The sequence below is a fragment of the Nicotiana tomentosiformis genome, chromosome 9 (genome assembly GCF_000390325.3).
Source record: "Nicotiana tomentosiformis chromosome 9, ASM39032v3, whole genome shotgun sequence".
In the NCBI taxonomy this organism is placed as follows: domain Eukaryota; kingdom Viridiplantae; phylum Streptophyta; class Magnoliopsida; order Solanales; family Solanaceae; genus Nicotiana; species Nicotiana tomentosiformis.
Window position 1 is genome coordinate 81,240,224 of NC_090820.1, and position 72,089 is coordinate 81,312,312.

At 39.1% G+C, this 72,089-nt stretch overlaps 2 protein-coding genes and 1 non-coding gene across 3 annotated transcripts; 2 read left to right on the forward strand and 1 right to left on the reverse strand.

Moving 5' to 3' along the window:
- Nucleotides 1-21,728: 21,728 nt before the first annotated feature.
- LOC138899082 (uncharacterized) lies at nt 21,729-22,291 on the forward strand. Its single transcript, XM_070185198.1, has 2 exons — nt 21,729-21,809; nt 22,028-22,291. The coding sequence occupies exons 1-2, from the start codon at nt 21,729-21,731 to the stop codon at nt 22,289-22,291; spliced, it is 345 nt and encodes a 114-aa protein (XP_070041299.1).
- Nucleotides 22,292-25,806: 3,515 nt separating this feature from the next.
- LOC104117842 (uncharacterized) lies at nt 25,807-29,547 on the reverse strand. Its single transcript, XM_009628961.2, has 4 exons — nt 28,940-29,547; nt 27,181-27,688; nt 26,035-26,788; nt 25,807-25,946 (listed from the first exon to the last, which is right to left on the reverse strand). Exons 1-4 carry the CDS (start codon nt 29,545-29,547, stop codon nt 25,807-25,809), a joined length of 2,010 nt encoding a protein of 669 aa, XP_009627256.2.
- A 34,670-nt stretch (nt 29,548-64,217) lies between these two features.
- On the forward strand, nt 64,218-65,731 carry LOC104108708 (uncharacterized). Its single transcript, XR_011410950.1, has 2 exons — nt 64,218-64,500; nt 65,038-65,731. It is a non-coding gene; the product is annotated as an uncharacterized protein (transcript).
- Nucleotides 65,732-72,089: the final 6,358 nt, after the last annotated feature.

Below are 72,089 nucleotides of genomic sequence, written 5' to 3' on the forward strand. Positions count from 1 at the left end.
TAACCGACCAGAGAGCTCGGGTTTATGCATTATGCTCCTTAGTGGGTAAGAAGTTACGACACATACGGGGTGGCATTAAAAATACGGCTTTGACTTTCTGGAGGCGCTTAACAAAGAGAGCGCCAATTTTTCCAGGTGAGGATACCTTCTTTCGGCCTCGCCTAGAGTTCTACTAACATAGTAAATAGGAAATTTTGTACCTTCCTCTTCCCAGACTAGGACTCCACTTACCGTTACCTTGGATACTGCCAAGTACAGGTACAACTACTCTTTTACCTTCAGAGTATGGAGCAAGGGTGGACTCGAAAGTTACCGTTTGAGTTCTTCCAAAGCTTGTTGGAATTTCGGGGTCCAAGAAAAGTTATTCTTCTTATTTAATAATGAGAAGAACTGGTGGCTCTTATCAGAAGACCTCGATAGGAATCGGCGCAGGGCGGCTATGCGCCCGGTCATCCTCTAAACTGCCTTGACACTATCCACTATGGTGATGTCTTCTATAACTTTGATTTTATCGGGATTGATCTCAATCCCTCGGTTGCATACCATGAATCCAAGGAATTTTCGGGATCCAACCTCGAATGCGCATTTCTCCGGGTTCAGCTCCATATTGTATCTCTTCAGTATGTCAAAGGTTTCGTGTAAATGTTTCAAATGGTCCTTTGCTCGCAGGGACTTAACTAATATGTCGTCAATATAAACTTTCATTGATTTTCCTATTTTTTCTTCGAACATCCGGTTTGCTAAGCGTTGATAAGTGGCATCAACGTTCTTTAGTTCGAACATCATTACATTATAACAATATGTGCCAAATTTAGTGATAAAGGAAGTATTTTCTTGATCGCCAGGGTCCATCCAGATTTGGTTTTACCCGAAATGGGCTTCGAGAAAGCTGAGTATCTCATGTTTGATCGTCGCATTGATCATGCGATCGATATTAGGCAAAGGAAAAGAGTCCTTACGGCATGCCTTGTTCAAGTATTTGTAATCTACGCACATCCTTAGTTTATTTCCCTTTATAGACACCACCACTATGTTAACTAACCAATCCAGGTACTTAACTTCCCGAATGGAACCTATTTTAAGAAGTTTGGATACCTCATCTTTGATGAATGCGTGCTTGACTTTGGACTGAGGCCTCCTCTTCTGTTTAACCGGATGGAACTTCAGATCCAAGCTCAGCTTATGAGTGGTTACTTCTGGCGGTATCCTTGTCATATCAAGGTGGGATCAAGCGAAACAATCTATGTTAGCTATAAGGAATTTAATGAGTTTTTTCCCGAGCTCGGAGTTAACCTTGTGCCCATGTATGCCTTTAGATCGGGCACGTGTTTGATCAATATGACTTGCTCCAGTTCCTCGAACGTTGATTTGGTGGCATCGGAATCGTCAAGAGTGATGAACGACCTAGGGACTCCGTAATCATAATCCTCGCCTGCTTCTTGCTTCTTTAGTTTGGTCAGGCCGGTATCGGTGATTGCTATTTACTTTCTTTCTTCCTAACCGACTCCGTGTTCTTTGATGTTAAGAGTGCGGACATCGGGATCACCTCATCGACCACGAACATTTCTTTTGCGGCCAGCTACTCTCCATAAACCGTCTTGATTCCTCCTGGTGTGGGGAACTTCAGCGCCTGGTGTAGTGTCCAGGGTACTTCCCTCATGTTGTGAATCCATGGTCATCCGAATAGAGCATTACATCTCGTATCCCCCTCGATCACATAGAATTTTGTTTCCTGAATGATTTCGGGGTGTTCACTAATAGGGTTATCTCCTATTTAGTAGTTTTGCATGCATTGTTGAATCCGTTTAAAACCCAGACTGTCGGCACTATTTGGTCTTGTAGACCTAACTTTTCTACAACCCTCGATCTGATGATATTGGTCGAGCTAGCAGGATCAATCAACACACGCTTAACTTGAGATTTATTTATAAGTACAGATATTACCAGTGCATCATTATGCGGTTGCACGATGCCTTCGGCGTCTTCATCGTTGAACAAAATGGTTCCCTCCAAGATATAATCTCGGGTTCATTTTTCCCTTGTGATGGACACCTTAGTGCGCTTTAGCATTGGTCCCTGGGGGACGTCGACTCCACCAATGATCAAGTTAATGACGTGTTGAGGTTCCTTTTTGTTCGGTCTGTTTGTTGGAGTCCCTATTCCTAAAGTGATTTTTGACTCAATCACTCAGAAATTCCCAGAGATGCCCATTATTAAATAGCCGGGCCACTTCTTCTCTTAACTGTCGGCAGTCTTCGGTTCTATGGCCATGAGTGTCATGATACTTACACATTCAGTTACGGTCTCTTTGGGTAGAGTCGGACTACAATGGTCGAGGCCACTTGGTATCTTTGATGTGCCCGATAGCAAATACGATGTTGGCAGCATCGATATTGAAGTTTTATTTCGATAACCTTGGTGCCTCCCCGGCCCCATGTGGCCTGTCGAAACCGTTTTTACTCATAAGTCCCCAGCTACTGTGGCCTCGATCGTTTCTTATTTTGTTTCTCATGGAATTATGCCCAGATCTATTACCCCTTCGATCCCCATTATAAGGTTGATGCCAGTATCTACTCGGTCTTGGTTCATTATCGACGACCCTCTTGGGCATGTCATTATTTTTGATGAGATAAACGGACCCGGAGGGGACTCATAGCTGATCGTCCTCCACTCTGATTTTTGAATGGTGCCTGTTATGGACGTCGGCCCAATTTACCGCCAGATACTCTATCAAATTCTATTTCAACTATTGTGAAGCCAAAGAGCTTCAGGGGTTGAGTCCTTGAGTGAACGCCTGAACGTCCCAATCATCTACAATCGGGGGCAGATCTATCTGTTCCATTTGAAACCTCGATACGAATTCCCTGAGCATTTTGTTATCTCTTTTTTTAACCTTAAAAAGGTCCGATTTTCTGGTCTCGACCTTGATGGCCCTGACATGCGCTTCCACAAAGGTGTCTGCAAGCATAGCAAACGTATCAATAGAATTTGGTGGTAAGTTATGGTACCATATCTGTAAGGCCTCGTTAAAATTTCCTAAAGATTTAAGATTTTAAAGTGCACCAGCAATATTTAGTAATGAAGTATTCGAGTATTAAAGGAGACCTATGGGATAGAACCATATCATTTTGAAATAAAAATATATGTTTAAGGTGTGTTGGAATATATTAAGGAGTTTTGTGAATAGGAAGAATTTGTGTGTAACAAGTTGGATACATTAAATGGAAAGGATGTTATTATGTAAACATGGTTTCATACTTATATGAAGGTTTGGAAGTCAATTCGATTCTATATCATATCAAGGCATCAATTGAGTGTGAGTGGAGAAGCAAGAAATCGAAAAGAAAATAACTGGGAGTGTGATAGGGTCCGTTCAACGTGCGGATTGTGGCACGCCAACCCTCTCAGCAACTCTGAAAACTAGTGAAGTATAGGCATTTGGTGTTGGCGCTGGCACGCTACCCCTACCCGAAGCCTTTTTAAGTACTCACCTTGGGGGTTCATTTCCCCATTTCACTTGGACAGATTTTGGACCTCTTCTCCATTCTCTCGAGAGCACAAACTCCTCTCTTTTTCAAGGTAGGCAATACCCATTATCTTGGTGTGAAATTTCATCATTTCTACACTAGTATTGATGAAATCTACACATGAAATTCGTAGATTTTTAAGAAATTTCTTCAAGAACTCAAAAGGAGGGTTTTGTAAGATATCTTCCAAAAGGTAATCCTACACCCTTAGACTTACATGCATGGATTTATTATGGTAATATGAGTTTGAATTAAGTATTGGAACTCATAGGATGGTGATTGGAAGCCATAATTTTCCAATTTAAATACATAACCATTGTAGAGATTGAAAGGTGATTATTTGATGGAATTTGTTAGTTGGGTGTGGATGGATGGTCATACATGTGATGTTGGAAGTTATAAAATATTTAAGAATGATGGTGGGATAATTAATTGTTAAATGGTGGTAGTTGGATGAACTAATTCTATGACTATGAGATATAGAGATTTATTCCTACTAGGTGTTTGATAAAGTGTCTAACTGGACTAAACTATGGAAATTATTACTAATGATGTTCCCATTGGATCTTTATATTGTAGATTGTCATTGCTTAGCGTAGCGGATCATTGTAGCATCATTAAGGGACCAATTTCAGGTATGTTGGCTAAACTACTCTCTTAGAATTGAATTTCATGATGTCCTCATAAGTCTCGAAGTATGGTTGGCTCAAGTTCCTAATTTCGATGTTCCGAGTTATTCCTAATAAATTCTATTATCCCGAATGAACAAAGTGTTGAAAGTCCTGTGTTCAAAACATGTTCCGAATGTTCCTTTCACATTATGTTGTCCTTCAGAAATGTGTTCAAGAATGATATGTGTATTAAAATGTTATGGCTTTGAGTCGTGATACAAATGAAAGTTATGGTGCCAAATTGTGGGAAAAAACCTGATGTGCTTAAGACTCTTAATTGCTCATATGTATACCTAAAGTCTTGATTTGAAATACCTTGTTATTAATAATCTATAAAGATGCTGGAAAGTGAAAGAAGCGGGTTGAAGATGTAATGTGTGGCCACCACACCGATAATGAAAGTTATACTTGTGGCTAATAGTGCCAATGAAATGAAATGTTGTGAGAAAGGTTAATAAATGAGCCTTGATTCAACTGTTCCAAATTGACTTCGAAAATAGATTTGCCTAAAAGTTTATGTACTCAAGTCGTGCCCAAATGGGGTTGTTTCAAATAATTTTATGCTTTGTAAGTATTTCCAACGTGTTTTGTGCTCTTATGTATTCATGAGTTTAAATTGTGTATTTCCCTTTTTGGGAAAAGTGTTTCAAGAATAAATGATATGTTACTCGTTTATGATTTTAACTTGTACTTCGATTGCCAATCATTTTACTCTATTTCTTGGAAAGAAATCCATCGTGTTTAAAGTCTTTATTACCAATGAACCTAAAGTTGTGATTTTTGGAATATTTTATTTGTTGATATTTATGATGATGATCCATGAGAAGGAAATATATGAAAGTGTGGAATATGAAATACGGCCACTGTGCCATGAATGAAGAATCATATGTATGGGCCAAGAGATCCAATGAAATAATGATGTTGTAAGTGGATGAAAATGTCAATGAGGCTATAAATGTTGTGAAAGGTTATGAGGTAAATGCATTTGTATTGTTGTTTCCTTTGTATGCAAATCAAAAATATTTTTGGGAGTATCGATAGTTACCGAGGAAGAGTAGGTAGAAATACCTAACCCTGAAACTACACGTGCCGGTGTAGGAGTGAATTGTGATCATTCTCCTTATTTGGGATGAGATTGATATGATAAAATTATTCCCCTAATTTGGGATGAGATTAATGTGATAACATTATCCCCCTTATTTGGGATGAGATTGATTTATAGAAAAGGATGAAGTCAATCCACACGGCATTGTGGTGAGATGGCCTAGCCGATCGGGTCGTGATCGGATGCCATGCCGCACACTTGGTGGTGATTGAGCTGGAAATTATAATTGAAATTGTGATCGAGATTGTGACTGTAGTTGATGTCTCGGATGAGACGGCCTAGCCTATCGGGTCTTGATCGGACTCCGTGCTAAAAGTCTGGTGGTATTTGTGAACAGTGGTATATCGGTGCTAAAGATCTCCCAACCAAAAATAATATTATCTTCATATTTTGATTATCACTTCACAGTATTATCTTCATATTTTGGAAATTATTATGTTTTAACTTGGCATTTGGATATTATTGATTGTTAATTGTTGTTTCCATATTTTTCCCTTTCTTACATTGGCATTCTATTTTGAAAGATGACAGTTAGCTTTACATACTAGTACTACTCCATATGTACTAACGTCCCTTTTGTCGTCCAAATGAGCACGTGGCCTCCTACACGTGTTCCATCAAGGGAAACGACTTAGAAGATGACGAAATCGAGTCGGTTTTGCTAAAAAGGTTTGGGGAAACCCTGTCCAAAGGAGCGATAATATTGCCACGCCCCGACCTCGGAGAGCATGACCGGCGCTCAACCGAGATAACCCGGTCGAGAAAACCTACTTAATGCCTTCTATCCAATCTTACCCATGAATAATATAAAATCAATATCAAGAGATATACATGAGGAGAGTGTAATGTTCCCCATTCTTTTCCCATTTCTCAAAAGAAATTCTTTTACGATTTTCAAAATATTACAAGTTTATAGATATAATGAAAAATATGTTTGCCAAATACTAACACTTCTAGTTCAATTCCCAACATCAAACACCACCCACAACCTGTCTACGGAGCCTTTAAGTACAATAAAAGAATAGTATGGAAGTGCCGGCAACAAGGTCCCTACTATACCTCAAAACACAATGTACAACACGAAATGATATCAGGATCGGAATAGAGTAGGGCTAACCAAAACCTGTTGAATATGGAGTAACCGCTAACGAGGACCAAAATTGCCCGCTGATGAACCACCTGCATCCATTGAAGATACAGCGCCCCCGGCAAAAGGGACGTTAGTACATATGGAATAGTACTAGTATGTCAATCTAACTATCCTCTTTCAAAATAGAATGCCAATGTAAGAAAGAGAAAACCATGGAAACATCAATCAACAATCAATGATATCCAAATGCCAAGTTAAAACATAATAATTTTCAAAATATGAAGATAATATTATGAAGTGATAATCAAAATATGAAGATAATATTATTGTTGGTTGGGAGATCTTTAGCACCGATATACCACTGTTCACAAATACCACCGTACTTTTAGCACGGAGTCCGATCACGACCCGATCAGCTAGGCCGTCTCATCCGAGACATCAACCACAGTCACAATCTCCATCACAATTTCAATTATAATTTCTAGCACAATCACTACCATATGTGCGGCATGGCATCCGATCACGACCCGATCGGCTAGGCCATCTTACCACAATGCCATGTGGATCGACATCATCCTTTTCTATCAATCAATCTCATTCCAATTAAGGAAAATAATGTTATCACATCAATCTTATCCCAAATAAGGGAAATGATCACAATCCATTCGTACACCGGTACGTGTAGTTTCGGGGTTAGGTTATTTCAACCTACCCTTCCTCGGTGACTATCGATACTCCCAAAAACATTTTTGATTTTCATACAAAGGAAATAACAATACAAATGCATTTACCGCATAACCTCTCACTCCATTTATAGCCTCATTGACATTTTCATCCACTTACAACATCATACTTCGAGACTTACGTGGACATCATGGAATTCAATTCTAAGAGAGTAGTTTAATCAATATACCTGAAATTCGTCCCTTAATGATGCTACAACGATCCAGTACAATAAGAAACAACAATCTACAATATAAACATCCAATGGGACCATCATAAGTAACAGTTTCCATTGTTTAGGCCATTTAGACACTTTATCAAACACCTAGTAGGCATAAATCTCTATATCTCATAATCCTAGAATTAGTTCATCCAATTACCATTTACCAATAATTTACCCCACCATCATTCTTAAACATTTTATAACTTCCAACATCACATGTATGACCATCCATCCACACCCAACCAACAAATTTCTATCAAATAATTACCTTTCAATCTCTACAATGGTTATGTATTTAAATTGGAAATTATGGCTTTCAATCACCATCCCATGAGTTCCAAAATTTAATTCAAACTCATATTTCCATAATAAATCCATGCATGTAAGTATAAGGGTGTAGGATTACCTTTTGAAAGATATCTTGCAAACCCCTCCCCTCCCCCTCCCCCCTTTGAGTTATTGAAGAAATTTCTTGAAAATCTACGGATTGCATGTGTAGATTTCATCAATACTAGTGTAGATATGATGGGATTTCATACCAAGATAATGGGGATTGCTTACCGTGAAGAAGAGAGGAGTTGGTGGTCTTGAGAGAATGGAGAAGAACTCTAAAATTCGTCCAAGTGAAATGGGGGAAATGAACCCCCAAGGTGAGTACTTAAAAAGGCTTCAGGTGGGGGTAGCGTGCCAGCGCCAAATGCCTATACTTCACTGGTTTTCAGAGTTGCTGAGAGGGTTGGCGTGCCACAATCCGCATGTTGCTCGGACCCTAGCATGCTCCCAGTTATTTTCTTTTCGATTTCTTGCTTCTCCACTCACCCTCAATTGATGCCTTGCTATGATATAGAATCGAATTGACTTCCAAACCTTCATATAAGTATGAAACCATGTTTACATAATAACATCATTTCCATTTAATGTATCTAACTTGTTATACACAAATTCTTCCCATTCACAAAACTCCTTAATATGTTCCAATACACCTGAAACATACATTTTCATTTCAAAATAACGTGGTTCTATCCCATAGGTCTCCTTTAATACTCGAATAATTTATTCCCAAATATCGCTGGTGCACTTTAAATTCTTAAATCATTAGGAAATTTTAACGTGGCATTACATTCTCCCCCGCTTAGGATCATTCATCCTCGAATGAGCGTCAAGATTCTCCATTAGCATCCAATGTGACCCAACTATTACTTCACACACCAGCAATTCCAAATTTTAACTAACTCCTTAAATTTCTAAACTTTTTGCCAGAGTCTCCCCTATATTTGGGCCTATCCATCTGCCGGAGAATTCCAAAACCAGTCCTAAGAATACGTTTGCAACTCAACAAGCATCACACAGGCATTACATTACCAAAAGTGATATCTGAACATGAGTTGCACATATTTAAATCATAACACATAGAAAGTACCTTTCGATCCACAATCATTTGACTATACAATCAAGTGAGAACATTTTCTTTCCTTTAACACTTTCGGCCTTCGAGGTGGCCTCCTCAACTCACAGACTTCACCATAACACATGACAAAGGCAATCTCAACCTCCGAACTTATCTAACAAGGATGAAAATTAAGTACCTTTCATATGCCAATTATCCAATAATTTCACCTGCACTAGCTTTCACCGAAACGATAGACAAAGGATTTCCAACTACCTTCTTAGACATAGACACATGAAACACCGGGTACATGGAGGAAAATGATAGGGAATTATCATACTCATAGTTCGACATATTTCCTTCAAGATTTCATAAGGCCTAATCTGACTACACATACTTTAACTTTATTAGCAATTCACATAATATCTTCATTGAGAAAATCCTGAGAATAATGTGTTCACTTTCTTTAACTCTAAATATCTAATGCGAACACCCAAACTAAACCTTTGACGACCTTCAACAATTACTCTACGATGTGCTAGCATGAATATGACCATAAAATTTCCTACCCAATATGTTTGATCATGGGATGATGCTTCTTCTTTGACATGTTTGCAACCCCCATAGATTTACTATAAATAGGAATAACGAGGTTTCGAGTTTGAGCTAAAATTATCCAAGAATCAATCAAGGTGTTGAGCAGGGCATTTTAGGAGGTTATATCCTATGAATTATGAAGGTTACTACCAATAGCGCTGACATGATTAACCATTGTAATGACATCATCTATTCGACAAATGAGGCATAGAGTTGCCTAGTACACATTGATAATGTGGGGACCGTGTACATGATCAAGAGATGTAAAAGAAGTGAGTCATTTTAGACATGTGACATATGGGAGGCATGATCGGGAGGATAAAGACATTAGCATCAGTTATTCAAGGAAGGCTATGAGTTATGAGAAGGACATTAATAATTGTTTTATTCCATACGTTCCTTGTTCGGCAATAGTAAGCCTCAAGGAGAAATAGCCAAGTACGTGACATCAGTCGCCTCCTGGAGTATAGGAAAATCAATTTAGCTCAAAATGAGAATATTCTAGCACCCTGAATGTGATATGAATTTCAAAATACATGAAGTTGTGTTACGCTCTTAACATTAACTGACACAAGGAATCTATGCCACAAGACCATGAGGTTGAAACAGAGGTTGAACACTTGTGAGGTTATTATCATTATGACAGGTTAACTATTCCCGATAGTTAATCCTATATGAGAGGACTAGCGATACGACAAACTTGTCTTTCAAATCAATATGCTCATGATATGTGTTAGAATTTGAAACATCCACCTGAAGTGGAGAGGAAAAGGTTGCAGTAAGGCTACTTAACTTTCAACCACACACGAGTGAAATCATGCAACCAGGACATCTTAATATTGGGATGAAATCATGTTGTGATTAGAGAGAATGAATACTCTGCTATGAGCTAGACATGTTTCTGCCATAATAACTCTCAAGCAACAATACCAGGCCACTTCATGGGCAACTACAATACTAGGAACAAAGTGAGTTACTCACTGAGGCATGATCTAGGTGAACCTGAAAATTATACTGAGTTGGGCGAACAAAAGATCTTCTTGTGACAAATTCACGAAAACCTCAAATTCCCGAGAAACTTTATACATACAAGTGACCATTTCAAATCACACGTACACATATGATAGGTGCTAAAATATGCCCTCATGTTACTAGACAGTGAAAAAGTTTCATGATAATATTCCCAAAGGAGTAAAGTGAATGTTCAAACCATAGGAGCCACATACACCGAAGAGGGAAAGAGTGGCTCAAGAATGATCTCAACACTAGGCTTCTTTACATTAGATTTGATTCAACATAGGTAAATATTATGATGGTGCGTGCATAGGCACAAGTGAGCAGATATTATCCATTCGATTCAAAAGGTTATGTAATCGGGTATAGTCCTTTGTTGAGAATTTAGCGAAGCAAGTGTGAAGTATTAGCCTAGGGTTATAACTCAATTCAAGGAAATAATTATAGAGCTCAATTCCACTAAAGGTTGTAAATAAGAGAATTTGTGATAGGGTGGCTTCACGAATAATGCGTCTCATTCAGAAAGTAAGTACATGCAATTTTTAGTGATTCAACGTCTTGTTAAGACTGTATTTATGTAGGTTCTCGATGTAGATGTACATATACAACAAGGAAAAACACGTGGTATTCATAATGATATAATAAGGAGTGACTTACTTGATAACTTTAGATTGACGGGGCAGTGCCTTAACTGATGCCCCCTATCTGTAACATACATTGGTACCATAGCGACATACCCCCGAATGATATCTCCTACAGTTCATGCAACGAAGATGAGGTCCGTTAAACTGACTCGCCCCACCGACCTGATATTTACCCTTTTTGCATACATCATAAGTATTCCCCCTATCCTTCCTCCAGGACCCCATGATGGAATTAACAATCTCGGCAATAGCTCGTTGTATGGACTTTTGGAATTGCCCAAATCTACCACCCCTAACACGCTTCTGAGCATACTCACAACATGACGCAAAATATTCCCACCCACATATCGAGCAGACAGGGATGGGTGTATCCAACCTCATTTGTTCTTCTTGTGCCCCCTCTTTCTACAATCATAATATATTTAAAGAATCATCCAACATAAACCTGAGTGGCTCTTCTTTCATATCAAACATTCCGGCTTATTGGTACAAACAACCCTCTTTCGTTTCTTAGGTGCTCTCACCACATGATCTGCTGGCATGGTGACATTAATAGGAACAAGGACACTTCCCCTAGTAACTGGTTCTTTCATTCCCTCCTCGCTGCCTCGAACCCGTGGGTTACTCATATGGAAAATGAGACATGACGAGGAATTTAGATTCCTAACTTGAGCTCTATCGCACGATCTGGAGTATCAATGAGGTGTGAAATTCCTAAATGTCCAAGTAGCCTCCTAATTATAGATATGGTCGACAACATACCGATAAGAAGGACTCTACTAGACACGGCTCTGAGACATCCTAGGACACTTTTAAACCTTAGGCTCTGATACCAAGTTTGTCATGCCCCGACCTCGGGGAGCGCGACTGGCGCTCAACCGAGATAACCCGGTCGAGCAAGCCTACTTAATGCCTTTTATCCAATATTACCCATGAACAATATAAAATCAATATCTATGGTTCCATTATACTTCGGAATTTTAAGCATGCGGAACTTCTTTAGGGTTGGCTTCGGTGCCGCACTCGGAGAGAAAGGCTTTTGGAATTTTTTTTGGAATTCAGGCCTTTCAATATCGGGGGCACTCCTGGGATTTGATCGACTCTGGACATATAGGTCTCTACTTTTTTGTCGTTGGTCTCAATTTGCTTCTCTCCCAATTCAACCCGCTTTGTCAGTTCCTCAAGCATTTTTATTATTTCGGGGTTGGTCCCGAGATCAACTTAACCCGGCCTTTCTATGGCGTGCTCACTCCTTCGGGTGCTTGCCCCGGATGGTTTGAGCTCAACGTTGCTTTCATCGCAGCTTTGATTCTGCAGCTCTGCTATCGCCGTTTGTTGGGCCTGTAATATTTCAAAGATCACCCGCAGATTGATCATGTCGCCTTTACCTTCGGGCGTACCTCGAATCGTAGGTCGGTCGGCAGGTTAGCGTTGATGTCCATATGCGAGTTGACATCAACTGGGTCTGCAAGCGGGACTCTATTGGGATCAGGGGGCAATTCGTTGCTAGGCACCATATTGTTGTTTTCGCCGTAATGGCCAGATTCAACGTTAACGTTCAAGTGAACAGACTGAGAGATTGACATTTTTAGGTTCACCTGAAATTAAAATCTCAAAGAATAAGCGTAAAACAAAGTGTGTTATAGAAATTTGTATCAAATTACCACTATTATCCTTATCCCCACGGTGGGCGCCAAACTGTTTACCCTAAACAAATGGATAACAATTGAATTTATACGTGTTTTTAAGGATATATGGACTAATTCAATACAAGTGATTAATAGTGTTAGATGAGCAAATTAAAGATAGAATGAACAGTCAAACCAGTAGTAGTATTGAGTCCGGGCTCGGTTGTGAGCCAAACAATTAGCCTGCCTTCCGTTCGGAACCAAACACTTATGAAGAACTATGAACAAAATTAAGAACTTTGAATAACTCTTAGAAGCAGAGAAAACAAATGTATATTGCCATGATATGAGTGTTACAATGTCTCTATTGAATAATCAGCTTTCCCTTTATATAGTAGGGTAGTTTTACCCTAAGTACAATTCTAAGAAAGGTAAAAATCTTTCTTTCCGTTAATCACTGATCTGCTGTCGATACGGACCGAGATTCACGTCGTGATATCCTGTTGGAGACGGATATCACGACCATTTGTTAATCGTGCACGGTTGTTTGGTAATGTTTTTCAAGGTCTTGGAACTCGAACCGGATCCGGGAGGCGTAATTTCGATGGCTTCGAGGGCAGGTGTTTTGTTCGGACCTTGATACGAGAGGTTCCTGGTTTCGATTCCGATTCCTTGTGGTTATGTCCTTATTTCATTTACTTTATCGGGAATCGAGATGCTCATTAGCCTCGGTTTTACCCGTATAAAAAAAAACAGTATATATAACGTCTGCATCAAAGAGTTGAATATTGTATCAGTATCGGCAATAGCCTTGGCATATGGGGTGTTTGCAAAAGTTTTATCTGCCATCATGTCCATTTTCCTTTTTCCTATCTGATTGTGAGATGTCATTATATACCCGTGAAAATTTGGAGATACTGTAAAGCATGAAAGACCCTTTTGCATTTTTTTTTTTGTCATTTTCTTTTTGTAGAAGAAGAAATCAATCCAAATATTGACGTATTATTCGTATAATTATGATCATTTTAAGTTTATCCTATCCTTATTATGTGACACAAAGAAATAAGAAACTAACAATTTCACAAGTGATCTTAAACTCTCACTGTGATGGGCCTAGAAAACGAAAGAAACGGGTTGGGTTTTAATTTAAATTTCTATTCATTTCAAGTGATACCACATAAGTGAAAATAGCACGGGCTAGTCATTTTTCGGACCGGTAATTAAAAAATAGCCAGCGTTTGCAAAATTATTGAAAAATAATCACTATTTTGCTATAACACGAAAAGTTCTAGCATAATATACTGGAGATGGTGCACCTATGTATGAACTTCCAGTATATTATGCTGGAACTCCAACACACGAAAAGTTCCAGCATAATATACTGGAGATTGGAACACATGTGTATGAACTTCCAGCATATTATGCTGGACCAATATATTATACTGGAACTCCAATATATTATGCTGGAAGTTCAGTATATTATGCTGGAAGTCCAGTATATTATGCTGGAAGTCCAATATATTATACTGGAACTCCAGTATATTATGCTGGAATATTTTCTAGATTTTGAACAGTATTTTCATTCAGATTTATCTTTACACGAAAAGTGTCTAAGTTTCGATTACTTTTGAAACTTTGACTATTTTTCGATTACCACTTGTAAATCTAACTATTTTTGAATTTCACTTTAACAAAAGCAAAGCTCAAACAACAATATTAGGCCAGTAAATCTTGGATGAAATTCAAAAATCGCCTGATTTACAAGTGATACTTGAAAAATAGCCACAGTTTCAAAAATAATCGAAATTTAGCCACTTTTATGGAAAGATAAATCTGAACGAAAACGCTATTCAAAATCCGGAAAATATTCCAGCATAATATATTGAAATTCAAATTTTTTACATGTGAACTTCCAGCATAAACATTATGCTGGAACTCTATTATATTATGATGGAGTTCTAGCATAAATATACTGGAACTCCATCATAATATACTGGAGTTTCATCATAATGTACTGCAACTCCAGATGCTCCAATCTCCAGCATATTATGCTGGAACTTTCCGTGTACCGGAGTTCCAGCATAATATACTGGAAGTTCGTGCATCAATCTTTAGTATATTAGGCTGAAACTTTCCGCGTTGCAATAAAATAGTGATTATTTTTCAATTACTTTTCAAACGCTGGCTATTTTTCAATTAGCTATCCGAAAACTGGCTAGCACATGCTATTTTTACGTAAATCTTTCAATGGCCCGTGGAACGAGATGGAGGCGAAATTATTTGATTATTTGTAACATATGGTGTTTATGAGGTCATGACTTTTTAAATTCTGTCCAGTGGTTTATATTTTGTATTTAAAAATAGTTGGATGAATTTTCTTTTCGCAAAACAAATTTAACTCACAGTGCTAACGGAATAACATTTAAATAGTAGCCTAAAAAACGCAATTTGTGCAAATGCCCCGGAATTTTAACTTCTGTTCTAGGTTTTTCAAATCATTCTAGTTCAATTCTGTTACCAAAATTAAAAATAATCATTTCAGAAGTTAATAAATAAAGCGTATTTTAAGTCACAATTGCGGCCGAGGAGTCCAACTAATCCCAGATCAAGATCATTGGACCAGCTCTAAGCTTGACATTCCTAGTCGGCCAGCAGCGCAAAGACCTGAAACACTCCTCCAACATAATCAAAGACCAAGTCCTGTTGTTTCCAACTGGAACTACAAGATTATGTAGTCCAACCATAGGTTTGCAAGTTTAGCAGGCCGACTCAGTGTTTTGGTGCCCGACTATATATATGTTTGTGAGTCAAATATATATATATATATATATATATATATATATATATATATATATATATATATGACTGTACAACATCAAACTATCCAACCTAATATGCGACTAGTAGTTATTCTATATCCCAAAGGAGAAAAATGGGAGATTCTGGGAAGGGGTAAAAGAAAATATTATTCTATGTCCTGATCTTTCATTTCATAGCTTAATTTGTTGATTATATGGAGTTATTGCTACCAACTACTTTTCACTTACCGAGAATGAAAACTAAAAAAATATTGTGGAAGTTAATGAAGCACCGTAGACTGTACCCTAAAAAATAAAGAACATGAATCCCTTTTATAGTTTTTATTAATATATGAATGTTACTTCTCTGAAGATGGCAAGAACTTGCATATAATGCATATGGTGGAAAAAACACAATCATGTTGATTGATGCTAATTGATGCAAAGTGAAAGTTTCATTTTGGCAACATGTTGTACTCTAAAAGTCTTAAATAAATATGTATTCCCATTTGTTACCTAATGAATGTAGACATACTATAGAATGAATGTAGACATAATAAATGCAGACAAACTTTTATGTAATGTACATAGCTAGCAAAATTATAGGGATTCACAACAGAGTTATAACATCTCCTTTTTTAATTCTTTCTATAGTTATGGCTCTATGTACTGGTATATATACTTATTACTTTTTGAAATAATACATAAGGAGATTGCTCCATTTTCTTTATATCTTATATGGTATCAGAGCAGAGACATTTGATTCGTCGGTGTTGCTTTAGAAAGTTTTTCGGAAGTCATAGACCAGGTATGATACGAGGGAATCAGTTTGGGGTTTCATTTCGGATGTTGGCTCGATATTTTCGGTCAAAATTTTGTGATTTCTTGTTCATTAGACTTCGGTTTGGTAGATTTCAAAGCATTCCAAATTTTGTCAATTTTGTTTTCTTTGATCAAAATCATCTTTTTTTTTACTTTCCATTTGCTGATTTGGTGTCTACTATCTAAAGACTCCATATTCTTGGTAAAGTTCTCCTCTGTGAATTTTTTGCTTGTTGAGCTTTTTTCAAGTGAAGATCATTTTGGTGTTGAAGTATCTTTTAGTGGAATTTTACTGGTTCCTCTTCCATTATTTTGATACATTGTGTGTTCTAGTTGAGTAAATTCTTGGTGGAACTTTTCGATTATATCAGTTGGAACTCTATTCTGTTTGATTCTCACTTATTCCCTTTTGTTTACTAATTTCGTGGATTTATGGCTATGTCTCTTAGTCCAACAATCTTGGTTTCAGATGAGTTCTAAAATTCCTTCCATATCAAAAATTAATTGAGGAATCTTTTTCGATTACTGATTTTGTTAGGTCAGATAATAAATGTCTTATCACCTCTTCAAATAAATGGGTGATTGTCAAGTGCCACAATTAACATGGCAGATAATTCAACTATTGTTTCTAATTTTTGGTCACACAAATCAACCTCTCTAGTTACTGTAGCTGATGGATCAACCTATAATAGTGTTGGATATATGACTACCAAACCAACTTCCTCTATTACCCTGTCATTTGTATTAAGTCTATCAAACTTGGCCTTTAATCTGCTTTCTGTTAGTAAAATCGTCAGAGACCTTCATTGTTGTGTCGCTTTTTTCCCCGACCATTATTTATTTTTAGATCTTACAATGAAGCAGATTATTGGTAAATGATATATATCAGGTGATCTATACATCCTTGATAAATGGGAGCCACAGTCTATTGCATGCTCTAGTGTTGCGTCTCCTTTTGGAGCACATTATCGATTAGGACACCTTCTCCCCGGTTACCAAACTCACTTATATTTGCTTATTTATTTCTCTAGGTGCTTTTGAGAATTGGCCTTTATATCAGTTGGATATCAAGAGTGTGTTCCTTTATGGTGATCTTTAGGAGGAAGTATATATGGAGCAACCACCTAGTTTTGTTTCTCAGAGAGAGTATAAGAAAGTTTGTCATTTGAAGAAGTCTGTGTATGGCTTGAAGCAAAGTCCTCGAGCTTGGTTTGACAAGTTTAGTGAGGTAGTTCATGAGTTTGGGCTAAAAATGAGCAAGTGTGTTCATTAAGTCTTCTATAAGCAATCAACAACTCGAACTATTCTTCTTGTAGTATATGTTGATGACATTGTTATCACAAGAAGTGACTATGTAGGGATTTCTTCCCTCAAGTCTTTCCTGCACACTAGGTTTTATACAAAGGACTTAGGTATGTTAAAATAATATTTAGGAGTAGAAGTAAATTAAATCCAGAAGGGTATTCTTTTATCACAGAAAAAGTATATTCTTAACTTGTCTGCAGAAACTAGAAAGTTAACAGCTAAATCTTGTAATAGCCAAATGGTTCCTGATGTGCATCTTAAGAAAGATGATGGCGAACCTTTTGATGATCCAGAGAGATACAAGTGGTTAGTTGAAAAATTAAACTAGCTCACTATGACTCGTCCATATATTGCTTTTGTAGTAAGTGTTGTTAGCCAGTTCATGTCTACACCAACGGTCAAACATTGATCAGTTTTGGAATAGATTTTATGTTACTTGAGAGGAGCTCCTGGACTTGGTATATTATATAGTAATCACGACCATACTTGTATTGAGTATTATGCAGATGCTGATTAGGTTGGATCCAAAATTAATAGAAGATCTACTGTAGGCTATTGTATCTTTGTTGGAGGGAACCTGGTATCATGGAGAAGTAAGAAGAAAGGTGTTATATGTCGATCCAGTATAGAATCTGAGTATAGAGCTATGTCTCAATTTATGTGTGAGATTATATGGATACATCATCTTTTGAATGAAACTGGGTTGGAGCATCCAATACCGCAAAACTCTGGTGTGACAATTAAGCTTCCCACCATATTGAGTCAAATTCGGTGTATCATAAAAGAACTAAGTATTTTGAGGTTGACTGCTATTTTATTCGTGAGAAGATTCAGGAGAACTTGATATCCACTGACTACGTGAAGACAGGAGAGCAGCCGATTGATTTATTCACAAAGACTTTGAATGGAATTCGAGTTTATTACTTTCACAACAAATTGGGCATGATCGATATCTATACTCAAGCTTGAGGGGGAGTATTACAGAATGAATGTAGACACACTACTGAATGAATGTAAACATAATGAATGTGGACATACTGTAAGCACATAATTTTATACCCGCACAATTTTTAAAGTTAGTTTCAGTATCTAGTATTTTTGCGTATTTATTTGAGTTAACTTTAATTTTCTAGAGTTTTAGTCTGTTTTATTTTCAATTACAACTTTTGAAAAACACCAAAAATAGTTTGTTTTATAATGTTTCCATCTTACATATTTTATTTTAAGGTCATTAGTATTTTGTATTGTTATTATTTTGATTCTACCATGATTTTAACATATTTTCTCTATTTCTAGTTTAGTTTAATATATATATATATATATATATATATATATATATATATATATATATATATACACACACTTTATTTCTCTATTATATTTACTTATCTTCATGTATGTAGTCTTTTTTCAAATTAATTTATAGTGCTATTTGTTTGAGGGGAGCAATTATTTTAGCTAATGACATTATGATATGAAAAGGCCCATTTTGAGTTAATTCTAGAGAATTTGGTCCAAATTTAACCTCAAGTAGACCCAAATCAACAACCCAATATTCCCTAAACCCTGAGCCCAATCCTTCGACCCGCCTACCCACCCCTGACCCGCGATACAATCCTGCTGACCCGCCCCAAGGTGGAATAATTTATTCAACCTCAGTATCGGCAATCAAGACATCCTTGATCACGATTTTTTGTTGACTTTATTTCAGGTAACATGGGCAGGAGAACACTTCACAAAATGCGCTATGACGACTGAGGTCCGTTGATTGTCGTTCGAGGTCAAATTTGTGGCTCCTAATCCCGTTTGGTTATGTTTGTTTGTGTCGAGTGGATTTCAGTCCGTTTCAGTCCTAGTTCTTGTCCGATTTTGTGTTGCATCCCTTGTAGTCACTTCCAGAATTAATCAAAGAATCTCACTCATTTAGGTCTCATTCTCCTTCCCTCATTTTACTGTTATTGGTATTGATCTTAGTATGATGAGATCCATCAATTAGTTGGAAATTAACTCGAATGCTTTTTGGGGTATGCGTAGGTCAATTTCAGCCGCTTAAAGTAATAGCTAAGTCATAATTTGATTGGTTTTGGGTTGTGAATGGTTGAAATTTGAGTCGTTATTGTGGTTGGTTAGAGACAACAAATTAGGAATTGAAGCGAATGACCTCAAATTGAGTCGCATGAATCTATTGAATATACTAGGGTTGTATTTGAGTTAAAATCTACTTATTACATTTTCCCAAATAAAATCTAGTTATATGAATTATGAATCAGTTATGCACTTCATTTGCAGCTTGAATTGGTATTTTGTATTGCTGGCTGAAGTTGAGTTTGAAAAGAAATGTATATTCAAATCGCTTTTGCTAAAATTTGTTTGTCACTCCTTGGCTGTTTTGGTTCATGTCCTGAAAGTAATGCAAAAATTCATTGTTTTTAAACTATCTTGTCGTCGTCTGTTTGGATATTTGTATTGACGTTGCATTTAGTCTCATCTTCAATTTAATATCTATACCTTAAGAAACACGCACACTTTTCTCTCCCTGACTTTTCTTTCTCTCTCTTTGCGCCTGCGCCTGACACGCTAATCCTAACAGTCATAAAATCGGTGACCAACTCAGCTGTCGGCGACCACTCTCCCCCTGGTAAGTCCCCTCTCTTCTCTCTTCTCTCTCCTCTCCATCATCCACACCTCTCATCCCTTTCTTCCCCCAACTCTCTCACCCCACCTTTCCTCTTTCCCGTCTTGTCATCTCCCCCTCTCATTGCCAGCGAGATGCCAATGATGTCTTTCTCTTCTACAATCTATCGGCCATCCTTTCTCCCCTCTCGTTTCACTTGCCCAGACCCGTGGGGGGGGGGAGCGCTCTTTCACTCCAGAGAGAACAAGACAACAGACTCCGGCGAGATACGGACCAGTCACCGGCGAGTGGGAACAACCATAGTTAGGTTTTAGGCTAGTTTTGCGGCGCCGTGGTCACACGCAAACTAGACCTGTATTCAAGCCACGTGATTCATTAACCAGCAACTTCGGCCAGATCTTCGATGACCACCACCGGCCCCACCGTCTCCGACAACGGTACCAGGTTCTACGTTCTTTTCTCATTACACTTTGTCTTAGATGTACTTTGTTTAAATCTTTTTCATTGTTCGTAGTGTGTTCTCTACTAGTGTTATGTTATAGTTGTGGTTTATTTGCTTAGATCATTAAACTTTCTGATTCACATGTATTGTTTAGATCCTTTGTATTTGCTTTTCGCCTTATTAGCACCATCTGGGGTATTTAGTTTCACATATCTTCCTACTACTACCTAACATAGTACATTAGTTTTTATCCCCTTCTTGTGTGCCTTTTAGTTTCAGACTGTATTATTGGTATCATAGTGTTTATTGAATATAGTGGCTATTTTGAACGATGGTAAGGTAAGGTCATGTCCTCGGGTGATGGGAGGGTAGGGGAAAAGAAGGTAAGGGTGGTAAAGGTGAAGCTAGCTTGAGAGTGGGGTCTTGGAACATAGGGACCTTGACTGGGAAGTTTGTACAGCTAGAAAAGGTTCTCCATAAGAGAAAGATCGATATATCTTGTCTCCAGGAGACACGATGCGTGGGAGATAAGGCAGGTGATGTAGATAGGTATAAGTTATGGTACTCTGGTCACGTGGGGGGCAAGAATGGGGTAGGCATTTTGGTTGATAGTGATCTCCGAGAGCTAGTGGTGGAGGTTAATAGAGTGAGTGACAAGCTGATGGGCATTAAGCTAGTCGTTGGGGGTTTTATTTTAAACGTGGTTAGTGCCTACGCACCTCAAATGGGCTTGGACGAGGAGTTCAAGAGGTGCTTTTGGGAGGACTTGGATGAGTTTGTGCATTGTATTCCGCACAGTGAGAAGCTTTTCATAGGGGGAGATTTCAATGGCCACATTGGGGCGGTATCTGAGGGTTATGATGATGTGCGCAGAGGCTTCAGTTTTGGAGTTAGGAACGGAGGAGGAACTTCACTGCTGGATTTTGCTAAGGTGTTCGATTTGGTAATTGCTAACTCGAGTTTTCCGAAGAAGGAGGAGCACTTGTTTACTTTTTAGAGTTCGGCAGCCAAGACCCAAATTAATTATCTACTACTCAGGAAGCCGGATAGAGGTTTGTATGCAGATTGAAAGGTCATCCTAAGTGAGAGCCTCACGACCTAGCATAGGCTCCTGGTCATGGATTTGGAGATTAGGAGGAAGCGTAGAAAGAGGGTTGCGAATGGTCTTCCTAGGATCAAGTGGGGTGCTTCGACTGAGGTCAGTGCCCAGAAGTTAGGGGATAAGCACCTAGCTATGGGGGTATGGAGGAGTATTACGGACACGAGTGGTATGTGAACCGCGACTGCGAATTGCATTAGGGAGGCTGAGAGATATTGTGGGTCTCGAAGGACCCGTCTGGTGGTCGCAAAGGGGACTGGTGGTGAAGCACTTAGATCCAAGGTAAAGTGGAAGCCAAGAAAGTGGCTTATTTGAAGCTTGTGAAAAGCAAGGACGGGGAGAATAAAAGGACGAACAAGGAGCGGTATAAGGTGGCTAAGAGGGAAGAAAAGTTAGCAGTTATTGTGGCCAAGACTGTCGCATTTGAGATATTGTATGAAGAACTAGGAGGCAAAGGAGGGGACAAAACGTTGTACAGATTAGCCAAAGTGCGAGAGACGAAGGCCTGTGACCTAGACCAAGTAAAGCGCATCAAGGATAAGGAAGGTAAAGTGTTGTTAGACGAGGCTATGATTCGATAGAGATGGCAGGCATACTTCCATAAAATCCTGAACGAGGAGGGGGATAGGAACATTGTGCTGGGGGACTTAGAAAACTCCGAGAGCCGCCGGGAATTTGGGTATTGCGGGCGTATTAAAGTTGCGGAGGTATATGGGGGCAATGCATAAGATGAGCAAGAGGAGAGAGACTGTGCTAGATGAAATCCCGGTGGAATTCTGGAAGAACGTGGGTAGGGCAGGCTTGAAATGGCTGACTGGGCTATTTAATGTCATATTTAGGAAGAAGAAGAAGATGTCTGAGCAATGGAGATGGAGTACCATGGTCCTGTTGTATAAGAATGAGGGGGATATCCAAAATAGTAACAACTATTGGGGTATCAAGCTACTGAGCCATACTATGAAAGTTTGGAAGAGGGCGGTGGAGCTGAGGGTAAGAAGGAATGTGTTTATTTCAGAGAACCAATTTGGATTTATGCTGGGGAGTTCGACTATAGAAGCTATTCATCTTGTTAGGAGGTTTATGGAGTAGTATAGATAGAGGAAGAGGGATTTACATATGGTGTTCATCGACTTAGAGAAGGCTTATAATAAAGTGTCGAGGGAGGTGCTGTGGAGATGTTTAGAGGCTAAAGGCATTCTTGTTGCATACATTAGGGCTATTCAGGATATGTATGACAGTGCTAAGACTCAGGTGAGGATAGTGGTAGGGGACTGTAAACACTTCACGATTGTGATGAGGCTGCACCAGGGGTCAACCCTCAACCCATTTATGTTTTCCTTGGCGATTGATGCGCTGACGCGTCACATTCAAGGGGACGTTCTGTGGTGCATGTTGTTTGTAGATGACATTGTACTGATTGATGAGTTGCGTTATGGCGTTAATGAGAGGTTGGAGGTTTGGATACAGACTTTGGAGTCTAAAGGTTTCAAGTTGAGCAGGACTAAAACAGAATACATGGAATGCAAGTTTGGTGTCGCAACTCAGGAAGAAGACGAAAACATGACGCTTGAGTCACAAGTCATTCCTAAGAGAGAAAGTTTCAAGTACCTTGGGTCTATTATACAAGGGAATGGGGAAATTGATTAGGATATCACACACCGTATTGGGGCGGGTAGATGAAATGGAGGCTCGCTTCCGGTATTTTGTGTGATAAGTAAGTGACACCAAAACATAAAGGTAAGTTCTATAGAGTGATAGTGTCACGCCCACAAACTGGGATGGGACGTGATTGGCACTCAACCCTAACCACTCGTTGAGTGAACCATGTACTATTTGTATCTAACTTCAAGTTCAATAGCAAAGAATCTAATGTGCCTAAATACTAATTCTAATCAAGTTGCATTTCTTAAGGTGACTGATAAAAATAATAATAAAAGATAAATCCCAAACTATTTTAATAATGACCCACAAACAAGTCATGAGCCTCTAAAATATGGAAAACAAAATTAAAATACATAGCCTACGGGGGCATCCCCGAAAATAAAAAAGCATTACGTAAAAAAAGATATAAATAATAGTCTGAAAACGGTCCGCTACCGCTGGGGTGAATCAACGGAGTCTGTAAACTGAATCTAGAATATCTCCTCTAGCCACATGCCTCGTTACCTGCATCCTAAATACCTGCCACACGACGTAGCAGGCCCAAACGGGCTAAGTACCACCAAAGGATATCTGGTAAGTCGCATAGGCTACCTCCTAAAAAGACGGAGCGAGACCTTCTGGAAAAATATAAGAAAGAAAAAGGATATACGGAAAAATATATAAATCATATAAAATTTTACAACCAAGTAATAAGCTGGAAACTGACACTGTAGGCTAAACTGTAAGCTAAAACAGAAACTTAACGTAGAAATTGAGCCCATAACTGATATCTGAAATAGAAACTGAGTTATATATATATTTTAAGACGTAACTTTGAAAAGTTAATTGTTACGCATAATGGCCCTGCGTACGTGAGCATCTGGGAACACGTACGGGAGAGTGTCGGCCTATTTCCCCAACAAACAATTGGCACCTGCGAGCGTGGGGTAGGTAACCCTGACATCATAGCACTCATGCTGGGGGAGGTTGGCCACTTCTCCCTACTGAATGTGAATATCACAAATAAAGGCACATAATAATTAGTATTACATATAAGCAAGTATTTATGTCACATATAATGTCGTACTAAATAAGAATTAGTGAACTGAGTATTGGATCACGAGAAGACATGACTTAGCTTTATCTAACATATGGAGCACAAGAGTTATAATTGAATTTCCTACTAGGAAAGTAAACCTCAACTCACCTCAAGTCTTAGCTTCAATTCGTCCTTGCAAACTTCCCGGGAGTTCAACAACTCATGATCTACAAATATTTTTTCTAGGATCATTAGGACATACTCAACAAGTTCAATTCACCACCAATTGAACTAATTTTTAAATCATGGATTACTCAATATAATCGACACTTAATGTGAAAAACAAATGTATTTCTCTATCAAACTTACTACTACAATATCCTTGACCACTTGGTATATGAAAAGGAAGAAACATATTTTAGTATCAAAAATATTACATGTCCATACTTAAATAATACCATCCAAAACCTATGACCCTAATAATAATCCAAATACTCTAGCAACGTTCAAATCTGATCCTCACTTTACCCTTAAAGCTTTGTCCATTACTAGATGAAAATAATTTTTCCATTATTTTAATATTTCTAATCATGTTCCCAATCTTTAAAAAACTTGGCAGCAACTCAAATGGGTTTAGAATCTATAAAATTGCTTTCAAATTACTTCTTTTCATCATTCTAAAGAATTTGATATCCATATCAATCCTAATGTAATCCAAGGTATATTACAGGGATAAGATTATATATCCACATACCTGATTGTTGGTTGAATTGAACAACGAAATTTTCAAGCTTTCTAGTTCTCTGCTCACACCAATTATGTAACCTCAAACTCCTCAAACAATAATGACCCAGGTAACAGATCAAACAATTATTCTTCCGCAACTTCTTTTTCTTAATTTGATTCCAGAGCTAAAGAGGTTTCAAAACAACTTTCCCTTGAGCCATTCTAAGGTTCTGCAAAGTAGGAAAACACTAAGAAGTGGGGCTGACCCACTTATTTTCTCCTTTATCTAAAATTTTGTTTTTCTTCCGTAAGTCATGCTAAGACTTTGTAAAGTAAGAACACTAAGAAGTGGGATTGCCGCACTTACTTTCTCCTTTATCTAATGTATTTTTTTCTTCCTTAAGTCATGCTAAGACATTGTAAAGTAAAAACACTAAGAAGTGGGGTTGCCCCACTTATTTCCTCCTTTAATCAAAAGTTTGGTTATTCTATCCATAAGATCTATTTCCATACTTAAGGTTAAATTAGTCCAAAAAATAAATGACGGGGTATTATATTCTTTCCCCCTTTAAATATCGTTCGTCCTCGAACGTGGAAATGTAGTCATTCCTAGGGATTGAAATATTTTCTTTGGAATCTTGTATTCTTAGAACCTTAGGGACTCGGAATTTTCATTAACTTTCCAAATTTTTAAAAATTTCGGAAGAGTCTCCCTTGTAACTGGAGCTTTCCATAAATTTTCAACATGTCCAACACCCGAATAACAATAACACTTTGCACCTCTTGCCACTCAATCCAATAATATACAATATTAAGGCACACCCATATACCTGCCAAAGCCATTTTACATCATTATAAGTACAAATATTACATAACTTGACAATCTAAATATTGTAAAGCTGAAAATGATTTATGTACCTGAAATCTCAAACAAATAAGGATATTTTTTCTTTATGGCTTCCTCGGGCTCCCTCGTAGCTTCCTCGTCTGAGTGGTTTCTCCATATTACTTTCACCAAAGCATTGTCTTTGGTTCGAAGTCTACGTACTTGCCTGTCTATTATAGCTACAGGGACCTCCTCATATGTCAGAGTATCATCAATCTCTACCTCCTGTCTATCAAGTACATGACTTGGGTCGTGAAAGTACTGTTTCATTATGGACATATGAAAAACTTGATGCACAGAAGATAACTCTGACGGTAAAGCTAGTCGATATGCTACAAGCCCAATCCTTTTAAGAATTGGATAAGGCCCTATATATCTTGGGCTAAGCTTCCCTTTTCTACCAAACCTCATGATACCCTTCATTGGAGACACCTTTAAAAATACATAGTCACCCTCTTTGAACTCAAGATCGCGGCGTCTTATATCTGAGTATGACTTTTGTCGGCTTTGAGCTGTTTTAAGTCGTTCCTGAATAAGTTTCACCTTTTTCAAGGCATCATGTACTATGTTTGGCCCAATAAGCTTCGTTTCACCTAATTCAAACCACCCTGTAGGCGAACAACATCGCCTCCCATATATGGCCTCGAATGGGGCCATCTGAATGCTCGCTTGATAACTATTATTATATGCGAACTCAATCAAAGGTAGATGCTCATCCCAGTTTCCTTTAAAATCAAGAACACATGCTCGTAACATATCTTCCAAGGTCTGAATTGTCCCCTCAGCCTGTCCGTCAATTTGAGGGTGAAAAGTTATACTTAGATTAACTCGGGTACCGAGACCTTCCTGAAAACTCCGCCAGAACTAGGCAGTAAACTGTGCACCCCTGTAAAAAAATAATAGACATGGGAGAACCATGCAACCGAACAATCTCTTTTATAATGTTGCATACTGGGGTGCCGTATAGGTTGTTTTGACTGGAAAAAAGTGAGATGACTTAGTGTGTCAGTCTACTATGACCCAAATGGAATCATGTTTCTTAAAAGTTCACGGCAAGCCCACCAAAAATCCATATTTCTTCTCTCCCATTTCCATTCTTATATTTCAATGACTTGAGCTAAGCCACCTGGCCTATGGTGTTCAGCTTTTACTTACTGACAGATAAGGCACCGTGATACAAAATCTGCAATATCTCGCTTCATATTATTCCACCAATAAACATCCTTCAAATGATGATACATTTTGGTAGAACCTGGATGTATTGAATATCTGGAGCTATGAGCTTCTACCATAATTGCCCTTCGAAGATCTTCTACACTAGGCATGCTTAAGCGGCCATCAACTCTCTTCACACCATTCTCCTCAAGTGTAAAATTCATAATCTTTCCACTGAGGACACCTTCATTGAGCTTAATTAAGCTAGGGTCATCAAATTGTTTGGATTTAACTTGCTCTACTAAAGTAGACTTAGCACCCATACTTTCTATCAACCTTCCATCATACTCCTCATCGAGACAAACCCCTTGGCTAGCTATTTGTTGGGCTTCCTTAACTATTGGACGTTCGACCACACACAACCTGGTCAAACTCCCCATGGATCTTCTACTCAGAGAATCAGCAACCACATTCACTTTGCCGGGATGGTAAAGGATATTACAATCATAATCTTTAAGAAACTCCAACCATCTGCATTGTCTCAGATTCAACTCTTTCTACTTGAATATATACTACAAAATTTTGTGATCTGTATAAATGTCACATTGCTCTCCAAAAAGGTAGTGACGCCATATTTTTAGACCAAAAATAACTGCGGCTAGCTCAAGATCGTGGGTAGGATAATTTCTCTCATGATTCTTTAACTGCCTAGAAGTAGGGGTGGCAAAATGGTTAAAAGAAAACAGTTAACCACCCATATTATTCACTAAAAAATGTGTTGGATAATGAACTTTTAAAAAACGAGTCAAATATGGATAAGAACCATATTATCCATTTAGAAAATTGATAACCAATGGGTCTAACCTTTACATTTGTAAAGCATCAAATTGGGGTTCCTCAAGTTAGGGATACTAAGAATTCTCCCAAAAGTGATCATATTATCCGCCGGTTAACCCATTTTTATCTGTATTAAATATGGGTCGGGCCGTATAATTTATCCATTTTTTCATTTTTTGTTTTCGACCCGAATCATATCCGATCCGACCCTCCTGTTTGACACTCCTACCTAGAAGCATAAGCAATTACCTTGTCATTCTGCATAAGAACACATCATAATCCTACTTTGGAAGCATCACAATAGATCACAAATTTACCTATAGAGGTAGGTAAAGTCAGGATTGGGGCTGTAGTCAACCTGTTCTTGAGTTCTTAAAAACTTTTCTCACAAGCTTTAGACCATTAGAACTTCACATTTTTCTGAGTTAACTTTGTCAATGGGGAAGCTACTGAAGAGAACCCTTCTACAAAATAGCGGTAGTAACCTGCCAACCCTAGAAAGCTACGAATCTCTATAGGGGTCGTTGGCCTAGGCCAACTCTTAACTACTTCTATTTTCTGTGGCTCTACTCTAATGCCTTCTTTCGAGACCACGTGTCCCAAAAATGTAACTTTATCGAGACAAAATTCACATTTGAAAAATTTGGCATAAAGCTGATGGTCCTTGAGTATTTGAAGAACTGTTCTCAAGTGATTCTCATGCTCCTTATGGCTACGGGAATATACAAAAATATCATCGATAAATACTATGACAAAGGTATCCAAGAAAGGCTTGAAGACTCTGTTCATTAAGTCCATAAAAGCTGCTCGTGCATTGGCAACCCAAAGGATATCACTAAAAATTCATAGTGACCGTACCGAGTCCTGAAAGTTATTTTTGGGATGTCTGCTTCTCTGATTTTTAACTGATGGTATCCCAATCTCAGATATATGTTTGAGAAATACCTGGCACCCTGTAACTGATCAAATAAGTCATCTATCCTGGGGAGTGGATATTTATTTTTGATAGTAACCTTATTCAGTTGGCGGTAATCTATACACATCCATAGGTAACCATCTTTTTTCTTCACGAAAAACACTGGAGAACCACAGGGTGAAACACTAGGTCGAGTAAAACCCTTATCTAAAAGGTCTTGTAACTGCTTCTTGAGTTCATTTAGCTCAGATTGAGCTATTCTGTAAGGAGGAATCGAGATTGGTTGAGTTCCTGGCAATGCGTCTATGCCAAACTCAATCTCCCTATTTGGTAGTATCACTGGGAGATCATCCAGGAACATGTCTGAAAACACTTTCACAATCGGTAGTGATTCAAGCACTGGGGAGCTAACTTTCATATCCCGCACATGTGCTAGATACGCCAAACTCCCGCTGCTCACTAGTTTTCTAGCCTTAAGGTAAGAAATAAGCTTACCCACAAGCGTACCCACTTCACCTCTAATTATAATTGAATCTTCCTCAATAAATGAGAATTTAACCATCTTCGCGTGGCAATCAATTGTAGCATGACAAGAAGATAACCAGTCCATACCAGCTATGATGTCAAAGTCTACCATTTCTAACAAGTTCAAATTGACTAATGTTTCTCGGCCCTGAACTATGATGATGCAGTTTCTGAATATATACTAAACTTTAACAGATTCCCCTATAGGTATGGAAACCTCAAACAGAATCCCTAATTTTTCTGGTGCTTTTCCAAACTCGACACAAGAATAAGGAGACACATAGGAGAAAGTTGAACCAGGATCAACTAATACATAAGCAAGGCGACCACAAATCGAGAGAATACTTGTTATAACTCTGTTAGACGCCTCAGTATTCTTCCTGTCTAGAACTGCATAGAATCTGGTTGGTCCGCCTCCTCCCTGAGCTCCACTTCTATTGGCACCACGCCTAGTCTGAGTATTAGATTCCCGAACTGGATGAGGTGCAACTATAGAATTACCCATGGATGTTGCCTGTCTGATTGGAGTTTTTCCCGGAGCTTGTCCAAGCAGTGGACAGTCTCTCTTACTATGAACCAGATCATGGCAGTGGAAACAACCTTTCTGACCCAAAAGGCATTTCTATGGATGTCTTTTGCTGCATGAAGGACATATAGGATAGGAGAACCGAGGTTAGCCCTGACTAGTTGAGCTTTGCCCCTGAGGGGCCTGACCCTTACTCTGATGGTCATGTCTGAGTGGATCTGGATAAGGAGATGAGTGAGTCGTTGATTGAATGTGATATGAATGATTCATGTTCTTACCCCCAACTGCAAATCCACTATAAATACCTGTTGTTCTAGCCTTCTTGTTGTTATCTCAATCTTCCCTAGCGATTTTATCAAAAGCCTCCTTACGCGTAGTGATATTGACAACCTGAATATAGGTCTTGTCATCCTGATGTGAAGATATATCTTTTACCATATGTGAATTCAAGCCTTTAATGAACCTTCTCACTTTTTCTCTCTCTATCGGTATCAAATTAGGTGCATACTCTACCAATTTTGTAAATTCCATCTTATATTCAGTCACTGACATGGTACTCTGTTTAAGATGTTCGAACTAACGTCGGAGCTCATCCATCTGACTGCTAGGAAAAAACTTGGCTCTTAAAGCTTCTTTGATCTGGGGCCAAGTGGCGGTAATGTAGAATCTCTGGCCTTATTGTAACCTCTCCACCATTGTCCTGTTGCACCCTTCAATCGGAACCCAATCAACTTTGTGGCTTGTGTTACAAGACAACCCAAAGAAACAAACATTTCCTTTATCTCTTCCAAAAATAACATTTGTTCATTTGGTTTATCGGTACCATTATAAGTAGGATGGTTTAATCTCAGAAAGGCAAGTGGATCAATATTTCCTGTTGGTAACTGCACTGTCTGGGAAATATTTGCATGGACAACTGGTGATGGTACCTCGAATGGAGCTTGAAAATCTTCTCCTATAACCTCTTCATCTGAATCATGAGGATCTTGAGGAGGATCATGAACACGTGCAGCCCGACCACCAGCCGGAGGGGCTAGGGACTCCAAAAAGTCAAAAATTCTGTCAATTCGATTATCCTGTTGAGGTGGAGCTTGTGCATGTCTAGTGGCCCTACCACGAGCATGATTACCTCTGGCATTTCCACCGCTATCCCTAGCATTTTGACATCTACCTCTACCTCTGCCACGTCCTCTAACTGCAAATGGTGCTATTGGTGCGGCTTGCACCTCTAGTGCTGCTTCTTGATGATTAGCAGCTGGTATCTCAACATTGTTAGCAGCAAAGGATGAAGTTGATCTTATTCTAACCATCTTGTTTGTGCTGAAACGAGAGATAAATAGGTGTTAGAATTCTGAGTTATTTACATCTAACGCACGAAGTAAGATTAAAAGAAAAGAAATTCTCCTAACATGTCCTGCAGCCTCCTAGATATAAGTATGGTGCACAGCACACCCATAAATAAGACTCTACTAGACACGGCTCATGACTCCCTAGGACTTCTCGAACCTAGCTTCTCTAATACCAACACGCCCCCAAACTGGAATGGGACGTGATTGGCACTCAACCCTTGCCACTCGTTGAATGAACCCTGTACTATTTATATCAAACTTCAAGTTCAATAGCAAAGAATCCAGCGTGCTTAAATATTAATTCTAATCAAGTTGCATTTCTTAAATTAACTGATAAAAATAATAATAAAGGATAAATCCCAAACTATCTTAATACTGACCCACTAACAAGTCATGAGCCTCTAGAATCTACAAAACAAAATTAAAATACATAGCCTACGGGTGCTTCCCTAGAAATAAAATAAACGTAAAAAAAAGATATAAATAATAGTCTGAAAATGGTTTGTTACCGCTAGGGTGAATCAACAGAGTCTGTAAACTGAATCTAGAATATCTCCTCTAGCCACATGCCCCGTTACCTGCGTCCTCGATACCTGCCACACGACGTAGCAGGCCCAAACGGGTTAAGTACCACCAAAGGATACCCAGTAAGTCTCATAGGCTACCTCCTAAAAAGGCGGAGCGATACTTTCTGGAAAATATAAGAAAGAAAAGGGATATATGGAAAATCATATAAATCATATAAAATTTTACAACCAAATAATAAGCTGAAAACTGAAACTGTAGGCTAAATTGTAAGCTGAAACTGAAACTTAACGTAGAAATTGAGCCCATAACTGATATCTGAAATAGAAACTGAGTTATATATATATTAAGACGTAACTTTGCAAAGTTATTTGCTAGGCATAATGGCCTTGCGTATGTGAGTATCTAGGAATACGTACGGGGGAGTGTCGGCCTATCTCCCCAACAAACAGTTGGCACTTGCGAGTGTGGGGTAGGTAACCCTGACATCATGTCACTCATGCTAGGGGAGGTTGGCCACTTCTGCCTACTGAATGTGAATATCACAAATAAAGGCACATAACAATTAGTAATACATATAAGCATGTATTTATGTCACATTTAATGTCGTACTAAATAAGAATTAGTGAACTGAGTATTGGATCACGAGAAGACATAACTTAGCTTTATCTAATATATGGAGCATAAGAGTTAAAATGAAATTTCCTACTAGGAAAGTAAACCTCAACTCACCTCAAGTCTTAGCTTCAATTCGTCCTTGCAAACCTCCTGGGAGTTCATCAACTCACGATATACAAATATTTTGGCTAGGATCATTAGGACATACTCAACAAGTTCAATTCACCACCAATTGAACTAATTTCTAAATCATGGATTACTCAATATAATCGACACTTAATGTGAAAAACAAATGTATTTCTCTATCAAACTTACTACTGCAATATCCTTGACCCCTTGGTATATGGAAAGGAAGAAAAATATTTTAGTATAAAAAATATTACATGTCCATATTTAAATAACACCATCCAAAACCTATGACCCTAATAATAATCCAAATACTCTAGCAACGTTCAAATCTAATCCTCACTTTACCCTTAAAGCTTTATCCATTACTAGATGAAAATAATTTTTCCATTATTTTAATATTTCTAATCATGTTCCCAATCTTTAAAAAAAACTTGGCAACAACTCAAATGGGTTTAGAATCTATCAAATTGCTTTCAAACTACTGCTTGTCATCATTCTAAAGAATTTGATATCCACATCAATCCTAATGTAATCCAAGGCATACCACAGGGATAAGATTATATATCTACATACCTTATTATTGGTTGAATTGCTCAAGGAAATTTTCAAGCTTTCTAGTTCTCTGCTCACACCAATTATGTAACCTCAAACTCCTCAAATAATAATGACCCAAGCAACAGATCAAACAATTATTCTTCCGCTGCTTCTTTTTCTTAATTTGATTCTAGAGCTAAAGAGGTTTTAAAACAACTTTCCCTTGAGCCATTCTAAGGTTCTGCAAAGTAGGGAAACACTAAAAAGTGGGGCTGGCCCACTTATTTTCTCCTTTATCTAAAACGTATTTTTTCTTCCGTAAGTCATACTAAGACTTTATAAAGTAAGAACACTAAGAAGTGGGGTTGGCCCACTTATTTTCTCCTTTAATCTAAAGTATTATTTTCTTCTGTAAGTCATGCTAAGACTTTATAAAGTAAAATACTAAGAAGTGGGGTTGACCAACTTATTTTCTCCTTTAATCAAAAGTTTGGTTATTCTATCCATAAGATCTATTTCCATACTTAAGGTTAAACACGCACTTGTAGGAATACACTGGATATATTATTGTTGTTGTTGTTGCTGCCTTAAGAAACACGCACATGTTGCATATTTTATCCTTCTTGTTGGTTTGGCCGAGTTTAAGCACTAAGTGAATCCTAAAGTTGTTCTTCGTTGTTCCCTGTTTGTCATCATCTTTGTTTGTTATTTTTGTTTACCCGAGAAATCGGATAATGCTAAATTTATATATGGTTCTAAGGATACATAAAATTCTTTGATACAAAAATAACAATACGGGTATTTTGACTATAAAAATGAGAATGATGAACAGAAAAAATGGATAGGACGAAGTAAGTCACGCACAAGGGAAATCTTTGTGCTGTAAGAAATGGTCTGTTGTTTTTCAATCTATCCAATGTCTATAGTGTTTACAAGGATCCCCCCTTTTATAATAGAGGATCATTACATTATTTATAATAAAAATAATTAAATAAAATATATAGTAGAGAACCCATGATGATTTGTCTCTTCCTCGATTCTTTTCAAGATTCTCTCGCTTGGTGAAGTTGTAACGGCCCTTGTCTGTGAGTTTGATACTGGATCGAACCCGTCACTGGGTCGGCCATTTAGACTTGGCTTGAGTTTGACCTTCGGAGTGGGCGTGATGCACTTCCGATCTCGAAGCAATGCCTCCGGCTCGATAAGATTATCGAGCCGACTCCTCGAGTAGCCTTCGGACTTGAGGCTCGTTTGTACCGTCTTTGGAGCTTATTGCCAAAATACTACTTCGGTTTCTTGCCACTCGATCTCGATTGAATGTAGGAATATCAAAATCTATTTTGACCGTATACAGATAGTCCCCTCGATTCTCATAAAGGATATGGTGAGAATTGACATGATCTTCGACGGTTCGATCGGACAACAAGCTGACGTTTTTACCTGGGACCGGTTATGACGCATGTGATAGATGTCCCATAGATTTAGTCTTTCAAGGTATTTAATGCTTGTCAGATGATGGTCGGCCATTTTTGATATTGAATCGGCGTGATGCGAGCCTATAAATAACCCTTCCATCTAACTTTTACCACTTTTACGCCTTTGCTTCTTCCAAATTCTCTTATCTTTTCCCACTGTTACATTGCCCTAGATCCATCTATACCAGAGTTTTGGTGTAGTCAATATTTCATTTTCCTTTGCCTTTCTTCATCTCATATCAATGGCCAAAACTTCGAAAACTATACCTCAGAAGGAGAAAGCTTCTTCTTCACAGCCGTCCGGTGACAAAGCGCCGCGGAGCTATCCACCTATGACTACGTTCCCAAACCGTGCACTCTGAAGATCGATTTTAAGGTTGAGAATCCTTCAAACGTTCGATGCGAGCACGTGTCGATGTACATGTGCTCTATAATAGAAGGTCATCTCGAGGCCGTCAGAAAAGACTGCAACTGGGGTCCCGAGGTTGTGTTGCAGATCCCATATCCCAAAGAGAACATCATCACTCTTGTGAAGGGGTTTTTAAGTGTTTACACTTATCCCTACACATTGGGACCCGTCGACCCGGTGATCATTGATTTCTGCAAAAGATATCAGGTCACCCTCGGTCAAATTCATCCCTCTTTATGGCGTATAGTGATCTTACTTCGCTTCTTCTCTATCAAAGCCGGGGGATTGGACTTTTCTCTGAATCACTTCATACGATTGTATCTGCCTCAAATCTTTCGAGGACTAATCAGACTTCACCGGTGGGCATCGAAGGCTTTGATGTCGAGCATCGACGAAGACAAGGATCGGGGTTGGATGGGTCGTTATATTCGGGTGAGGACCCGTGATCTTAGTCTGGATGAGAAGATGTCGTTCCCCGAGGAATGGAATTTTGACCGTAAGTGTTTCTTGTTTAATTTTCGTGTCTTTTCCCAATTTTTTCTGATGTCTTTCTCCGATATTCAGTTGCCCCTTGGATGCCACAAGCGGTATCGGACCTCGAGGACTGGGTTCGGAAGTTAGCCTCGACTTCCTCTTATGCCGAACGCACTTGTCGTGATTTGGCTAAAGGTAGATGGGAGGCCAAGAACCATGATAAGGTTTTGCTTCTTGTTTCCTTCGAAGTATTCTTTGTGTCCTATTTGTTATTTATTTCCTTTCATGCAGGTGTAACCAAGGATGTCGCTTTAAGGCCTTCGAGCGGTGAAGAAGAAGCCAAGTCCCTGGTCCCGAAATCGGGGAAAGATAAGAAGCGAAGAGCTGCCTCTCGGACAGAGGACACCAGGATCAAAACTTGGAGGGTGAGGAGGAAGGCCACTGCCTTTCCGATCAACTCGGTCCAACAACTGAGAGAATAAGAAGAATAAGAAGAAGAAGAAGAAGAAGAAGAAGAAGAAGAAGAAGAAGAAAAAGAAGATAACGCCTCGGCTTTGGTGATCCGATCTGCGAAAGCTATCGAGGTTGCTAGAGCTCCTGAGTTGATGGCGGTTGTACCGGTCGGGGTCAGTCCTGAAATCCCGAGTCTCGATCGGAGCACCTCGAGTGATTTGCTCAGGGTTATGACAGTGGGTCATTCGCCTTCTCTTCGAACTTTTTCCGAGGAGGCGTTAAAGGAAGCTCGAGAATTGAAGACCCCCGATATGGGCGGAGGCTCTACTGTAGGGGACCCTTTTCGGGATTGCTTCACTGGAGTCGATGATGCTTCCGATATTGGTGACGCTTCTCTTCTGCTAGAGGAGGCCCAATGTTTTATTAATCGGGTAATGATTTTTCTACACTTGGTTTCCTTGTTCTTTTCCATACTTGACTTGTGTTTTTTTTTCTACTGTGCAGGCCATTAGTAGGTTTTGAGTCGATCTTAGTCAGTGTGAGGCCAAGCTTCAGAAGGTCTTGGGTGAGAGAGATGCCATGCGGCTTCTTTGCAGCCAAAAGGATGAGGCTATAAAGGACCTCCAAGCGGAAGGGGCCGAACTCGATAAGCAGGTAAGCCTCGTTCTGTTAAAGTATGGGTCAGACTCAACTGTGGAAGTTAACCCTTCGTTGTCTCAACTGCAGCAAAACATTGAAAAGATCAGGTTACCTCGGGAAGAAGTCGATCAAATCAAATCCGAATGTAATTGGTGGAAAGAGACTATCGACCGCCTGGCTGCGGAAAAGGAAACCATTCTGACCAAATTACTATTGGCCAATGTTCAGCTTCGAAGAGTCAAGCAAGTAGGCGTAATGGTCAAGTGAGTGCTTGCTCGAACTAGAAATCAAAGTAGCCCGTAGGCTTATTAGTTTAGTGAATGTTTCAAACTCGAAGTAATGTAGCCCATAGGTGTAATGGTCGAGTGAATGCTTGCTTAAACTCAAAATCAAAGTAGTCCGTAGGCTTATTAGTCGAGTGAATACTTCAAACTCGAAGTAATGTAGCCCGTAGGCGTAGTGGTCATGTGAGTGCTTGCTCGAACTCGAAATCAAAGTAGCCCGTAGGCTTAATAGTTGAGCGAATATTTCAAACTCGAAGTAATGTAGCCCGTAGGCGTAATGGTCGAGTGAGTGTTTGCTCGAACTCGAAATCAAAGTAGCCCGTAGGCTCATTAGTCGAGTGAATGTTTCGAACTCGAAGTAATGTAGCCCGTAGTCATAATGGTCGAGTGAGTACTTGCTCGAACTCGAAATCAAAGTAGCCCGTAGGCTTATTAGTCGAGTGAATGTTTCGAACTCAAAGTAATGTAGCCCGTAGGCGTAATGGCCGAGTGAGTTCTTGCTCGAACTCGAAATCAAAGTAGCCCGTAGGCTTATTAGTCGTCGAATTTGTCTTGATTCTGATTGTGCAATAAATCTCAAAAATAGGCGAATTTTCTTGGACGTTGGTAAAGAGTGGAGGACTTTCTTTGCAAGTCATTATACATGCGTTCACGTTTTGCGCCTGGGTTCGGGCCAACCTACATAAGCGTGGTTCGTTTTGACCATTTGGCTCTTACAATTTTTCCTATGGGAACCCTATTGTTGCGAAATGACTTTCTTGCATCTGAAGTCGATGTATTTGAGGGCCTACTGCCCCCCCCCAGTATTCGAGGTCGATTGTAAAGAGGCCTCAGATATTGTTGTAAGTCCAGCACGATCAATGGTTGCCTCATTAAAAACCTTGCTAAAAAAACCATTTAGGATAAAACCGGTCTAAGGGAAAAAGAGTGCAACGCGTGCTTTCAAGTGGAAGATCCATCTTAGCTCTTGTTCGGACTCCTGTAGGGGTCAGTTTCGAAATGTAAATGAATATGGAAAGGTCGTACCTTAGCAGTAGTAACATTTTAGATGTGATACATTCCAGCTGCTTGATAACTGTTTGCCGTTATAATGCCGAGCCTGTACGATCCCTTTCCAACATTCTCGAGCACCTGATATGGTCCTTCCCATATTGGTCCTAGTTTTCCTTCGTTCGTATTTCGGGTATTGATGGTGACTTTTCTTAACACTACGTCCCCGGGTTTGAAATGGCGGAGCTTGGTTCTTCGATTATAATATCTTTCGATTTGCTACTTTTGGGCGGCCAATTGGACGAGAGCAGCTTCTCGTCTTTCGTCCGATAATTCGAGGCTGTTATTCATAGCCTCGTTATTTGATTCTTCCATCGTGAATCAAAATCTGGTACTGGGTTCACCGACTTCGATTGGTATCAATGCTTCGGACCCATATACTAAGGAGAATGGGGTCACCCCCGTACTGGATTTCGATGTCGTCCGATATGCCCAAAGGACTTCGGGTAGGATTTCCCTCCATTTTCCTTTAGCGTCGTTCAACCTCTTCTTTTGGTTTTGAATGATAGTTTTGTTCGTTGATTCGGCATGTTCGTTCCCACTAGGATGGTATGGCGTTGATAGTATCCTTCTTATTTTGTGATCTTTGAAGAATTTTGTTACTTTACTGCTAACGAATTGTTTCCCATTGTAGCATACTATTTCGGCGGGTATCCTAAATAGGCATACGATGTGATCCCAAATAAAGTCTATAACTTCTTTCTCTCTTATTTTCTCGAACGCATGCGCTTTAACCCATTTAGAAAAATAGCCAATCATAAATAAAATGAATTTGGCTTTACCTGGGGTCAATGGCAGAGGGCCGACGATATCCATTCCCCATTTCATGAACGGCCATGGGGATAGGACTGAGTGAAGTTGTTCTCCGGGTTGATGGATCATTAACGCAAACCTTTGACATTTGTCGCATTTTCGAACAAATTCCTTTGCATCTTTGTCCATATTGATCCAATAATACCATGCTCTGGTTATTTTTCGAACTAATGTATCGGCACCGGAGTGATTCCCACAAGTACCCTCGTGCACTTCCCGTAGGATGTAATTGGTATCTCCTAGGCCCAAGCATACTGCCAATAGCCCATCGAATGCCCTTCGATATAGCGTTCGATCGGAAGCCAACGTGAATCGAGATGCTCCAGTCCGTAGAGCCCTGGAATCTTTAGGGTCCGATGGGAGTTTTTCGCTCTTTAAGTATTCAATATACTTGTTTCTCCAATCCCAGGTTAAGCTTGTAGAATTTATCTCGGCGTGACCGTATTTGATTATCGATCCCGAAAGTTGAACGACAGTCCCCGAGCCCAGGTCATCTACCTCGACCGACGATCCCAAATTCGCAAGCACACCGGCCTCATTATTTCATTCTCGTGGAACATGTTGTATAGTCCATTATTTGAAATGGTGCAAAGTGACAAGCAGTTTGTCTAAATACCTTTGCATTCTACCTTCTCAGACTTCGAAGGTTTTGTTTACTTGACTCACCACCAGCAAAGAGTCACAATTGGCTTTGATGACTTCTGCTCCGAAGTTTCTAGCTAGCTTGAGACCTGCAATCATGGCTTTATACTCGGCCTCGTTGTTAGTCAACCTGGTAGTTTTAATAGATTGTCTAATAGTGTTATCCATGGGCGATTTCAAAACTATGCCTAGTCCAGACCCTTTTACGTTCGAGGCTCCGTCCGTATAAAGGGTCCATACCCCCGATGATGTACTCGATTTTAACAGGAGTTCTTTTTCGACTTCGGGTATGAGGGTTGGCGTGAAATCGGCCACGAAATCTGCTAAAATTTGAGACTTGATGGCCGTACGGGGTTTATATTCGATATCGTACCCACTGAGTTCGACGGCCCATTTGGCCAATCGGCCTGATAGTTCAGGCTTGTGCAAAATATTACGAAGTGGGTAGGTGGTTAATACACATATGGGGTGACATTGAAAGTACGGTCTTAACTTTCTAGAGGTGCTTATCAGTGCAAGCACCAATTTTTCTAGGTGTGGATACCTGGTTTCTGCTTCTCCTAAGGTCTGACTTATATAATAAATAGGAAATTGCGTACCTTGCTCTTCTCGAACTAGGACACTGCTTACGGCGACTTCCGATACTGCCAAGTACAAGCAAAGTTTTTCGTCTGATTTTGGAGTGTGAAGAAGTGGGGGGCTCGATAGATATCGTTTTAGTTCCTCTAATGCTTGTTGGCATTCCGGTGTCCAAGCGAAATCGTTCTTCTTTTTGAGTAGAGAGAAAAACTCGTGACTTCGATATGATGATCTCGAAATGAATCGGCCTAAGGTTGCAATCCGTCCAGTCAGCTTTTGTACAGCTTTCACACTGTCCACGATGGCGATGTCTTCGATGGCCTTGATTTTGTTCGGGGTTAATCTCGATTCCCCGATTTGACACCATGAAGCCGAGGAACTTGCCCGAGACGACCCCGAAAGCACATTTTTCGGGGTTGAGCTTCATGTTGTATTTCCTCAAAATCTCAAATGTTTCCTGCAAATGGGTTAAATGGTCCTTTGTGCGCAGGGATTTGACTAACATGTCATCAATATAAACTTCCATTGATTTACCTATTTGTTCTTCGAACATTTTATTTACTAGGCGTTGGTAAGTATCCCCTGCATTTTTTAGTCCGAAGGGCATCACATTATAGCAATATGTTCCATATTTGGTGACAAACAAAGTCTTTTCCTGGTCCTCCGGGTTCATCTGGATTTTATTATGCCCAGAATAGGCATCGAGAAAAGTGAGGATCTCATGGCCGGCCGTGGCATCGATCATGTGATCGATATTGGGCAGCGAAAAGGAATCTTTGGGGCATGCTTTGTTCAAATCCTTATAGTCCACGCACATTCTAAGTTTGCTCCCTTTTTTAGGCACTACAACTACATTGGCTAACCATTCGGGATATTTCACCTCCCGAATGGACCCTATCTTGAGAAGTTTGTTTACCTCATCCTTTACGAATGTGAGCTTTTCCTCGGACTGGGGTATTCTTTTTTGCTTCACCGCTCTGAACCTAGGGTCCAAGCTTAACCGATGTGTCGTTATGTCCGGTGGGATCCCTGTTATATCTAAATAGGACCAGGCAAAACAATCAATGTTATCGATAAGAAATCGAACAAGTTTTTTCCTGAGTTCGGGGCTCAACCCCGTCCCCAGGTATACCTTTCGTTCGGGCCAATGTTCGATTAGTATGATTTGCTCCAGTTCCTCAATTGTTGATTTGATGGCGTCGGAATCATTGAGGATCACGAAGGATCGAGAGATCCTTTGATCATTATCTTCTTCGATCTTCTGGTTAATTGGCTGGGTCAAAACCGACATCTGTGATTGCTATTTGGCTTTTCGTTCTCTTTCTGAGCCTGATCCCTTTATCGGAGAAGGCGGGGATATTTATTTCGCTTCCTCGACGGCGAACATTTCTTTTGCGTCCGTTGTTCTCCGTACACTGTTTTGACACCCCTCGATGTTGGAAATTTGAGGACCTGGTGTAGGGTCGAAGGCACAGCTCTCTTGTTGTGGATCCATGGCCTTCTAAAAATGGCGTTGTACCTCATATCGCCTTCGATCACGTGAAAATTTATTTCATGGACGGTTCTGGCCATGTTTATCGTTAGAATTATCTCGCCTTTGGTGGTTTCACATGCCATATTGAATCCGTTTAGAACCAGAGTCGCGGGTACGATCTGGTCCTGCAGACCGAGCTGTTCCATGACCTTCAATCTAATGATGTTGGCCGAGCTACGTGGGTCGATTAACACACGCTTAATCTTAGTTTTATTTACGAGTATAGATATTACCAGTGCATCGTAATGAGGTTGGATGACTTCTTCTGCATCTTCATCGTCGAAGGACAAAGTCCCTATGGGTGTGTAATCTTGAGTCCGAGATCGCTTTTTCCTCACAATCGATGTTTTAGTGCGTTTAAGCGCCGGTCCCTGAAGGGTATCGACACCATCGATGATCATGTGAATCACGTGTTGTGGTTCCTCTTGCTCATTTTGCTTGCCGAAATCCCTATTTTTAAAATGATTCTTCGCCCTATCATCAGAAATTCCCGAAGGTGCCCTTTGTTAAATAAACGGGCTACTTCCTCTCTTAATTGCCTACAATCATCCGTTCTGTGGCCATGGGTGCCATGATATTTGCACATTTGATTGTGATTCCTTTGGGTAGGATCGGTCTGCATGGGTCGAGGCCATTTAGTGTCTTTGATGCGTCCGATAGCCGACACGATGGCGGATGCATCAACGCTGAAGTTATACTCTGATAACCGAGGTGCTTCTATAGGATCGTAATATTTATCAAATCTGCTCTTGCTCATAAGTCCTCGAGAATTTTGCCCTCGATCAATCCTTCGATTGTTCCGAACTGTATTGCGTGCCGAACCGTTGTTCATCCGATCTGCGATGTACGGTTGGTATCGGTCTCTGTTCGACCTTTGTTCTCTGTCGATCTCCCTTTGGCTTTTAGTAGTTGTCCTGTTCTGATGCGCGGGTCCATATAGAGCTCCTAACTGATCATCCTCGACCCTAATTTTTGATTGATATCGGTTGTGTATATCTGCCCAAGTTATTGCTGGATACTCGATCAAATTTTGTTTCAGCCGATGTGATGTTGTCGAACTTAGTTCCTTCAATCCTTGGGTGAAAGCTTGTACGGCCTAATTGTCTGTGACCAGTGACAATTCCATGCGTTCCATTTGAAATCGGGATACGAATTCCCTCAGCATTTCATTACCCTTTTTCTTTACTTTGAAGAGGTCTGATTTCCTTGTTGCAACCTTTATGGCACCAGCATGTGCTTTTACGAACGAATCTGCTAACATGGCAAAAGAATCGATGGAATTTGGTGGTAAATTGTGATACCAGATCATTGCTCCCTTCGAGAGGTTCTCCCCGAATTTTTTCAACAACACGGATTCGATCTCATCGCCCTCCAATTCGTTACCTTTAATGGCGCATGTGTAAGAGGTGACATGTTCGTTAGGATCGGTCGTACCATTATATTTTGGAATTTTGGGCATACGGAATTTCTTGGGGATTGGCTTTGGGGCCGCACTCGAGGGACAAGGCTTTTGTATGAAGTTTTTCGAATCAAGCCCTTTAATCATTGGTGGAGCCCCCAGGATTTTATCGACCCTAGCATTGTATGTTTCCACTCTCTTGTCATTGGCTTCGACTCGTTTTGTGAGTTCCTCGAGCAATTTAGTAATTTCAGGAGCGGTCCCCGATTCTTGCTCGTTTGATTTTACTACGGGGGGCTCCGTTCTGGGGGTGATTTCTTGAAGCAGATCGGAATCCGGCCTGCTCTGTATATGAGTTTGGCTCTGTAATTGAGCTATCACTACTTGTTGGGCTTGTAGCATCTCGAAGATCATATGCAAGCCGGCCCCGATTTTCCCCGCGTTATGAGTGTCTCGGGCTACCCATCGAGTACCGCCCTGAATGCTTCTTTCAGGTTCGGAACGCTGATGCGCCTCAAGAGCTATTTGTGAATTGACATCCAATGGTACTTCGGCTCGAATTTCGGTTGCTTCGATTCGAGCCTCAGTGCCATTATCGAAGGGTTTTCCGGCCCCGGGTGCCAAGTTGTTGGTTTCATCTTGAAGGCCGGCTTCGTGGTCGATAGGTAAAGCCATTGCTAATTTAAAGTTGTAAGCTGGTGTGTACTGTAGGTTTATATCAAACAATTACCGTTATCCTTAGCCCCACGGTGGGTGCCAAACTGTTTACCCGAGAAATCGAATAATGCTAAATTTATGTATGGTTCTAAGGATATGTAAAATTCTTTGATACAAAAATAACAATACAGGTATTTTGACTGTGAGAATGAGAATGATGAACAGAAAAAATGGATAGGACGAAGTAAGTCATGCACAAGGGAAATCTTTGTGCTGTAAGAAAGGGTCTGTTGTTTTTCAATCTATCCAATGTCTGCAGTGTTTACAATGATCCCCCATTTTATAATAGAGGGTCATTACATTATTTATAACAAAAATAATAAAATAAAGCATATAGTGGAGAACCCATGATGATTTGTCTCTTCCTCGATTCTTGCCAAGATTCTCTCGCTTGGTGCGGTTGTAACGGCTCTTGTCTGTGAGCTCGATACTGGCTCGAACCTGACACTGGGTCGGCCCTTCGGTCTTGGCTTAAGTTCGACCTTCGAGGTGGGCGTGATGCACTTCCGACCACGAAGCAATGCCTCGGGCTCGATAAGATTATCGAGCCGACTCCTCGAGCAGCCTTCGGACTCGAGGCTCGTTTGTACCGTCTTCGGAGCTTATTGCCAAAATCTTACTTCAGTTTCTTGCCACTCGATCTCGATCGAACGTAGGAAAACCGAAATCTATTTTGACCGTATACAATTTTATCTAGATATTTGGAGACTGTTTCTTTTGAGTTTTATATGAAAATGCATTTGAAGTTTTGAACTCCTGTTGAGTGTACGCTATCTTTTAAAAGCACGATACGATGATGCAATTTGTATGGTTCCAGTCCTAATGTTTCAAGTGACTCGTTGCTTTAGTCGTGGTCATATGCAAAAATATAATGGTGAAATAGCTTCATGAGTCAAACAGCCTGTATACTTCTCTTTGAGGTTCTTTTGTGATGTTCATAAGTCTCCTGCAAGTTTCAACTAAAATGGAAATCCATTAGCTCTCTTGTTATGTGTGTCACTGATTATTATTTTGATAGTACATATTTTTTATCCAATTTCGTGCCCATAAGTTTGAGTCTCATGCGAATTTTATTGTGATATTTTCTTAGAAACGTGTAATTAGGGGCATTCTCGATATGTTCAAGTTAGATTGTTTAAATTATCTCCTCATGGCCTGCAAATAGCTTGGTTTCTTTATTGAGAAATGGCATGTACTAAGGTTAATGCTTTTGTGGTCTAAGGTATAGATTGTCTAATTGGATTATTTGGACGTGGGTAGTTGAGATTAGCGTGCAAACATGGGCTGTAGTCTTCTGGAGGTTGAACAAGAGAGGTATCTGGAATTAGTAGCTCTAACTTAAGGTTTGTGCAAGTGAGATTTTTGGTAAGGTGAAATCTGAAAGTAACAATGTGGGGATGGTTAGCTAAACTTTAGATGGCTCTTATCTTTGATCTACCACTTCTTCATTAATTTATTTTATGTTCTGTTCTGTCAAATTGTTATATTTACTTTCTTTTTTTTCTATGTGTTTTCTGTGTGGAGTACTATCCTTGTGTGTGTAGACAATTTGACTGAGTTATGTTGAATGACTGTTCTATGGGGCCGCGGGAGTGGGGGATGACAAGTGCTTCTCAGGCGTGTCTCCACTCCACTTTCATTTGTCCCCCATGCTTGTCCTCCCTTCTCCCCCCCCCCCCCCCCACATTGTTCTCTACTTCACTCTCCATTGTTCTCCACTCCTTGTCCCCCATGCTTGTCTCCTATCACAAACCCCATATCCCATTTTCAGCTATAAGATATACTTCAACACCACCCAATAGACAGATATACACAAAAAGAGAACGGAGGGGACGAAAACAGAATCGGGAAAGGTTTCGATACCAAAAAAGCATAGCATACTTCTTCATTCAAAAACCAGCCTTCAACCACCCAAACAACCCCTTTCTCTTCGTTAAAATTCAGCTGAAAGCAGCCACAACTCCTCCCATTTTCCTCCACTAAACAACCCCATCAAAATCCAGTTAATCTTCCATCATTTACAACCATAAACACCCAAAAAACCAGCTCCTTTCACCTCGGAAAACTCAGAAAAATAGCCCCAAATTCCAACCCAAACAACTCCAACCCAAACAACCCTCCCCCCTAAAATAGTTCCAAAAATGCCACAAAGTCCCGGTTTCGTTTCCTCATGTTGTACGGGGTCCAGTCGAGCTCCAATTGTTAGTTCCGTTTGAAGTTGCCGGCAAATATTTCGGTTAAGATTGACAAGCTGTTGTAGTTCGAGTTGAGATCTATCTATACAAAGGTCCTTTTTCTCTTTATTTTACTGTTTTAATTGATACTTTACTTTGATTTATCTAGCTAAAAGCTTTTAACTGTTTCGTTGGTTAAATCTCCCAAAATGAATGTTGGATGTTTGTTTTGTTTGATAAATCTTGAGAAGAAGAAATATGATTCTCACCTTATTCTTCATTAATACATAAAGTTTGATATGCTGTCTGTGCATTTTAAGACTTAAGTGAGCGAAAGTTTTTTTCCTGATAAGTATGTCACTGATTCCAATCCAATTTTTTGTATGTATGCTTGTATCATCTCTATCTGTTTCTTTTTAATCAAAATGCTCTTGTTGTTCTTGCTGTGTCATTTTATTTGGGTGGATGTTTGAACACTCTTACAATATTAATTTAGGATCCTAATTCATGATTTTCATGGAGGTACTTTTAGAAGAATCACGTGAGGGAGGAAACTTTAGAAAGCTGCTAGAATAACAACTGGGCCGTGAGTTTCTGATAATTGAGAAATTGATTCTAAGCAAAAAAAATAAATAAATCCTGCTAGGCCCACTTTCATGTTAATAGGCCGCTGGCCCAATTCAATAAGAGCTATAGTTGGCTCATTTCTTTATGAACACATTTAGCTGGCCTACTTCACTTGATACATAAATGCCAATCACCTTCACATATTGGCCCATTAGCTTGATGATTAAGTCTTGTCACTTCTCCACAACCCATTCCATAATTTGTGAGCTCACAATAATCTCAAAGTTTTAGGAAGAACAATTCATTAACGTCGATAGTATACTTTAGGCACGTTCGTAATAAATAAATTATCGTTATTATGTATACATCCGCGTGACATAATTACGATTCCAAAAAGATTAAAAGCAAGGTATGCATTCACGTAACTTTGACAAAACAATCTTAATAATTAATAAAGTATTATTAGTTGTGTACACGTACTCGTGACCTGATTTTGGCACAATAAATAAAACGAATTCATACACGCAATTTATTTCAAAGATTATTTTATATTTTAATAATAAAAGCGGACATAGATAAAATATGGAAATCAATAAATCACAGTTTGTCCAAAATTAATTCAAGCCAATTTTAGTCAATAAAGCGACCGTGCTAGAACCACGTGACTCGGGGAATGCCTTACATCTTCTCCCCGGTCAACAGAATTCCTTACCCGAACTTTGTTTTGCAGACCAATAATAAAAGAATCAAATTTTCCTTTGACTAGGGATTCAAACAAAAGGTGACTTGGAACACCCAAAAAATCAATTCCAAGTGGAGACTCTGTAAATAAAATAATCCTTATTCAAGTTTGTCACTTTAATTGAAAAAACTCTTTAACCCAATCCATATAAAAACAAATATCTTTTGGGGGCATAAAAGGGGTGTGACAGCTCTGGCGACTCTGCTGGGGACTTCAAGAATTCGAGCTTGTACATTGACTTTATTTGGCTTTATTAATTTTTGTATATATTGTGATTTATTTGGGACTAATGTGCTACTTGTCCACTTTTTACTGTCTTGATATTGTTGAACAATACATATAAATTATATCCTTTCTCGCATCCCACTGAGTCTTCTGATAATTAGTTATGTTGTGTTTGCCTACCCGCATCACAAAATTTCTATCTTGAGATAAAGCTAGTTAGCCTACCAGCTTCTGATAAAGGATTTAGTCACACATGTTTAGGCGGGAGAGCCGTTAGCTAGCCAGTATTGTTCTACTACTGGTAATGCTTGACGCTCCTCGGCTCGGGTTGTCCGCCCGGGTAAGCCAGGTCTAGATACCATCTCCTTTAGGATTTACAAACTTAGAAGAACAAGCCACAAGCAATGAATATCCCTAGTAGGCTACGCTTTATTTGCATCATGTGTATTTGACTTAGCAGCGCTCGACTAATGGGCCGAGTTCTGTTTTAGGACAGGTACCTTGTTGAGACTATTATGTCATGTTATGTGCTACTTGTTGCATTATTTGGGAGGCTTGCCTGTCGACCGACTTTAGCATATATCGGTTGAACGAAGAGAGAAAAAATGATGTGGTTTAGTGCATATAGTTTTTAAAGATTAATTTTCATATAAAAAAAAGAAGAACATAGTCAATTTTTATCGAACTACGTGGGTCTGATTCTCACCGGATATGAGATACGTAGGCAAACCTCATCCAAAAATATATTTTTTCCTTCTTTAGAAGTCTTTCTCCCAAAAAATCCAAAAACAAAAATAATCAAAATCCAAAAAAATATATATATTTTCTTTCTCCTTTAAGAATTCTTCTTTTCAAACATTCCAAAAGAAAAAAAAAGAGCTAGCTTATATACTTTGTTCCCGGTATTCCTGAACTACGTAATGATTTGATTCATGCGGCGACATGATACGTAGGCAACCCACAAAATGTTTGATCAAAATATTTTTCAATGATTCTAAGATGAGGGATCAAAATGAGGTGTGAGTAAAAAAAAAAGCGTCAATAAGAAGCAACCTCATAAGCCGGAATGAAACATGAAGCGTCCAAAAGCATGCTAGAAATAGTGACAATGATAGGAGCATGGCACATTATGTGTGATTCATATCTATAAAATGCTTAACCCTAACACGTTTGCTGTCTCTTACGTAGTAAGCTTAAGGTGGTTAGTTTGTGGTGAAACTGGCAACACACCATTACTTCACTAGATCTAAGGGAGCAGTAGTAATGGCCAACGATGATGAGATCGAGTTGATCAGTGACGACCCCCAGGGTCAATCAGTTGAACAAGAGTCAGAGGAAATAAGAAAATTGAGACAGCAATTGTCTGATGTATATCAAGCTTGGGTGTCTGGTCAGCCTCCACCCGGTGGTCCCTCAGAGGGAACTTCCCCCGTACCCCTGGCTACTCAACCACCGCTCCATGCAATGAGCGACCACATCCTACCACCAGGGTATGTGCCAAACTACAGCCTCCATGTTGCTCCTGGTACCTCTAATGTGCGACCTCCAGCCGCACCGGTCAGGAACACTCCTCTAGCCGTGTCTGGCGCACCGGCATACACAATCCCGCCTCCACCTCCTGTGACGAGGCCAATCAATGAGCCACCATCTCATGCTTATGATGGCCAATACTACTCTCCAAATATGGCTTTCGGGGTCTCGGCTCCATATAATCAGACTCCTCAGTACGAGTCACCAGTGGAAAATGAAAAGCTTGCCAAGACGGTTGAGCCGGATGAGATGGCCAGGAAAATAAAAAGTCTTGAACAGAACATAAAGAACATACAAGGACTAGAGGGTCACAAAAGTGTTTCGTTCAGTGATTTATGCATGTTCCCTCACATCCATTTGCCATCAGGGTTCAAGACCCCAAAATTCGAGAAATATGATGGACACGACGACCCTATCGCCCATTTGAAAAGGTACTACAACCAACTGAGGGGTGTAGGTGGAAAAGAAGAATTGCTAATGGCTTATTTTGGAGAAAGTCTTGTGGGGGTAGCCTCCGAATGGTTCATTGACCAAGATATCTCTCACTGGCATGTCTGGGACGACATGGACCAAGCCTTCGTCAAACAATTTCAATACAACATAGATATTGCGCCGGATAGCAATTCCCTGTCCAATATGAAGAAAAAGCCGACTGAAAGCTTTAGGGAGTATGCGATCAAGTGGAGGGAGCAAGCAGCTAGAGTTAAGCCACCCATGGATAACCATGAGTTGATCACTATTTTTTTGGAGGCCCAAGAGCCTGATTACTTTCAGAACATGATGTCCGCAATGGGTAGACCTTTTGCAGAAGCAATCAAAATAGGAGATATGGTCCATAATGGACTAAAGACTGGCAGAATTGTAAGTCAAGCTGCTCTCAAAGCCACCACCCAAGCTATCCAAAATGGGTTGGGAAGTTTGGCAAATAAAAACAAGAGAGACGAAGGGTCCATGATGACTTCGGGATCCAGGGAAGTTCAAAGAGTGGCATCGCACCCTTATGTGCAAGTTCAGCAGGGGCAATCCAGCTACCCTCAACATTACTATCCCCCGCCAATTCCTCAGTACTCTGTGGGACCGTCACAATATACAGTGTTTAATGCTCAAGCATATGCTCGCCCTCCCAATCAACAGGTATGGGCACCAGTTCCAAGATTACCCCGACCTCAGCAGCAAAATTTTCGGGCACCCTACAATGCTCGTCCTAGGCAGGATTATGGTCGAGAGCAGAGGCCGGTGGAAAAATTTACTCCATTGGCTGAATCATACTCTAGTCTGTTCCAGAAGTTGAAGCAGATGGGCATGATTGGACCCATCGCTCCCCACCATATGCATCCCGATTCACACGGATTTCAAGCAAATGCTAGATGTGAATATCATTCAGGTGCTCCGGGGCATAGCACTGATGACTGTTGGACCCTGAAAAGAGCCATAGAAAGATTCATTGTTGAAAAATTGATTGTAGTCACGAATGGCGAGGACCCTCCTAATGTGACCAATAACCCATTGCCAGTACACAATGATGTTCATTTTGTGGGAATGATTGGCCGAGATGATGAATACAAGCCGATTGGTCGAGCAGAAATGACAGTGGTAACGATTCAAGAGGGAACCAAACTGGAAGTAAGTCCAAGCCTAGATGCACCGTTGATTGTGAAAGGCGCCCAGAGCTCAGAGAGGGCAACTTTATTTGTTCCAAAAATCTCGAGGTTGGAAGTTTGCTCCAATGTTCCAAACCGAAAGTTATACGTCCTTGGAGGTCACCCCATCACAAAGCAGAATCAGGGCGATACGACGGGTACCATAGAACCGATCATAATCAAGCCTGCCACACAACCCTGTGTAACAAATACGAAAACCATCCCTTGGAACTACAACAAAACTGTAGTAACCTACAAAGGCAAGGAAATCATAGAAGAAGTGGGGGAAACTGGAGTTTTGACTCGATCAAGGAGGTGTTACTCTCCAGAAGAGTTGAGGAAGGCTAAGCAAATCAGAGAAGGTCAAATGCCAATAAAGAAACCGGTCACTGAAGAAGAGGCGGAGGAGTTTTTGAAAAAAATGAAAGTTCAGGATTACTCAATCATTGACCAGCTGAGAAAGACTCCTGCCCAAATCTCTCTGTTATCTCTGCTCATACACTCAAGAGAGCATGCCCGTGTACTAATCAAAATCCTGAACGAGGCACATGTCTCAGAGAATACCACCGTGAATCAGTTAGAGAAGATGGCCAATAGATTTTTTGAGGTGAACAAAATTTCCTTTACTGATGATGAACTTCCTGAGGAGGGATCCGGTCACAATAGGGCTTTGCACTTGATTGTCAAATGTGAGGGGCATTATGTGAAGCGAGTCATGGTTGATGGAGGCTCGAGTGTAGATGTATGCCCCCTCTCTACCTTGCAAAGTATGAAGATCAATACAGACAGGATCTGACCTAGCAATGTTCGCATCCGGACTTTTGATGGCTCAGCGAGAGATACCATTGGGGAGATCAACCTCACTATGACGATTGGGCCTGTTGATTTTGAAATTGTCTTCCAAGTAGTGGACATGGAAACTTCTTATAACTTTCTTCTTGGAAGGCAATGGATCCATACGGCCCGAGCTGTGCCATCCACCTTGTATCAGATGCTCAAATTCAAGCACGACATGCAAGAAATTATTGTTCACGGAGAAGACGAGTCATCCATTTATAAAGACCCGTTAATCCCATGTATTGAGGCCAAGGAAGAATGTGAGTCTATTGTCTATCAGGCTTTCGAAGTGGTTGCTGTGGACCATATTGAGGAAGGAAAACCCATTCTACATCCGCGTCTCTCTGCCACATCTGTAATGGTGGCTGCACTTATGATGAGACAAGGTTATGAGCCAGGAAAAGGTTTGGGGGCATCATTGCAAGAAATTTCAGAACCCATTTCTCTATTCAGTAACAGAGGTACTTTTGGTTTAGGCTTCAGGCCAACACAAGCAGGCGAAGACAAAGCCAAGCACCGCAAAAAGTATGGGTGGGTCTTGCAGCAACCTATCCCTTATATTTTCTGCACTTTTGTCAAGCCACGATTCAAACATGGTCAAAATTCCTTGGCGCATGCAAACATTGATGAAATTTGCCATGGCCTCAGCCAGATATTTTCTGAAGTGAATATGATCCAGGCTGGTGAAGGCACTAGTCGTGCCGATATGCAACTAATTGGCCCAGAAACCATGCTCAATAACTGGGAAGCAACTCCTCTCCCCACAAGGAAGGAGTCTTGGTAGTTGACTTTTGCAGCTTCTTTCTTTTGTACTTTGGGTTACTTTCAGGGTTGTAATCCAAATATCTTAGTATGATTGTTTTATTTTGACGTTAACCCTTCTATCCTTTCAAATTCAATGAAATGCAGTTCAGTTTCATATTTTGTATCTTTTCCTTTTTCTAATTCCTGCCATTTTATTTCCATTTTAGTTTTGTTAATGCCGGCTTTAATAACATGACATGCATGCAGAATTCACGTCCAGATCTCAAAAAGCTGTCTAATTTCGAAATAATGCATCAAGAGGTCGAATATGATGAAGATAAGGTTTTTGATGAAATAAAAAGAGAGTTGGAACAATTTGAAAACAAGCCTAGGACCAACCTCAATGAAACTGAGCCAATTAATATCGGAGGTCATGAAGAAGTCAGAGAAACAAAGATAAGCATTCACACTGAACAAAAAACCATAGATGCCTTGATTCAACTTTTATTTGAGTATAGAGATGTGTTTGCCTGGTCTTATGATGACATGCCTGGTTTAAGCGTCGATTTAGTGGTTCATAAGCTTCCCACGTATCCTGATTTTCCACCAGTCCAACAGAAGCAGCGAAAATTTAAAACGGACATGAGTGATAAAATCAAAGAGGAAATAATGAAGCAATTGAGCGCCAATGTTATCAGAGCCGTACGATACACCAACTGGGTGGAAAATGTTGTGCCCGTGCCAAAGAAAGATGGAAAAACTAGAGTCTGTGTTGACTACAGAGACCTGAACAAAGCAAGTCCGAAGGATAATTTTCCTTTGCCGAACATCCATATTCTTGTAGATAATTGCGCAAAGCATGAGATACAGTCGTTCGTGGATTGCTATGTTGGGTACCACCAGATTCTAATGGATAAGGGTGATGCAGAAAAGACTGCTTTCACCACTCCGTGGGGTACCTATTGTTACAGGGTCATGCCATTCGGTTTAAAGAATGCAGGGGCAACTTACATGAGGGCCATGACCACCATTTTTCACGACATGATGCACAAAGAGATTGAAGTATATGTCGATGATGTCATCATAAAATCAAAGACACAGGCTGACCACGTGAATAATTTGAAAAGGTTCTTCAAACGGCTTCGAAGGTATGACCTTAAGCTCAATCCAGCCAAATGTGTGTTTGGAGTTCCATCTGGGAAACTCCTCGGTTTTATAGTCAGTCGGAGAGGCATCGAATTGGATCCATCTACGATAAAGTCCATTCGAGATCTGCCACCCCCGAAGAACAAAAAGGAGGTCATGAGTTTGCTCGGAAGGTTGAACTACATCAGTAGGTTCATTGCTCAGCTCACAACCACGTGCGAGCCCATCTTTAAGTTGCTAAAAAAGGATGCTGTAATCAAGTGGACAGACGATTGCCAAAATGCTTTTGACAGGATCAAAGATTATCTATCAAAACCCCCTGTACTGGTCCCACCTGAACCTGGTAGGCCTTTGTTTTTATATCTATCGGTGGTGGATAATTCCTTTGGATGCGTTCTGGGGCAACATGAAGCGACATGCAAAAAGGAACAAGCAATATATTATTTGAGCAAGAAGTTCACCAATTATGAGGTTAAGTACACCCTTTTAGAAAGGACATGTTGTGCTTTGACTTGTGTCGCTCAGAAGTTGAGACATTATCTTTTGGCCTATACTACTTACCTCATATCCAGAATGGATCCTCTGAAGTATATTTTCCAAAAGCCAATGCCTACCGGCAGGCTCACAAAATGGCAAATCCTGCTCACAGAGTTCGACATCGTCTATGTCACTCGCACCGCGATGAAAGCACATGCTTTGGCCGATCATTTGGCAGAGAATCCAGTTGATGATGAGTACAAGCCACTTACCACGTACTTCCCAGATGAAGAGGTCAACTCAATAGAGGAAGTAGTTCCAGACGACAGCCCTCTATGGAAAATGTATTTTGATGGAGCTGTCAATATCAAAGGAGTTGGGATCGGGGCAATCCTCATCTCACCTATTGGACAGTATTACCCTGCAACAGCCCGGCTTCGATTCTTCTGTACCAATAATACGTCAGAATACAAAGCCTGTATCATGGGTTTGAAAATGGCCCTCGATCTGGATGTGCATGAACTATTGGTTATGGGAGATTCTGACTTGCTTATCCGGCAAGCCCAAGGTGAATGGGAGACTCAAGACATCAAGCTTATTCCATACAGACAATGTGTACAAGATTTGAGCAAAAGATTCAAATCCATCGAGTTCAGGCATATTCCTAGGTTTCACAACGAGCTAGCCGATGCTTTGGCTACTTTAGCCTCGATGATCCCTTATCCGGGAAACACCCATATCGATCCAGTAGAAATCCAAGTTCGAAATCAACACGGTTACTGCAATACAATTGAGACAGAACCAGATGGTGAACCATGGTATCATGACATAAAGCGATTCCTGAAAATGAGAGAATACCAGAGCATGCCAAGGGAGATCAAAAAAGAACTATAAGGAGGCTCGCCAGCGGTTTCTTCCTGAATGGGGAAATTTTGTACAAAAGGACCCCAGATTTGAACTTGTTGAGATGCGTAGATGCCACAGAAGCTGAGCGGATCATGAGTGAAGTGCATTTGGGGGTATGCAGACCTCACATGAATGGATATGTTTTGGCGAAGAAGATTCTGCGGGCAGGGTATTATTGGCTTACAATGGAGTGAGATTGCTTCAGTTTTGTTCGGAAGTGTCACCAATGCCAGATTCATGGTGACATGATTCACTTGCCACCTTCAGAGTTGCATCCCATGACCTCTCTTTGGCCTTTCGTTGCTTGGGGAATGGATGTTATTGGGCCAATTGAGCCAAAGGCTTCAAATGGGCATAGATTCATTTTGGTTGCAATTGATTACTTCACCAAATGGGTGGAGGCCGTCACTTTCAAAGCAGTCACCAAGAAAGTAGTGGTAGACTTTGTTCATTCCAACATCATCTACCGCTTTGGTATCCCAAATACCATTAATACTGACAATGCAGCCAATCTCAATAGTCATTTGATGAAGGAGGTATGCGAGCGATTTAAAATTATGCATCGCCATGCTACCCCTTACCGACCAAAAGCCAATGGAGCCGTTGAAGAAGCGAACAAGAACATCAAGAAGATTCTTAGGAAAATGATCCAAGGTTCGAGACAATGGCATGAAAAGTTGCCTTTTGCTCTTTTGGGATACCGCACGACTGCTCGCACATCTGTTGGTGCAACTCATTATCTGTTGGTATATGGGACGGAAGCTGTAATACCGGCTGAAGTCGAAATTCCCTCTCTTCGAATCATTGTGGAGTCAGAGATTGAAGATGCATAATGGGTAAAGACCCGATTAGAGCAACTAATGTTGATTGATGAGAAACGGCTAGCAGCAGTGTGCTTTGGCCAGTTATACCAGCAAAGAATGGCACGCGCTTACAACAAGAAAGTGCGTCCAAGGCAATTCGAGGTAGGCCAACTCGTTCTGAAATGCGTTCTTCCACACCAAGTAGAAGCTAAAGGAAAGTTCGCCCCAAACTGGAAAGGACCCTACATCATCAAGAAAGTGTTACCAAAAGGGGCCTTGCACTTGGTAGATGAAGAAGGACGGGTACCAGACATGACTATTAATGCAGATGCAGTCAAAAGATATTATATCTGATATATACCCACTGTGGAACTTTCGCGCATGATTTTCTTAGATCGAGATGACGAAGGCTACCATTGCTCGCTATTCCAAGCAAGTGTCACCCTTTTATTACCCCTTTTAAGCTGTATTTTTCTTCTTCCTTATTTTCCACTTTTTGGAACATGTGTACTTCGTCATTGAACTACGTCCGACCTGATCCCGAAAGGATACGTAGGCAGCCTTACCCTGGGTTCGGTCCCATTGCAACAAAAATTCATATTCCCAATACTCCAAAACTGGGGCAGAAGTTTGTTTTTATCTTACGGTTTTTCCTGTAGAAACAGTTCCAAAGGTTGTAATTCAGTTCAAGGTTCCTTTCGCTTTTTCCTGTTAAGAACTTCTGATCGATCTTTGAGAATACTTGAAGTCCCCATGCTAGGGGCATCAGCCAACCTTCCGCGTGTCGTATCTTAGTAAAAAAAAAGAAAAAATGAGAGAGTCTTATCGGTGAAAACCCGTATGGGCACTGTAAGGCGACGGTGATTAGAGAAATGAGAGAGGTCAGTTAGCGAAAACCCGCAAAGGGCGCTACTAGCCGGATGAGGGTCTTCCATGCTCCGGCATGAGCACAACTAAGACAGTTTCAAGATGAACATTTGCGACATATTTTGAGAATTAGACAGCTCATACAGATCAGGCGTCCAGTCCAAAATGCATGTCATGATTCATTGAAGTCGGCACATATCTCCAGATAAGTCTCCTTATTTCTCTCCCCGAAAGGGACACCTTTTATTTAGACATAATTCCTTTTTCATTTCCAATTGCTCTTCTATTCTTTCCCATAATTTTTCTTAGATTCCCTTTCGGTCTAATCTTGTATCAAAAGCAAAGCAAAAATGGCTGCAAAACTGGCTACAGTTTCCCCATAATACCGAGCATAATTTGGAGCATATACGGCATTGACGAAGGCAGGAATCCATATGTGATCACGTTTGATAAGGCGGACAAAGTGTCTCAAAAAAACTGAAAAGGTCGCTTAAGCAAGACTTGCTTCATGGGAAAAGTTGATAAGCACTACAGACAAAAATTGGTTCTAGGTAAAAGACAACTATGTTTGATTTTAAAGGAAAATTGCCTTGCCTTAGGGATAAGGATTAGCGGTACCATGGACATCCGGGTATGAAACAGCCATGGGCAACGTCAGAAAGACAATGTCTTTAGAAAGCGATACAGAGTATTCGGGAACCTCGGTATCACACTGACAAAATCAGTTCTTCGACAGCGGAGGGGTGAATTCAAACTACTAAGGGCATCAAGGCCACAAACCGACCACCACTTTAAAAACTCACAAATTTTTCTTTGTTTGAAGCAGGATCAAAGCAGTGCAGAATGGCGATTTTCAAAGGGCGAATGTCACCAAAGGTAAGTTTTCGCGAAATCTCAACTTTCCTTTATTTGCAGCATGCATCATTACTGTCCATACCTCCCATTTTCGTAGCTTAAACCAGGTAGAACCTTTTCACCTAGGGGGATCCAGTTCATAGTTCCGGGTAGAAGTACTCTTCGCTCAGGATGTTTTACGTAGCTTAACTCAAGTAGAATCATTTCGCCTAGGGGGATCCAGCTCATAGTTCCGGGTAGAAGTACTCTTCGCTCAGGTTACTTTTCGTAGCTTAACCCAGGTAGAACCTTTTCGCCTAGGGGGATCCAGTTGATAGTTCTGGGTAGAAGTACTCTTCGCTCAGGATGTTTTACGCAGCTTAACTCAGGTAGAACCATTTCGCCTAGGGGGATCCAGCTCATAGTTCCGGGTAGAAGTACTCTTCGCTCAGGTTACTTTTCGTAGCTTAACCCAGGTAGAACCTTTTCGCCTAGGGGGATCCAGTTCATAGTTCCGGGTAGAAGTACTCTTCGCTCAGGATGTTTTACTGTAGCTTAACTCAGGTAGAACCATTTCGCCTAGGGGGATCCAGCTCATAGTTCCGGGTAGAAGTACTCTTCGCTCAGGTTACTTTTCATAGCTTAACCCAGGTAGAACCTTTTCGCCTAGGGGGATCCAGTTCATAGTTCCGGGTAGAAGTACTCTTCGCTCAGGATGTTTTACGTAGTTTAACCCAGGTTGAACCTTTTTCGCCTAGGGGGATCCAGCTTATAGTTCCGGGTAGAAGTACTCTTCGCTCCTGTTGTTTTTCGTAGCTTTTAACCTAGGTAGAACCATTTCGCCTATGGGGATTCAGCTCATAGTTCCGGGTAAAAGTACTCTTCGCTCAGGTTGCTTTTCGTAGCTTAACCCAGGTAGAAACTTTTCGCCTAGGGGGATCCAGTTCATAGTTCCGGGTAGAAGTACTCTTCGCTCAGGTTGCTTTTCGTAGCTTAACCCAGGTAGAACCTTTTTCGCCTAGGGGGATCCAGTTCATAGTTCCGGGTAGAAGTACTCTTCGCTCAGGATATTTTACGTAGCTTAACTCAGGTAGAACTTTTTCGCCTGGGGGATCCAGCTCATATTTCCAGGTAGAAGTACTCTTCGCCCAGGTTTGCTTAATTTGGTTTAATCCGGGTAGAAGTACTTTTTGTCCAGTCTTGTTTTTTATAGTTTAACCCAGGTAGAACTTTTTCGCCAAAGGGATTCAACATTCTTTTTTCCAGTATTATAGGGCGTCAACCCTTAGTTACATTTCCTTTTCAGTAATACAGGGTACCAACCTCTGGTTATATTTTCTTTTTAGTAATACAGGGCGTCAACCCTTGGTTACATTTCCTTTTCAGTAATACAGGGCAGCACCAACCCCTGGTTACATTTCATTCTCAGTAATACAGGGCACCAACCCCTAATTATATTTCCTTACTAGTATAGGCTACACCAATCCCTAGCTATGTTATCCAACATAGGACACTTCATTCCCTAGTTGATTTGAGCTTAAATGCATGGTACACCTCTCCCTGATATCATTGCCAATATAGGGTATCCCATTACCTTGCCATATTTTCCCAACATAAGGTACACCGGTACTTAGTTGAGACATTCTTTTGGGATCATGACCTTTTCAGGATACACCATTCCTATTTTTTTTATTGCTTTCAATAAACAAGTAGTTTAGAATTTTGTTACAATTACTCACAAAATTTTCCTAGTGAAAACTGGGCAGAAAAATTTTGTTCGTTTGTTTGTTGTGATATTTGAGCAGGTTTTACCTCGAGGCACAGTGTTCGAGATAAACAAAAGAAAAAGTCTCAATCCAAAATAAAGAAAAGAAAAGGAAAAGAAAGTGAATCCAAATGCAGAAGCAGATGGGAAGGATACGAACTATTCAAGACATGACTGAAGTTACGAGCTTCACATTTCCCGTTTTGCTCAGAAGAAATCGTAGAAGAATGAACTAGCACTTACAACTAGCAAGCATCAAGGTTCAGATCAGAGTTTGCATGAACAACCAGTCAAGATTCAGGATCAAGCTTCAAAAGACTTATAGATAGGAATCTTGTAACTCATAGTTGATAAGCTTGTTTAGTTTCTTTCAATTTTGATGTAATAGCAAGACCACAGACCGGAGCCTCGACGGAACCTCACTCAACTCTCCAACTCATCATTCCATCACTTTCCTTGAACTACACGCGTCCTGATTCCCTTATAACCCGGGGATATGTAGGCTGTCCAAAACCAAAACTCGGTTGCACCCTTTTCTTTTATTTTTCTTCCTCGTTTGAGTAACGATATGGTCAAAATTTAGTCACACGGCTCACTTTATCTTTCCCTGAAAACTTTTAATATTTTCAAGCAAAGAGGGGCATGCTGTGAGCACCTAATTTTTTACCGTGCTTGAATATTTTTCGCTTCCATCTTCTCAGGCGTGTCCTCACTCCACTTTCATTTGTCCCCCATGCTTCTCCCCCATGCTTGCCTACCCCACACTTTACTCCCTACTTCACTCTCCATTATTTTCCACTCCTTGTCCCCCATGCTTGTCTCCTATCACAAACTCCATACCCCATTTTTAGCTATAAGACATACTTCAACACCACCCAATAGACAGATATACACGAAAAGAGAACGGAGGGGACGAAAACAGAATCGGGAAAGGGTTCGATACCAAAAAAGCACAGCATACTTCTTCATTCAAAAACCAGCCTTCAACCACCCAAATAACCCCTTTCTCTTCGTTAAAATTCAGCTGAAAGCAGCCACAACTCCTCCCATTTTCCTCCACTAAACAACTCCATCAAAATCCAGTTAATCTTCCGTCATTTACAACCATAAACACCCAAAAAACCAGCTCCTTTTACCTCGGAAAACTCAAAACAACAGTCCCAAATTCCAACCCAAACAACCCTCCCCCCTAAAATAGTTCCAAAAATGCCACAAAGTCCCGGTTTCGTTTCCTCATGTTGTACGGGGTCCAGTCGAGCTCCAATTGTTAGTTCCGTTTGAAGTTGCCGGCAAATATTTCGGTTAAGATTGACAAGCTGTTGTAGTTCGAGTTGAGATCTATCTATACAAAGGTCCTTTTTCTCTTTATTTTACTGTTTTAATTGATACTTTACTTTGATTGATCTAGCTAAAAGCTTTCAACTGTTTCGTTGGTTAAATCTCCCAAAATGAATGTTGGATGTTTGTTTTGTTTGAAAAATCTTGAGAAGAAGAAATATGATTCTCACCTTATTCTTCATTAATACATAAAGTTTGATATTCTGTCTGTGCATTTTAAGACTTAAGTGAGCGAAAGTTTCTTTCCTGATAAGTATGTCACTGATTCCAATCTAATTTTTTGTATGTATGCTTGTATCATCTCTATCTGTTTCTTTTTAATCAAAATGCTCTTGTTGTTCTTGTTGTGTCATTTTATTTGGGTGGATGTTTGAACACTCTTACAATATTAATTTAGGATCCTAATTCATGATTTTCATGGAGGTACTTTTAGAAGAATCACGTGAGGGAGGAAACTTTAGAAAGCTGCTAGAATAACAACTGGGCCGTGAGTTTTTGATAATTGAGAAATTGATTCTAAGCAAAAAATAAATAAATCCTGCTAGGCCCACTTTCATGTTAATAGGCCGCTGGCCCAATTCAATAAGAGCTATAGTTGGCTCATTTCTTTATGAACACATTTAGCTGGCCTACTTCACTTGATACATAAATGTCAATCACCTTCACATATTGGCCTATTAGCTTGATGATTAAGTCTTGTCACTTCTCCACAACCCATTCCATAATTTGTGAGCTTACAATAATCTCAAAGTTTTAGGAAGAACAATTCATTAACGTCAATAGTATACTTTAGGCACGTTCGTAATAAATAAATTATCGTTATTATGTATACATCCGCGTGACATAATTACGATTCCAAAAAGATTAAAAGCAAGGTATGCATTCACGTAACTTTGACAAAACAATCTTAATAATTAATAAAGTATTATTAGTTGTGTACACGTACTCGTGACCTGATTTTGGCACAATAAATAAAATGAATTCACACACGCGATTTATTTTAAAGATAATTTTATATTTATTAATAAAAGCGGACATAGATAAAACATGAAAACCAATAAATCACAGTTTGTCCAAAATTAATTCAAGCCAATTTTAGTCAATAAAGCGACCGTGCTAGAACCACGGGACTCGGGGAATGCCTTACACCTTCTCCCCGGTCAACAGAATTCCTTACCCGGACTTTGTTTTGCAGACCAATAATTAAAAAAGTCAAATCTTCCTTTGACTAGGGATTCAAACAAAAGGTGACTTGGAACACCCAAAAAATCAATTCCAAGTGGCGACTCTGTAAATAAAATAATCCTTATTCAAGTTTGTCACTTTAATTGAAAAAACTCTTTAACCCAATCCATATAAAAATAAATATCTTTTGGGGGCATAAAAGGGGTGTGACAACAAGCCGTCTACATGCTTTAGAATCGGGCTTGGTCAAATACATAAAAATTGAAGAGTTAAAAGAAGATGAGCATGAAATGAATTTTATTTACTTTAGTTTAATTTTATTTCTACTTTTTTTTACTCGTTAGAAGCATGTTTGGGCCGTCAATACCCGGGTAGGCAAATTCTAGGTCTTGTCTTTTATTTCATTCGAGGTGAGAGGTTATTCATTTTAGTTTTTATTCAGGGAAATGCCCCGTAGATTTTGTATATATTTTTATCCGGGGAATACCCCATAGTGAATGTAATTGGGGGCCGTGACGGACATCGTGGAGTGAGTATAGTATAGACTTTTAATATTTTCCTCTTATTTTATTTTCTTTTCTTTTATTTAGGTGAGAACAACCTCGAGCATCTTGTGTGTTTATTTGCTTTTGAGTGTTTTTGTCTCAATTAAAGTATCTTTAAAGCCAATTAGATCAAGTACGCAACCGTAACTTTCACCGGATTCGGAGAATGCCTAACACCTTCTCCCCGAGTCAAATGAACCCCCTTACCTAAAATCTCTAAAGTAAACCGGTTTAGAGTCAAATATATTTTTAAGGGTAAATTACTTTTTAAATGGTGACTTGACACACCGAATTATATGTCAAGTGACGACTATGAAAAATCCCTTTTAAACAATAACTTTGTCACTTTCTAAATGAAATCCCTTTTGAGCTTTACAAATACATACCTATTTTTTAAAGAGGGTTAAGATATAAAAAAAAAAGGGGGTGACAAGTACTTTTATGTAATGTACATAGTTAGTAGAATTATAGACAGCAGATTTATAGAATCATCTTTTTTTGTTTCTATAGTTAGGGGTCTATATACTTGTTACTTCTTGCAATAATACACAAGGAGATTGCTCCATTTTCTCTATATCTTACCCCATTTAAATTTTATTTTAGTTTCAACTTGCCGACTAGACTCGTCTCAATCTATGTCTATATAACTATATTCTATTAATCCTCTCCTACAATTTTCTTTTATCATGCGAGACAAATTACCGATAAAATGTTTTCAACTTTTCAACATGGTTGTGGTTTTTATATCAAAGTAAATTTATGTATACTAGCTAAGAAAAGTAAACAGTAAATTCAACCTGTTATGTGTGTAAAAATCTGTTGATATCACATTTTTGTTAGAAATGACGCTAGATATTGGACCCGTTCTAAACCACTATTTATATTTTGACTTCATTAAGAAAAATTTTGAGTAAAATAGCTCTGCGTTAGAATTTTAAGACACGCTAACCAGAATTTTAAAGCACCAAAAATTCTAGCGATCACAAAAATTTTCAACGCTAAAATTTTTGAACCACCATAAATTCTAATGATCGTCAGAATTTTCAGCTAGAATGCTGAAAAATTCTGGTGATCTATCAGGATTTAGGGCAATATTCTAATTATCATCATAATTGCTGAAATTCTGCCTAATGTATTTTAAAATTCTGGAACCGGGGGAAAATCATGCCCGGTGTGTTTTTAAAATTCTAACATGGGGCTTTTTTCTCAAAGCTTCTATTATAGGATCAAAAAATCAATAGTGGCACAAAAATATTATTCTCTCTGTTTCAAAAAGATTGTCTTAATTTGACTAAGAAGAGAAGATTTTTAAGATATGTGGTTTTAAATAAGTCATAACATTTATATGACTATAAAACTTTTAACTTGGTGATCTGAAACATGTCATATCAATTGTGTTGTTATAAATGTTTCTTATTAAAAAAAGATGTCAGTATTTTTTGAAACGGACTAATAAGGAAATTGTGTAAGAGAGGGAGTATATTGTTGTCATTCTCCCATATTTTGTCACACGGCTGGAACATTTATACGTAGCATATACCAACAAATAGTCAGTGCAAGGTCAATTTTAAGGGACCCAAAGGAAGCTGCTATGCAATTTCCTCTTCGTCCATACTTCACGTATAGTCTCTCCTTTAACAATTTCTTAGAAAATTCCAATGCTCACTTTCCTAGGACATCACACTACTCAACGTCATCTCTTCCCCTTTTTCCTTTTCCTTTTAGCGAAATAACCAAGCATTTTACTCACCAACAGATCGTAAAAATGAAGACCCTAAGGAAAGTCAATTTCAACGCCTCAAGGATTATAATGCAAGAACTGTTATATAACAAAATCATAGTATGTTGTATGGATTATTATGTAGATAAACATGTTGAGGTTGTTATGCAAAGATTACTTACTTTAAGGACTCTATATATATTTCTTTTATTACTCTTATTTATGTTTTACTAATACATATATTATTATTCATTATTCTACCCATGCCAGCACAAGATAATACACAGATTTCTGCATATTTTGCAGGTATTACTAGCAACGTACATGTAGTTTAATGAGGCTAATATTGTATAAGTTATGTGGCAACTATTTTTTTCTTGTATAACTAACTAAATATTATATTGTACTATAATTTATCCAAAAAATTTATACTGGAATTACATCTTTTAAAATAGTAAAGCAAACGACCCCTCAAAGTTTTGAAATCTAATTGGAACTTCCATAGTACTTTACGCAAGTGTCTTTTCAACTTTAGTGGCGCAGTTGGCGTTCCGGTTCTATATAAAGTGTCACACTTAGTAAATAAGCAGAAACATTATTACTTCTAGTTTGATTCGAAAATCCACATTGTAATTTAATTAACCTTTCAATATCAATATTTTATCCATGGATTCTATCAGAATACCAAAATCTTTTGGCTGCTCCTCACACAAAATCCTTAGTGTAAGATTACCTAGGCTTAGATCAAAGTCGTCAAGTTCAAGCCAGAGCTCCCCAACAACTCCGAAATCACCAAATATTTCACGACGAAACTCATCAAGAGAAGACGAGTTTAGAGAAGTGTTCCGTCATTTCGATACTGATAACGATGGTAATGTTAGATAATTATTAAATATTTTCAAAAAATGAATTTTATTAAATACATTCAAGTTCTTTAGATTTTCAATGTTGCACTTCATTAATCTTGAAAATGTTTATTTTAGATTCATTCTTGATATTTTAAAAATATTTCTCGGCTTAGACAAACACATTTTGACATCCGAAATTCATTAATACTTGACCAATAAATAGGGACTGGTTTCTTTAGGAATAGTAGCAATTTTCGATTGAAAAATATGTTAAAAGAGACATTGATCAGAAGGTGAAATTGTTAATTCAAGAATATAAGAACAACCTTCTTGAATACTACCTTTTGTGGCTAATAAGTTGAATCCCCAAGATAGTACTGTCATTATATATTCTTCCGATACTTCCAAATTATCTTCAAGAAGCTAGTTTTTCCTAGCTCTAAGACTATCAAGTTATATATTGATTTTCTTACAATATTATTATCAATGTTCCAACGATTTTAATTTAAGATATTTCAGTTCAAATAGTTTGACGATTTTATAATGTTGGTTCGGAACAGGTAAAATATCAGCTTTCGAGCTACGAGCATATTTTGGATCCGTAGGGGAACATATGTCGCATGAAGATGCTCAAGAAATCATAGACGAACTCGACACGGATGGTGACAGTTTCATAGATTTTGAAGATTTTAAGAAAATGGTGGTACAAAAAGAAGGAACAGGTGATGATGAATCCTTAAAGGCAGCATTTGAGATGTATGAAGTTGAAAAAGGTTGTGGTCGGATTACACCTAAAAGTTTGCAGAGAGTTTTGAGTCGTTTAGGGGATCCAAAGTCTTATGATGAATGTGTCACTATGATACAATTCTATGACACTGATGGTAACGGAGAACTTGATTATCATGAATTTCGCCTAATGATGACGGCTTAATTAAATAAATTTTTTGTAAAAATCAAAACAAAAAATTAAATAAGGTCACTAATAATTTAGTGAACTGAGATGACAAACAAGAATAGAACTGGAAGTGCCCCTTCTTTCAAAGAGAGGAGGACGGGTTACTCATATTTCATTTGATGGTTGAAAGGTATACAATGAGAATTTTAAAGATTCCCCCGCGGAAAAATCTCAGGCAGCCTGAGGTTAATTCTTGTCTGCATCTCTGTAATTGCTCTTTTGCATGTTTTTGGTCTTGTATTATTTTTTGTTTTCAAATTATTAATTTCTGTATATGGATGAATTGGAAGTATGGCATATAGCTTCTTGTTTGATGTATTAATGGAAGCTAAGAACATCATTAATTGACAAGTGAAGCACCTCCACGCACGACTGTTAGGTCTTGGGTTCGAGTCACGTCGAAGGGGATGTGTGAAAATACTACAGATCCTCCTAATTTGGGAGGGGTTTGAAAAAAAAACATCCTTCATTTCTATTTATAAGACCATGAAAGCAAGGTTGTTTGGCTGGAAATTAGGTGATATATGTTGCTTAAATTATATACTATGGGAAACCGTGAAGCACTACGGGAGCTTGATCTTAAGTGGAAGCTGGTTGATCAATAAAAATTAAGCAAATTAAATAAAAATATATTCTTTCTAACTTTATATTAAATGAGATATCGATAGTCACTGAATTCAACACATATAATATCAGATGAGGTAAATTATCCAATAATCTCCCTTTCAATAATCTCTAGACATTGTTGTTGATGTTTGTATTGTTGAGTCTAAATGTCAAGTTTTCACGAATTAATTACGAGATGGAATATCATCATGTCATTTTATATATATAATTACTGCGGCACATTTAAGTAAGTGGAATTAAGCTGGTTGATCAATATCGGTGAAGAAACTATTCCCAGATTTAATCTGAACAACTCTAATTTTTTGTGTCCAATATAGTGAGTAAACAAAGTAGTAGTTTTACCAAGGAGGATCGACTGAACGATAAATTTGGCTGGCCTTCTCATCTTGAATACAAGAAAGTGTTTGCTAAGAATGATATAGTAAACGAATATGCAGGGACATTGGGGTATATATAATATACATTTGCTATGTGCAAGAGAGACAAAAGTGAAAAGTCCAACTAACCATAAATAGAAAAATAGGTGCAAATGGGGCGAATGAGAGAGAGAGGCGTATAGATTTTTTTTTTTTTTTTGGGAACTTTACGTAACTATCACAGTTTAAAAAAAATATAACAAATTCTTAGCATGAAAATCAATATTACAGTTGTGGCAAGAAAATATTTATATTTGTAGTACACAATTCCATTAAAATAGGAATATTAATGTAACGACTCGATCGGTCATTTCGAGAGTTATAGCCCCGTTTCCCCCCATTTCTACTTCTTCTGTGTTCTTCAGTTATAATTATGATATGTCGGGTTAGTTGGTTTGGGTTCGGAGTGGTTTCGGAGTGAATTGAGATATTTAGTATCTTTATTAGAAGCTTAAGTTGAAAAAGTCAATTGGATGTTGACTTATATGTAAACAATCTCGAATTTGAATTTTGATGATTCTGTTAGCTCCGTTAGGGGATTTTGGACTTAGGAGCATGTTCGGAATGTGATTTGGAGGTCCGTAGTGGAATTAAGCTTGAATTGGCGAAAGTTGGAAATTTGGCGATTTTGGTCGGCAGTGAAAATTTTGATATCGGGGTCGGAATGGATTTCCGGAAATTGGAGTAGGTTCGTGGTGTCATTTGTGACGTGTGTGTAAAATTTGAGGTCATTCGGACGTGGTTTGGTAAGTTTCGACATCGGTTGTGGAATTCGAAAGTTTAGAAGTTCTTAGGCTTGAATCCGAGGGTAATTTGGTGTTTTGATGTTGTTTTGAGTGATTCGAAGGTTCGACTAAGTTCGAGTGAGGTTATAGGACTTGTTGGCATGTTTGGTTGAGGTCCCGAGGGTCTCGAGTGTGTTTCGGATTGTTAACGGATCAAGTTTGAAGTTTGAAGAATTGCTAAAGTTGGTCTGTTGCTGGTGTAATTGCACCTACGAGGGTATCGCCGCAGGTGCGGTGGGATTGACGCAGGTGCGGAAGTGTGTTGGATTGGGAAAAACCGCAGGTGCGAGTGGGTGTGCACATCTGCGAGCCCGCAGGAGCGGGTGGTTGCCCGCAAAAGCGGAAGATAGGATGTCTGGCAGTAGCCACGGTGCGAGGTCTTTTCCGCACCTGCGAGGTCGCAGAAGCGGATAGGGAGTGCAGGTGCGGAGATGGGGATTTAAGTGAATTTCTGCATATGCGGAGATTTTTGCGCAAAATCAGCACCGCAGGTTCGCATTTTGAGCCGGAGGTGCGAAAAGCCTAGGCAGAACCTATAAATAGAAGATTTCGCGAATTTTTGCTCATTTCCACTATTTTCAAGTCGGACCTTAGAGCTTTTGGAGTGATTTTTGAAGGGGATTCAAGGGTTTTCACAGAGGTAAGTTGCTCGAGCTCTAATACTTCTAGCTATGGTATTTTTTCGTTATTTTCTCATCTAATTAGTAGGGTTTTGAAGTGAAAATTGGGGGTTAGGGCTTGGGATTTTGGAGAGTGAACTTTGGGGTTTGGGAGGGGCAAATGAGGTCGGATTTAGAAAAATTTGGTATAGTTAGACTCGTGAGTGAATGAGCTTTCGGGTATTGTAACTTTTGTCGGATTTCGAGACATGGGTCCGGGGGCGGGTTTGAGTCGATTTCGAATTTTTGGCTCTAATTTAGTAGTTTTCTTATGGAATTGATCCCTGTAGCCTTTATTGATTATGTTGTATTACTTGTGGCTAGATTCGGGACGTTTGGAGGCCGATTTGAGAGGCAAAGGCATCGCGGAGTAGGATTTTGCTCGGATTAAGGTAAGTAACAGTCTTAAATCTTGTTTTGAGGGTATGAAACCCCGAGAATTTATATAATGTGATATTTGGAGGTGACGCACATGGTAGGTGACGGGCGTGCGAGCGTGCACCGTGAGGGATTGTGACTTGGTCCGTCCCGTGAGACTGTAAAGTCGAATAGCCATTGTTATTACTTGTTTTTCCTTGTCTTTGAGCAATTGATTGCCTTTCATGTTAGAAACTATGCTTAGGCCATATGATATCACTATTGGGACCCGCAACGGTCGTATACTTGTTGAATTGACTGCTAATTATTTTCTTGTACTCAGTCACAGTCTTATTGTGTGTTATATCTTTGTTTCCTTTCATTTCTTGTTGATACTTGTTGTATTCCCTGTTTGGGCTGGTTATTATGATATTCTGTGAGTCCGAGGGGCTGGAGAGGTTAGTGACTGAGATAGGGCCTGAGTGCGGGGTTGAGAGCTATGTGAGATATATTGGATCGGGCTGCACGCCGCAACAATATTGGATCGGGTTGCACGCCGCAACAAGCCTTCGGGCCATATATCGGATCGGGTTGCACGCCGCAACAGTACTTGGATCGGGCTGCACGCCGCAGCAATATATGGATCGGGATGCACGCCGCAGCAATATATAGCGCTTGGGCTGTAGGAGTTCCTCCAGAGTCTGTACACCCCTAGTGAGTGCAGGTACCTTTGATTGTGAGTATTGAGGCTGAGAGCCGAGTAATTGAGCTGTTGAGATAGATGAGTGACAATAGCCCTGTGAGGTTGTACTTGCTCTTATTTTGCTGTTGCACTTCGTTGCTAATTGTTGTTGTTGCGAAATTTTCTAGAGGGCTTATATTGTTGTACCTGAGCTCGAAATGTTTTGATTTAAAACACCGAATTGAAAGCATGCCTACTTTTCTTGCTGAAATTACTGAAATGAACTACATTTGTGTATCTCGTCACTACTTCTCAGTTCCTTATTTAATTTTATTACTTACTGAGTTGGAAGTACTCACGTTACTCCATGCACCTTGTGTGCAGATTCAGGTATGACTGGACGCGGAGGTCATTGAGTTCGTGCGCAGATGATCTTCCGGAGATTTACGAGGTAGCTGCCGGCGTTCGCAGACCTTGTGCTCCTTCCTTATTGTCTATCTTTCTCTGTATTGATATCTAGACGCGGACTATTGTAGACACTGTCTTTTAGATTGAGAGTCTAGTTGCTCATAACTTAGTGGTACCCCGATGTCGGCCTATTTTTTCGCACTTATGTTTAATTGGGTTTTACCCCGTATTTATGAGAAATTCCGGTTATTTTAAATGTCTTAATTCATTTCTGTTAAATTTTGAAAGTGTTTTGGAAAGGTCGGCTTGCCTAGTACCACGATAGGCGCCATCACGACGGGTTAGGTTTTGGGTCGTGACAATTAATTATTAATCCATAAGCATAAGCAATTTTAATGGAAAGTCAATAATTCTTTGTACAAAAATCATGCCTTTTTTTTCTCTTTATCTATTAGCTTTTCTTCTTTTTCTTCATTTTCTTAATTTTATTTTCTGCCGAAACCAATATATTTTCTAAATTTGTTCCATTCGTTTTCTTTTTAATTATCTTTATTTAGTTTTTCTCTTCCTTCTTTCTTCCTTTCTTAACATAAAATTCTTACTTCGATAATAATATATGTTAATATATACAAAACGTATATATAAAATATATACATTGAATTAAATCATATAAAATATACAAAAAAATATACATAAAAAATACATCTTCAATTAAGATGACAATTAGACATGTGAAATGTACATAAAAAAATATTTTTTAAATTTAATTAAGATGGCATATAAATATACATAAAAAATACATCCTGAATTAAAATGGCAACTTGACATATAAAATATATTTGAAATATATATTAAAAATATATCTTAAAATAAGATGGCATTTCACAAATAAATATACAACAATTATATACATGTTGAATTTAAGTGATACTTGATATACAAAGTATAAAAGACGTATAAATCAATACATCTTGAATATAGGCGGCATTCACATATGCATCAGATTTTCAAAAATGGAGTGAAGAAGATGAATGTTGGAAAGGGAGAATGGAGATGGACAAAAAAAGTACTTCCTGTGATTAGTGAGTCAGTTAATTTATTAAATGTTGAGCTTAAATTTTATAATATGCTAATAATGAAAAAAAAATATTCTTTATGGAAGAAACAATAAATGATGCTATTATTTTAAATAATAGTTAAAAAAGGATCAAGCGTGTAAAAACACCTCTTTTTGTGGCTAAATGGGCTAAAAATAGCTTAAATGGCTATTTTGTGCATCTCCTCCTCATTATCCTGACATTGGTCCTTAGATTCCTACCAATCTGAATGAGAAATTAACGCAGACTACCTATAAAAACTAAAATAATTACCTATTTTTACCTACATTGAATCTATTTACATTTTATACCTATGTGATCTAACTTAATTACCCTACTACCCATTTCACCTTGACCCATATGTTTTTCATCAATCTCATCGTGTTGAATTTGTCCTCTTCTAATTAAGGTCCTCTTCTTAGTTTGTTTTTGGGTATTTTTGAGTTGAATCCGTAGAGCAAACTTTTGAGAAGTAATAATTAAAATGATCAAACTCAATATTTCTTTAACTTGCAAATACACAATCACTTTTACTGTGTGGAAACATGATGAGGAACATTTTACCTAGACACGATAAATCCTCTAAAAAAATTTATTATTATTTTGAACTTTCAAATTTAAATTTTAATTGAAATAGTGTATAAAGAACAATACAAATTCATTAGAATTGTAAAATAGCATTTTATATCGCCAAACTTTTAGTTATAGAATTACATACAAAGTACTACATGAACTTTAATCAAATATTTAAAAGACAAATTTAAAAGAAAACCTTTTGTGGGAGGATAATTTTTCAACCTGGGAAGAACGATTCAAGTTGAGATACAAAGTGTTTCATGAACTTTAATCAAATATTTTAAAGACATGCATATGAGATAAATACTATTGAGTCTTGAGGCATATGAAAATCACAAGGGAAACAAACTTTTTGTGATTTGTTAGCCTCATCACTCAATGACACTAGTTGATAATTTTGAATAGATGCTCGAGTTCGTTTGGAAAAATTCGATACAACTTAACTACATAATTTAAATGTTTTTGACACTAGTTTGATACTAATTGTGAATAATGACCGTGTGTTTCTTTTGAAAGAATTCAATACTATTTTGATCTGATACTGACAGAGTATGTTTGAAATATTAATTGGAGGATGTGGCTATATTCTGAATCAATTTGGTGGAGATTTTAGAGTAGATTTTTAAAATTTTGAGTTGAAATTGAGTTAAACTAGCAAAGAAGACAGGTTTGTACTGTATACCAAAATGGTATATTGTATATTGTATTGGTATACAATAATTAATTCAAACGTATATAATTAACTACAATAGTATACTATTAATATTTTTTTAAAGAAATGAACCAATCCTCTATATACCAAAATAAAATATGATATACCATTTTGGTTAATTCAATAATGTATAATTTATTGTGTTGAAATAACGAAGAAGAATTTGTACTGTATACCAAAATGATATACTATATACTATTTTGGTATACATTTTATTCCAATGATATACTATTATAGTATACTATATAATGTAACAGTATACTTTTACAATTAGGTCCTTCTAGAAATTTTTAAAATTTTTATTCATAACTGATATTATTTCACTTTAATAATTAAAT

Bases quoted from the DNA above. Each gene is read 5' to 3' on its own strand.
- LOC138899082 (XM_070185198.1), top strand. From the start codon at position 21,729: ATGGATTTGGAGATTAGGAGGAAGCGTAGAAAGAGGGTTGCGAATGGT. The intron at 21,810-22,027 runs GTCAGTGCCCAG...GCTTATTTGAAG, and splicing joins AGTGGGGTGCTTCGACTGAG to CTTGTGAAAAGCAAGGACGG.
- LOC104117842 (XM_009628961.2), bottom strand. From the start codon at position 29,547: ATGGTAGACTTTGACATCATAGCTGGTATGGACTGGTTATCTTCTTGT. The intron at 27,689-28,939 runs GTATTTCTCAAA...GAGACAATGCAG, and splicing joins GATCAGTTACAGGGTGCCAG to ATGGTTGGAGTTTCTTAAAG. The intron at 26,789-27,180 runs GTATCACGGTGC...ATTGACGGACAG, and splicing joins AGCGAGATATTGCAGATTTT to GCTGAGGGGACAATTCAGAC.